Here is a 69,841-nt window from a genome sequence, read left to right as displayed (position 1 = left end):
CCAATATATTGGCCCCATGTAAACAATTGGAATTGAACACAATTTCAACAGTCTGGCTGATAACAGAAAGCAATAGAATGTTTTCAAATGCATGACAATAGTATACAAGGTATTCTTTACATTTAGTAAGAAACCTGTCTACCACCACCGAATTACTGTACGGTAGGTCATGTGTTTGTTAACAGCAAAAAAGCTGAGGTAGGTCGGCCACACCTTATGGTCTTCGGCATCACCTTTGTGTAAGCAAATTGTCCACAATTCTTTTACATGGGCAGATAAAATGCATGTAACAAACATCATTGACAATGTAGCAAGTTGTTTAAACTTGGAACACTTGCATTTATGTATGTTACAATCTTCCGTGTATTTCTCGTGCCGATGATTCCTTGACTTTCCCCCTCTCACACATTTCCATCACACCCGACGCCTATTTACACCAGCAGATGTACTATCGACAAATGATCATTTTTATGTCAGCATAAAGGATGCCATCGATATCAAACCATTTGTTGCTGAATTGCAATACATGTTTACAATGATTGGGATTGATTGTTTTTAAAGCCCCTTTAAAAATATGTGTCAAGTAGACTTTTGATACAATCAACAGTATATCCCATTATCACACATATATGGCACCGCTGAACGCCTCCACCCTAGCTAGTCCCGTTTAAAAAAATCTTCTAGATCATCATCCATTAAAGCAGATAATGACTAAAAGTCATGAGAGAATCAAGGAGTGAGAATGCGATCACCCTGATACATCATATTTGTCAATGGGTAACATAATCTAAGTAATAAATACATTAACTGCATTACAAGGAGATAGAATAAGATGGCAAATAAATAACGGAGAAGGGAGGGGAAAAACTTCATATATAAATTATTGGATGAGCTGTACCCACCAATGAACTCTTTGGGGCTGCAATGTTCTTTTTTAGGACACTAAGAAATAATATGGTCAGTTTACGCTGAGCTTCATGAAATCATAATGATCAACGGAGCTCTGCTACATCTGACAAACTTAGCTAAGGATTGAATAAGGAGAAATAGGGGGATACATTTTGGTCAGGAGAAAAGTGAGAAAGAAAGTCAGCAGAAAAGTTAGAGTGAAAAGAGGTAGCAAAAGGGACAGGAGGTGAGAGAATGAGTGACATGGTATTCTCACTTGCTCTGTTGTCCTCTGCAGTCTCTCCTCAGGCTCAGCACTCTCTGTGATGCTCTGTTCTCTCTGTCACAGGTTCTGCACAGACAGACTGACACAATGCAAAATATATAATATCAGAGTGCTGAGAGCAGCCTTAACCCCTTTCCTACCTCTGCAGAGCTTTATGATATTTCCAAAAGATCTGCCTATTACATAGAAACCTTCACTTATCCCCTCTCCTGTCAGTAGTAAACAGTTTATTAACCTCACTTTTGCTGAACTCCGTGTTGCATATATTGCCACAGCTCTGCTGTCACAATTCTCACAAGACTTTAATACAGGTCTACTGTGCAAATGGAAATCAATGGTATGAGTATGCTGCCTAACTTCACCAATACCACTTCCCAAAATCTACTCCCATCTCACAGAAAAGAATAGCTACCCAGCAACATCTACATACACAGTCCTCTGCAGGTACTTGGCAGTAGGTACTTGGCAGTTAGAGAGTTAAACTACTTCTCTGCCCCATCAGCGTTTCCAGATAAATGATTACAGTCAATACTGATCAATAACCATATTATCAGTACAGAGCGTCTAGGGACAAGTAATATAGAGTACTTTAATACATATATACCCTAATATTTATATTAGTACTAATGATAGATAGATAGATAGATAGATAGATAGTATCCTGAAAAGTTTGTGTAATTAGAGAGACGGGGAATTTGTTTGAATGTTTTTAAGGATCAGGAGCAGTAAAGGAAGTAACAGCAGTTATCAGACAGCAAGCCCCAAGCCAGTGAGTACAATGGAATGAGGCAACAAACCAGTGGACATCATTTCACAAGGGCACCAAAGCTATAGAAACTAGAAGTGAGTAGAACACCAAACTACTGGAACACAAACCAAAATACCGTATGCCAGACACAGGGCACAGAACAAATGAACACCAAGACTGCCTGTTTTAAACTAATGCTCAAAGTACTAGGGCAGCGCTCTAACCCAAGGAACTAAATCACTTCCACATGGAACACTAAAGGGGTTGTCTTAGTTATATAAAATGGCTTTCATAAGTCCCCCCTGCTATAAAATAACAATCACCAGATACTCCCCACTTTCCGCTTGTCCCCCGCCTGCTGACATTACTTTCAGGCTGCAGTCAGCCTGAGCCCGTCTACAAACAAACTGCTGCAGCCAATGACAGCGCTCAGTGATGATCGCTGAGGACTGTCATTGGCTGCAGCAGACAGGTTTACTGGACATCACAGGCTGACTGTAGCCTGTAAACAACAACAGGGTGGAGACCGGAGCTGGCGGTGGGGGATGAGTGGGAAGCGGGAGTATGAGCTTATTATCATTTTGCATCGTAGAGGACTCATTAAAAGACACTTTATAAAACTCCCCTTTAAGTCAATGGACAACAGTGTCTGGAGCAGACAGGAAACTTGTAAAGTGGAGTAAATATTATTAGACACAAAAAGCGGTATAACACAAGCATTAGATCACAGCTTGGAGGTTCATGTTCATAATGCATTGAGAACCACCCAGGAACCTAGGATGACATTATATATCTTTGTAAAATGCTTGCAGACCCAAGCCTGAAAGATGTTAATTTTGTTGATATTGAGTTGTTTTAAATTCCCCCATGGGCACTGGTGTCACATCTTGGTGGTTTTCCGTGCTCTGACGATGTAGAGAGCTGTGCTGGCGGTGGTGTATACTACTAGTAGGGCTTCTCATGCAAGATTGGTCCCAACTAAGGAGCCTAACTAAATGCGCTCATCTACTCATTGCTTTATGTAAAAAGTCTACACCGGATTGGTTGTCATCAGGGTCAACAAGGACCACATTGGGTGTTGGAGTCCATGGGCATCCATCAACATGTGGGCGACAGGACTCGGAATCTATGGCTAGGCAACCAGGGCCTAGTTCTGCAGACTTACTGGAAGAGAAATAACTGCAAAAGTATCAGAAGCATTCGATGTCAGAGACCTGTGCCATAATAACATGCAACTATTGTTCATTATCGGAAAGGCTTGGATATGTGAAGCAAATGTCTGAACTATGGGAAGAAGGACATTATTGGTTTTTATTATTATTATTATGTATTATTAAAATATTTCCCCTTTTAGAAAAGGAAAATGTATGAATCAACTACCAAACTCAAGTTCCCACAATACGATTGTCATTGTGCACCGCAATATGCAGTATATTAATCCCTATCTAAAATCTTACAGCTGATAAACATATGCACACATATAATCAGGTACACTTCCACTCTCTTTATTCATTTTAACAAATCTGGCCATCAATACATAGAATCACATTAAAAATGTATTTTTTTTTAATTAAAAAAGTAACATTCCTAGTTGGTAAACTTATCCAAACTTGTTAGTGACCACCACTTCAGACCCTATTTCGCCATCCAACTTTTATAGGGATTTCCAATTTGGACCCATCACATTTAGGTATATTTATGTAATGCATCAAATCTTGTTCAGCATCTTGGTGTATCTTTTAGTAACATCTTATGTGATTTTAGGTCTTAATATTGATATGTAGGTCAAGAGATTCGAATAGCATTAGATTATTAGTCTGCACATATTTATTTTCCATTATGGTTTTTGGTAGGGATTGTTAAACAAAAATACCACTTGCCACAATTTTGTGCATATATAGTTTTAAAACACATTCTAATATATTTAATAGTTCATTTTAGACTTTGTTCACATCTGTTTCAGAGGTTCGGTTCAGAGCCCTCAACACATTTATGACACAAAATGCTGGACAAAGTAGTACAGCATGCCGTCCAGCAAAATACAAGAGGGCATGATGGAACCAAATGGAGCTCATTATAATTAACGAGGTCTGTCATGTGCGGTTTGTGCTGTCAAATGCTACTATAATGGAACTGAAAGTGAAAAGCGTTGGTGTCGGCATCATTTTTGGATCTGTGGCAACCTCATTTGATGTGCCCAGACAAATTCTTGTAGTAAAATTAGTAACCATCACATAAAAATATAACACTTTATAGTATTGTCTGATATTAACAGTTCCCACTGTTACGTCTTTTGCATCTAGTTCCTCCGTGAACGAAAGAACTGCACACCAAAAGCAACTGAACTGCATACTGGAATCATCGACAGGCATAACATAAGGCCTGAGCTGTGACGAAAACACGCACCAAACATACTTGCACACATAACCAGATGGAATAGCTATAAAAGTATGAGGCATTAGTGTGTGAATTGGCCAAGTCACTTAAACCTGCAAGCCTGCTTTAAGGGTCCTCGTTGTCTTGCGGGTCCCTACTCTGACTAAACAATTACTACGTGACACCTACCTGCATGTGGGGCAATTGTCCTGATAGGGACAGCCCCATGCTGGAACATAAGGACCTAGCTCACCCAAAGATGGTAAATGTTCCACAGTAGGACAGGATGCAGCTCACATCAACACGCACCCTGAATAGGACTGTTCACACCACATGTCCAGCCACCCGCACAGACATGCACAACATGACACTGTTCACATCTAAACACACAACATGCCAGTTCACACCTCATGTCCAGCCACTTGCACAGACATGCAGAACATGACACTATTCACGCCTAAATGCACTGAACATGCCTGTTCACACCTCATGTCCTGCCACATGCAGAACATGACACGGACATGCAGAATATGACACTGTTCACACTTATACACACTTGAACAAACATGCATGCAAGCAAAACCCTAGGGTGAAGAGAAACCAGCCTCCTCTAGCAGAGGAATTAGTATATATGAGCAGCAGACCAGGGGGATTGACTGGCTGGAGAAATCTACCCCCAGGCAGCTCAATTAACCCCCACCTATGCGTCTGTACTGCTGGAAATCCCTACAGAACAACAGATCCCAGCAACGCAACCTGACAGGTAATCACTAAATATAACCTCTCTGGTAGTTTTTCCACCAAAATTGGAAACATATCCCAATTGAAAAAAATTAAATTTGATCCACTGTCTGCCGAGGGTGTATAAGGCTACCATGCAGGAAAAGGGTAGATATTTGGAGGAGTTCAAAATTTCAAGTTATTTCCAGATTCCAAGAGTATTTTGGAAGATTAAGCTGCTTTTGTTTTATAATTAGTTCAATGAACACATACATTCTAATGCATTGAGATTTTTAATTAATTATTTATTCCCAATGTTTCCATTTTTAAGAGGTGTTTCCAAACTTCTGGAGATTACTGTATGTCCAACTATATACTGTAAATAGTATCTATTGCACTTCAGTTGGGAGGTCAGTTATTCACTGTGCCCTTTTCTATCTATATTATAGCAGCAATATGCTATTGTCATGGAGCCGCTAAGGCCAGTTTCTTCCATGTCTCGGGATCAGGTCTGAGGTGACATCATTATGTCAACTCCAGATCATGTGGTGCACAAGCCAGTGCTCACATTTTAGTCATCCCCGGTCATCAAGGGTTAAACATTTCCCTGCTGTTCTTTAGCTGAAGGGCTGACTGGTGATTGACAACCCAACCAGCTAATCAGTATGCTTATTAGAGTTGTTTAGCTGATGGGCTGGCTGAGTTGAATAATAGCCTATTCAGCCACTCGGCAATTTCTTTATGATGTATAAACCAGCACCTCCTTGCTGAGAGCGCTGGTTATACTTGTACTCTGGCCCTGTCAGTATCTTAGGTTCCCTATCTTGTACTCCTGTCAATTGTAAGATTGTCTGTTTGTCAGTGTTCTACGCTCTGCATCCAGTCCTTTTGTTCTCCCCAGTCCAATTTTCTGGCCTGGTCCATGTACAATCAGTGGGGTCACCCTTTTCAGGGCAAGTGCTCCACTTCGAAAGCAGGTCCAGATGGGGAGGTTCAGGGGGTTCCATTCTGTCCCGCACTTTGCTGTTCTCTCCTATTAACTGTTTAGCTTTATGTTTAGCAACCCTTAGGCCTCCCTCACACAGGGCACTTTATACAGCATTTAGCGCTGCATTTTCAGCCCAGCGCTAAACACTGTACAACACTCCCATCATTTCAATGGGGCTACTCGCACAGGGCTGAAAACGCAGCGCCTTCCAACGCTGCGCTTTGACAGCGATGCAAGTTCTATTTTTGCGCGTTTTCAGCCCTGCGTCGCCCATTGAAATGAATGGGCAGCGGTTTTAGCACTGCTGAAAACGCGGCAACACTTGGTGCCGCGTTTTTAGCAGTGTTAACCGCTCGCCGATTTTCGGGGTGAGGGTTTGTAGTAGAAGCCCTACTCTGAAAATCAGTCCCAGCTAGCTAGAGGAAAAAAAGAAAGCAATACTCACCTAGCCACTGCAGTCCGGGTCGTGGCCGCTGGTCTCTGCCGCCCATCCGGGCTTCCCCTGCATTCACAAGTCTATTTCCGTAGGCCAGGTTTGAGAACCCCGCCTCTGGCAATAGAGTGCTGTGATTGGTTGTCGGCACGCTGGATGCCCAATCACAGCCCTTCATTGACTGTCTCAGCCAATCAGCGCCGGCAAGCTCTGATTGGCTGAGACAGTCAATGAAGGGCTGTGATTGGGCATCGAGCATGCACCGACAACCAATCACAGCACTCTATTGCCAGAGGCAGGGTTTCTTAAACCTGGCCTCCGGCAATAGACTTGGGAGTGCCGAGGAAGCCCGGATCAGCGGTAGAGACCAGCGGCCACGACCCGGACTGCAGTGGCTAGGTGAGTATTGCTTTTTTTTTCCTTTTCAGCATTGTTGGCTGCGTTTTCAGCCGAGCTGAAAACGCAGCCAAAACGCTGGCATAAAGTATGCCAGCGCTGCTGAAACGGGGCGGAATCTGCAGTAACGCAGCATTGAAAAACGCTGCGTTTCTGCAAACGCCCTGTGTGAGGGAGGCCTTAGTCTCCCACATACACATCGTTCTGATTGTCCCTGTGCCCAGTCCCCTATAGTTATCCTATGTATTCGTTGACAGATGTGACAGCTCGTATTCTCCTTTGCATTTTACTGTACCCTTTCTATATCCAATGCAATTCCTTGTGCATGTGCAAAACATGTGGAGAATTTGGAGAAATGGAAGAATTAAAACAGGGATGTGTTAAATTAGAGTACCCCGTACCAACTAGAGGGTATGAGAGACCACTTTAAAAATGTAAAGAATTATGAATAACAGTTGTCCCAGAGATTATTAATTCCTGTACTTTCACACTAAAGTGATAATCATTCAGTAAATGGTGGCAGAGCAGACCAGAGATCGCTCAAACTGCCCACCTTCATTTACAGTAAACAGGCAGTCATTCATAGATGAACTACCTGTTTACAGATGACGATTGCCATTTGATTTTTATGCCTGCCTAAACTGAATAACTAACAATAAGCAAATAAATTATTGTTTGTCATTCAGTCGTGGCAGCGTTTATCGCCCAGTTTCGCACAATCTAGCAAGCAGCAAAAATTGTTCTGTGTAAAAGGGCCATTAGAGGCTGATAAAAGCAGGTCATTACAACCGGGGCAATACAGCACTAATGAATCCTCTTCTTCAGCTGCACTTGGTGAGAACATGTCCAGCACTCTGAATATATTTTACTAGATTCATCTCTGTCTTTGTGTCATTAAATAAGAACAACGTCAGCGTCTTGTAGAGACAGCAAAGGAAGACCGGAACAGACAAAGTACGAGAGGTGAAAGTAAGCAAAGGATAAGCGGACATCAAAAGGAACACATTCACTTATTTATAGTTATTTATAGTTGTCTCGATACATCATCACAATTATAAATTATGGGGGAATTAGCCGTGATTTTAAATATAAAAGGAAACATTGAAAAACAAGGAGAGTCATCAAAAAGAGAGGAGCTGTCAGCTCTGCTGACCATCTGATACAGTAAATACTTGTATTCTACATGAAATAACAATGCTGGAGGTCTTGGTACATGTAAATTGTTGTACAGAACATGAAGTACCACATTGTACTGTAGAGGGGCGCTACTAGATAGCCAATCAGTGCATACAGGCGTTTAACCATTGTAATGCCCATGGTGTTTGCCTACATTTTCAAGTTAAGGGACTAATGGATGCACACTGAGTACTTGTAGTGCCGCCCATGTGAAGGGGTCTAAGACACTACACACTGCTCTGATTGGACACAGCTGCTCATGTGAGCAGTGCTGACCAATCTGAAAGCACCATGAACTGTCTAATTAATGATGCACACTGTGCATTGGGTAGTGAGAGGAGCACTGGGGCTACTTTGGAGGACTATAACAGGGACCCTGGAACTGGTGGACCCATGCAGTATGGCCATAGAGGAAGGCATGGTTAGTATTACTTCCCTCTCCAGTCCAGGGAAACATTTTGTCCCCAGGATCACTTTACAGTCTATGTGGTTTAGCTAATATGTAGACATTATGGGGAATACTCATAAAAGATTTTACATTACAAAGTCACAAATGTTTTTGCCAGTGGGGATTTACGCAAAATGTACAACTTTTTGCTGTTTGTAGCACCATCCAGGGGCGTAACTATAGAGGATGCAGGGGATGCGGTTGCACCCGGGCCCAGGAGACTTAGGGGGCCCATAAGGCTCCTCTTCTCAATATACGGAGCCCAGTACTATGAATAAAGCGTTATAGTTGGGGGCCCCATTACAGGTTTTGCATTGGGGCCCAGGAGCTTCAAGTTACGCCTCTGGCACCATCTACCAGTTTTTTTTAAAGGAGGCATGGCTTGTCAGGAGGGAGCATGGCCAGAAACTGAAATAAATGATCACATATCAGATACATACATTTCTGAGTAGGCGCATAGAGGTGCCGAGCTGCGACTAATACATGGAGAGCTCTGTACCTCTTCATGTATTAGTCGCATTCTGTGTCGGCAGAAACATTATTAAGACTGGTGTTTGAAATGTAGACTTAATACATTTCCCCCTATGTGATAATTTGCAATGGTACCGTAGTTTAGACTATGTCTATCTTTGCTGTAACCGAGATTAATTTTACATGCACTGACTTCCTGGTGAAGAGGCCAAACTGCAGAATAAAGCGAGGGTAGAGAAATGCTCTAATGAGATATAGGTGGATTACAGACTACTTCAGACTCTCATTAGGCACAGTCCAGCTGCACAGTCATGTCCTTAGGCTGGGTTCACACATTGCATCCCCAATACTCCCGAAAGCATGCTAATCTGCATTTTCAAATTATTTGCACCTAAAGGCCCATTTACACGGAGTGATGATCGCTCAAAAATCGCTAAAAAGCAATCGTTTGAGTGATAATCGCTGCGTCTAAACACGTGGCCATCGTGCACTTTTCATGCACTGCTAGCTGATCGTTAAATTCAGGCCAACCTAAAAATCATCATGTGGTCTTATCAGGACCGCACGCTGAGTTCTCTGCGGGTAGTGCTGATAGTATTGTTTCAGCTATTTAGTTGAGAACAAAGGAGCTGAATGCAGATAAGAGCCCTCCAGCTAATAACTGCATTCAGTTAAGGCTTCATTTGCACACTAAATTGGTATTAAGTAGCTGAGTAGCTACTTAATAGTTTATGCAAAATGATCGCTCAAAGCTGTCACTCAAACTGTCATTTGAGCGATCATCGCTCCATGTAAATGGGCCTTAAAAGAAGTTTGATTGTTTATGGCTGCTGGTAGACTGCTACTTAGCTGCAAAACTGCACTGCAATTAACAAAAAACTCCAATCAATTTGAAAACCATAATTTGCATGTTGTTGCAGTTTCAGTCGTATTAACGGTACACCTTAGCGCGCATCACGACTGCAACAGGTGAACCTAGCCTCATAGCGCTAAAGAATCATTATGTAAGTTAGGAAAGCCCAGCTCATTAATACACTTGAACAGTTTCATTGCTTACATTATACTGCACATCTGTAGTGAGCCAGTATGGGGGTGATAGTTTTGGCTGATGACTTGAACCCCACAGTGGCTGATACTAAGTGAAGCACTCCTCAAACGGCTACACCACAGTTAGATATGGGGGTGGCGATGGTCTCTGTTCCCTGGTATGTTGGTGCATTGTAGTGTAATGTTCCCTGGGAAAAGAAGAGTCCATGTAACTTATATTTTCTTGATCCAGAAGCACAACAGTTCAACATAGCATTATCGAATTAAAACCAGAAATCAGCTCCTCTGCAGCCATTCCCACACAAGGACTGGCTGGAAACCATAACAGATGCACCAAAAAAGGGAGTAGGTCCAGTGTAGGATAAAAACTCTTTCTCTTTATTGAAAAATCCAGACAGACATGGAGGATCAAGAAGCATATACTGCCTACATGTTTATTAAGGCAAGCATGTTGGCCTTAATCATAGACCCTTTGATCCTACACTGGACCTACTCCCTTTTTATAACATTGATGAAGGTACAAAACTTTGTAATCCAGTCCTGAGGGTGGTGGTTAAGCAAGTGTTACCTTTTCTGCTCTGCACTGCTTGTGTGGGTTACAGCCCTATATGAAGCCCAGCTGTATCTCCGTACTGCTGATGTGGGTTTTTCAACCTCGGAGACTACATCAGCCCTGTATACCACTGGTCCTGCAGGAATTTAATCCAAGAAGAGCTGTGAGCTTCTGTTCCCTATACCGGCTTACTCGTTCACACTACACTCTACTTTTCCCACCAACTTTCAATCTTCCCACCAACTTTGTGCTGATTGGCTGCTGAGTCACTGCGCTGTTCTTATCCCTCTCTCTATACTGTATGCTATTAAACACCCTCTTCAAGTCTAGACAGCAGTAAGTGCATAATACATTTAAAGGCACATTTATACATTTTCTCAGAACTATCAATATCATTATGTAGTGACAGTTCTGGGTCACTATATGTTCATTCATACATTCTGCAAATATTATGTTTAATTATAATATTTTGCTACAGATGTTGCAATGGATTTAGCTATGAACTCAGAAGTATAACTAGAAAGGGCCCATAGCAAAATTTTGAATGCAGTTCCCTTAAAGCATAAACAATGATCTTATAGTGGTAGATATCAGATGTACACATGCACTCTGAAGAGACCATATAAATGATTACAGTACCATTATATCCAGTGACCACAGATGACATCCTCCCTCTCTGGAGTCGTCCACTTTTTCCAGCTTTTCCTTTTAGCCCAGACCACCACCATGACTTTTCCCAGTCACAACTTGTTTTTGCAAAATTTGACATACAGACATCTTTGGTTCATTGATTTTCCAACACCTTCCTTATGTCTTCCACACTTTTACACAATCTTCTCATCCATAGTGATCCAGATAGTAATAATGTCATCCAAACAATAATAGTGTCCTCCAATTTGATCCCTCTGCAGGCCCCACACAGTAAGTGCTGCTTCTAGTGCCTCCTGCACAGTAAAAGTGCCTTTGTGTCCCCCATGTTTACTAATAATGCCTCCTCATGACCTTCCTCAGTAGTAATGTAATAATTCATCCTTAGGCCTCCCTCACACAGGGCGTTTGCAGAAACGCAGCGTTTTTCAACGCTGCGTATACTGCAGATTCCGCCCCGTTTCAGCAGCGCTGGCATACTTTATGCCAGCGTTTTGGCTGCGTTTTCAGCTCGGCTGAAAACGCAGCCAATGATGCTGAAAAGAAAAAAAAAGCAATACTCACCTAGCCACTGCAGTCCGGGTCGCGGCCGCTGGTCTCTGCCGCTGATTCGGGCTTCCTCTGCACTAACAAGTCTATTGCCGTAGGCCAGGTTTGAGAACCCCACCTCCAGCAATAGAGTGCTGTGATTGGTTGTCGGCGCTGGCTCGATGCCCAATCACAGCCCTTCATTGACTGTCTCAGCCAATCAGAGCTTGCCGGCGCTGATTGGCTGAGACAGTCAATGAAGGGCTGGGATTGGGCATCGAGCGCGCCGACAACCAATCACAGCACTTTATTGCTGGAGGCGAGGTTCTCAAACCTGGCCTACAGCAATAGACTTGGGAGTGTTGGAGAAGCCCGGATGAGCGGCAGAGACCAGTGGCCGCGACCCGGACCGCAGCGGCTAGGTGAGTATTACTTTCTTTTTTTCCTCTATCCTAGCTGGGACTGATTTTCGGGGTAGGGCTTCTATTGCAAGCCCTCACCCCGTAAATCGGCGAGCGGTTAACGCTGCCAAAAACGCGGCACCAAGTGTTGCCGCGTTTTCAGCAGTGCTGAAACCGCTGCCCATTCATTTTAATGGGCGACGCAGGGCTGAAAACGCCCAAAAATAGAACATGCATCGCTGTCAAAGCGCAGCATTGGAAGGCGCTGCGTTTTCAGCCCTGTGTGAGCAGCCCCATTGAAATCAATGGGAGTGTTGTACAGCGTTTAGCGCTGGGCTGAAAACGGAGCGTTAAACGCTGTACAAAACGCCCTGTGTGAGGGAGGCCTTAAGCCCTTGCTCAGTATTTGTGGTGCCCTTTATGCCCCTACTCTGTGCTTATTTTGTTATTCAGTATTTATAACCCCCTTGCGTCTGCTCAGTATTTATATACCCACCTACTCCTGCTAATTATTTATATGTCCCCCTTGTCTCTGCTCAGTATTTATAATACCCCCTTACCCCTGCTCAGTAGTTTTAACATAATGTTCTAAAACAGAAAAGCACATTATACTCAACTCTTTGCCATCCCGCTCCACTGTTCCCCTGCCCCAATGCTCTGTTCTCCTCTTCCTTCCCCGCAGCCGATCACATGATCAGAGGCATGTGACCACTGCAGCCATTCCTTGACCTCAAATGGCTGCTGCCAGTGATTGGCTTGCTGTAGCAGTCATGTGCCATCACGTGACCAGCTGCCGGGAGGCAAAAAGAGAACAGAGCACTGGCAATAATGGAGCTGTTGAGGTCAAAAGGTGAGTATCATGTACTTTTTAAAAATTTTACAGCATTATGACAAAAATACTGAGCAGAGGCAAGGTGTTTAGGTTGCCTGTCCATATATGTCAGTTTGGGGCTCCTTTGAGATTTGGGCCCCATAGCAGTCACTATGGCTGCTATGGTGGTAGTTATGCTCCAGTATGGACTTCACTCATTGCATTGCAACGAATGAAAGAAGCTATGAAAATCCGCACAAGAGTTAAGGCATGAAAATATTCCACATGTCTAGAATCTGCAGCAAATTTTTTAGACTGTACAGGAATCAGGTTTCTTAAAGTATACTTCACAAAGTATAAAACTTTCCATAAATCAATACTAGAAAGCGAATATAACAAACTGTGCATTATATATTATCAGAGAAAAAGGCCTTACTTAACTGTTCACTCAGAATTCACTGATAAAATCTGTCTCCAGAGATAATATAATTTTTCACCTTAACTGAGAGATCAGATTACAGTAGCCCATAGAAGTTTAAAAAGTGGTGAGGGAGAAGGAGGAAGCAGGAGCAGTGCACTAGCTGCTACCGTGTTTCCCCGAAAATAAGACAGTGTCTTATATTAATTTTTGTTCAAAAAATTTTAACTTTTTTACATGTATAGCTGCCTGGACACTATTTAAATTGACTTTTTAAATTAACTGTTAGCAGGGCTTAATTTTGGAGTAGGGCTTATATTTCAAGCATCCTCAAAAAGCCTGAAAAATCATTTTGCATCCTCAAAAATGTTGGAAAATCATGCTATGTCTTATTTTCAGGATATGTCTTATTTTCAGGGAAACAGGGTATATCATCTTCCATACAGAGCGTACAGAGTGAAGATTTCCTGTTTACCTTTATCTCTGTTCTCCTTCTTCCTACCAACCAGTCCCAACTTTTGTAGGCTTATATGAACAACATCTCTCCCTTGATCTCTCAGTGAAGCTGAAAAGCCATATTTATCTGCTATGTGGATTTTCTCGGGGAATTCAAATTGAGTGAACACTTAGGGCTGCTTTCACAGGGGCGACAAAATCGCACGATTTGTCCCTGATGTAACAGTGCTACAACCCGCATGTATGTGAAGCCCATGCTTTCCAATGGGTTCCTTCACATTGAGCGCTGCATTGATTGGCTGAATTGTTGTGCTCGAGAATTAGAGATGAGCGAACGTACTCGTTTTGGGTGTTTTTGCACTCGAGCACCGCGTTTTCTGAGTAACTGACTACTCGGACGAAAAGATTCGGGGGGCGCCGGGGCGGGGGAGCGGCGTGGTGGAGCGGGGGGTAGCAGTGGGGAACAGGGGGGGCTCTCTCCCCACCCCCTTCTGCAACCCCCCGCTCACCCCCGGCGTCCCCCAAATCTTTTCGTCCAAGTAGTCAGTTACTCAGAAAACGCGGTGCTCGAGTGCAAAAACACCCGAAAAGAGTACGTTCGCTCATCTCTATCGAGAATCAATCAGAGCCGTAACCAGGAAGCACTGTACTGAGAATGGCAAGAAAGTGTGTCGAAGTGAAGGAAAGCGTAAGGACCTGGACTGCGCCTGTTAGGTAATGTATTATTTTAGTTTTTTTTCCCGGGTAGGACAGATATGTCAAGCCCCCCTCCCAAAAATACAGAAAAATTAGGGTAGATCTTATGTTCAGGGTGGGTCTTATTTTCAGGGAAAATAAAGCCTACCCCAAAATCGCACATTTGTCACATGAGAAAATCACAGTATCGCTGCGACTCTCTCTCTCAAAAACTGGGGCGGGGTCGAACACGATTTGATGCTCGTTCGAGTAACGAGCACCATCGAGTACGCTAATACTCGAACGAGCATCAAGCTCGGCAGAGTATGTTCGCTCAACTCTAATAACTTCTATAAATTAGGTGTTGTCATAATCATAATGACTCATAGAATAAAGGAAGCTTTATATTTATACCACATGGTAAACGCTGTAAAAACAAATCACAAAGAAATTCCTGGAATTGCTTATTTCCATTGCCCCCAGCAAGAAAAAAAATAAACGTTATTCAATATGTTTTATGATGTGCCTGAAATTGGTTCCTATAAAAACTACAACTTGTCCAGTACAGGGTTGGATCTGGGGCCCAGTGGGCCCTAGGGGGAGGCTCTACATGACAGGGTTGATAGGGAGCCGGAGGAGGTGAAATGATTAAAGTAGAGAAGAGGGGGTGGGGGGATGAAAGAGGGGGAAGATGGGGATTGGTGGGGATAGGGTTAAGGTAATTAGCTGGAGTAGGTTATATATGGGGGTGGTTTTAATTGGGAGTGCCATTTTAGGGGAGAAAAGTGAGAAGAGTAACAGGAGTGAGGTAACGGCTGCGACCAGAGCATCCACAAGCGTTCCTGCAGCCACCTGTGAGGAAGGGGGGGTGTTAAGCTCCGTCGCTGCCTGGAGCAGACGCAATGTCTCCTCCACAGACGCTATATATAAGTACAACTCCCACTATTTTCCCTACAACCTGCACCGCTCCAATGACCTGCCAGCGACTGTCCCTCAGACCTCCTGACACCTCTCCCAAATCCTTTCACTTTCTGTTCTGCTCGCTTTTCTGAGAGCACAGGGCCCAGCCTCACACTCGTCTAATAGCGGAAGAGGAGGTGCCTAGGACCCGGTGCAGGATTAGGAGCCCCTCCGAGGACCCTCTAGACGGTTGCCCCCTCCCCAGCGTCAGGGGTAGTGGGGAGAGACCGTCCAGGAGGAATCCTGGGCAAAGGCTGGGTCGAACGGTGGGACGCAGGCCTCGCTCTCCAGGGGGGCAGGGCCTGCGGCGCCTGGCAGCGGAGTTGTGAGGGAAGTTACAGCCGGCTACTTAGGTGCAGTGCCAGCCTGGGAGTAAGCACGGGACACGAGGAGTCAGCGCCACGTTTGGAGCGGACGAGGGTAGCAGGCCCACGGTCATCTCGCTTGGCGATGACCCAGTCAGGGAGCTGACCCATCATCACGAAGTTCCGCTAGGGCTATGGTGAGCTTGGCTGAGTGCATTGGTAATTGGAGGAGGTCCGGAGTGGAGGAAGAAGAGGTGGGGGAGAGTAGTTGGTTGAAGTCAGCAGTGTTCGTGCCACAGATGGACAAGTGGCAACATGGCCCTGCACAAGTCAGGAATTATGGACGGTGGCAGCAAGAGGAATTTCCAACAGAAACAGCGAGGAACGAAGTGGATCAGCTGGATCCGCTGGTGATGGCTGGTGGGCTCACAGCTCCAATGCAGCCTGGTGAGCATAATTTCATGTTGCATTTGTCTAACATTAATGTTGCTACAGCTGGTGTTGAATCGGTGCATCATTTTATCAGACTCACGAGGGGATTTGGACATATGGCTCACATTTCTTGATAAGTACAATGGGAGGTCCATGTTTATGTCTGAGGGGGTAGGCAATGTTGAGTGCAAGATTTTTACGGATGCAGCTGGTAGCACGTGATTCGGGGCATTTTTCAAAGGGCAGTGGTGTGCGGCTGTCTGGCCCACTGAGTGGGTGGAGGTGGTTTAGTGAAAAACTTGTAACAGCTTTTTCCGATTGTGGTGGCAGTGACGATTTGAGGAGAGTGGTTTAGGAACAAGAAGGTAAAATTTTACCGCGACAACCTGGGCTTGGTACAAGCCATTAATTTGGTGTCCGCTCATTCTCCCACAGTGGTAGATTTATTGTGGCACTTAGTGTTGTCATGTTTGTCGTCAAATGTGTGGGTGGTGGCAATACATGTTCCTGGTGTTAGTAAATCTATTGCTGACTCACTGTCTCGATCTCGGCGGGATAGCCTCTGATCTCTGGTGCCAGAGGCGGAATTGGAAGGGAGACAATGGCCTCCGCAACTTTGGAGTCTGGTCGATGTGCGATGGGTCACCTGATTCAAGTGTCGCTGGCGGCGGGCACATGAATGGTCATGGTCATGGTCCAGCATTAGTGTGGATTCTTGGACATTGGTTTGTCTTCTGGGCTGCTGAGCGAGAAAAGAAGGGCGTCAGCTAGGCATTTCCAGGAGGGATGCGATTATCTGCTGGCTGGGATTCAGAGGCATGATGTGGAGGAGGGTCCTGCCGGAGGTAACACACATTGCAGAGCTGGACAGGGCTCCTAACATTTTGGTGCTGCATGCTGGGGGGCGATGACCTGAGTGGTCACTAAGCAAAGGAGTTGCGTAGAGACATCCAACATGACTTTCTGAGATTGTGCAGGTTATTCCCAAGTATGGTGGTAGTGTGGTCTGAGATGCTTCCCAGAAAGTCGTGGAGGATGGCAAGTTCTGTGGAAAAGATTAATATGGCTAGGACAAAGATAAATAGGCACATATCGGCATTTGTCGCACAAAATGAGGGGTTTGAGTTAGACATGTTAACTTAGAAGAAGGGGATGTTGGTTTTTGGTTAAGGGATGGGGTCCATTTAAATGATGTGTGGACATTGGCAATTTAAGAGGGCATAGAGAGGGCGCTACTTCTGTTGGGTGCTGCGCAGACTTAGGAGGTAAGTCATGCTGGCTGTGGCAGGATCTTTGGAGGCGGGTTTTTTATTTTGGGTGGAGGGAGTTTGGTGGGTACCGCCTCACCTTTAAAACTCTCCCCCCCTTTTGTTCATCGTGGTTGGGTATGGTGCATTGGGTAAGGCCAGGGAAGGGATCCCAGGTGGCCTGGATCATTTTTTGATATTCTATCCACCTATCGGTGGGGCAGGGGCAAGTGGTGTCTCCGAGCTGGATGCTAAGTGAGAGTCAAGGTTCGGTTTTATGTATTGAAGCACCAAGCCTTTTTGTGGCTCCAAAGATCTCCTCTGTATCTAAATAGAGTTAATATGTATTGTTATTTGTTAAATAAGATTGCTGCTGTGGCCAAAATATTCAAAAGTATTACTATGGTCTCAGTGTATTATGGGGAGTATAAAGTAGTAGGGGCTCAATGCAAATGTGACTCTAGCATACCTGGGTCAAGTGCAGGGTCGGATCGGGGGCCCAGGGGGCCCTAAGGGGAGGTCCTACATGAAAGGGTTACTAGGGAGCAGGAGGAGATGAAAGTGTTAAAGTAAAGAAGAGGGGGGTGGGGGGATGAAAGAAGGGGAAGATGGGGATTGGTAGATATAGAGTTATGGTAATTAGCTGGAGTAGGTTATAAAAGGGGGGAGTTTTAAGCGGGAGCGCTATTTTAGGGGAGAAATGTGAAAAGAGTCCCGTCCTCCCTCTTTGGAGAGGTGACAATGTGATAGGAAGTCATTATTGTAGCTTCGAAAAGTTCAAGGGATATGAGAGAGTATGTATGGAGAGAATTGTGTTTTTTCCTGTCGTGACAGCCTGTAGCGGGTGGGGAGGTCCTTGGAGGCGGGTTTTTTATATTGTGTGGAGGGAGTTTGGTGGGTACGGCCTCACTTTTAAGATTCCCCCCACCCTTTTAGTCATCGTAGTTGGGTCTGGTGCATTGGAAAAGGCCAGGGAAAGGATCCCGGGTGGCATATTAGCCTTTTACTCCCCACTTCTACCCGCGCCAACCTAAACAACCAATCACCGTGAATCAGCCAAACCAAAAACCAATCACCGTGAATCAGCCAACTCAAATAACCAATCACGGTGAATCAGCCAATCCAAATAACCAATCACCGGGAATGAGTAAATCCAAACAACCAATGAGGTTGCGAATGGTGCGGATTTGGGGAGTAATTTAGATATATGCTCCCGGATGGCCTGGATCTTCTTTTGATATTCTGGGCCCCCATTGAAGGGGGGGGGGGGGGGCTAGTGGTATATCCGAGCCAGGTGTATGTTGGAGGCAAGGTTAAGTTTAATGTGTTGAAGCAGCAGACCTTTTTTGTGGCTCCAAAGACCTGCTCTCTGTATCTAGAAAAAGTTAACATGTTAGATAAAATGGCTGCTGTGGCCAAAATATCGCAAAGTATTACTATGGTCTTACTATGGGAGGATGGGTCACAGCGGATGTGACTCTAGCATACTTAGGTCATGTAAAATACAAGGTCTCATACATCTACATTGACAAAAAATAAAGTTATGACCACTGAAACACAAAAGGGACAAGCTTTACTTTACTGGCTTTTATGGCTAATATTAGTTATGTCACTGAGAGGTTAAAAATGCACTTAAGGATATTGAATTCTGGATCAAATACATTTATATGAGACATAAATTCAAAATCTACAATGAAAACTGACATTTTCAGGAGTGTTTTTTCCAATTTTTAACATGACTGTTGGGGGGGGGGGGGGGGGGGGGTTAAACCACCCTCACCAACCAGGAAAATGAATTATTAACCATTGATGTTGCAAAATATTAAATAGAGACTATTGACCTCAGGAAGCCCCATGCTTATTTTCATGCTTCTGTGCAATGTAAATATGTGATTATTAGCAGTTATTTTTCATTTTTTTTATAAACTGCTGATATTACAGTAGGTTTAGTGGCCCTTTAAGAAGATTAATTATTTCCCATAGAGTGATCCAACAAATGAAATATTGGATCAAACATGTAAATCCCTAGAATCCCATTATCATTGTTCAATTCTACCTACAAGCAGTCATAGAAATCCCGTTTGGGTCTCAGGGCTAAGTGATGATAGATGCATTATGCATTAAATGCTTATCTGCCAGTATTCCTGAATTCAGATGCAGGCTAAACAGACCTTGTCCCGAGTTCACCCTAACTGGGCACAAAAGCCCCTAAATAAGCACAGAAGAAAGAACTAACTATGCATTTTTAATTTGTGAGTGTGTCACAGAGGTTACAATTCATTTATCTTAACTGTATTCAATTAAAGTCAAACCTCTAGTTTCGTTGAAGCAAATGAAACTCGAGGCAATTATTTTCATAGGAATCAATGTAAATTCAATGAATTCGTTCTAGATATTCCAAAAAACACACCAAACCACATTTTTGTACAGCGTTTAGCGCTCCTTTTGTAGCGCAGCGCTAAACGCTGTACAACGCTCCCATTCATTTAAATGGGGTTGTTCTCAGAAGCGTTTACAGCCCCGTGTCCCCCATTGAAATGAACGGGCAGAGGTTGGTGTCACATTTTTGGCAGCATTAACTGCACACCGATTTTCGGGGGGAAGGGCTTGAAATATAAGCCCTATAACCAAAATCAGCCCTAGCTACACTAGATGGGAAAAAAGCAATACTCTCCTTGCAGGTGGTGTCCGGGTCCTGGCTGCTGGTCTCTGCCACTGCTCCAGGCTTCCCCTGCACTAACAGATCATCTATTGCTATACGCGAGGTTTGAGAACCCCGCCTTCAGCAATAGATTGCTGTGATTGGTTCTAGGTGCTGGCTCGATGACCAATCATAACCATTCATTGAATGGCTGTGATTAGACAGTGAGGTCACGTGGGGCTGGCGGAAGCCGGCAAAATTAGAAGCAGGGGACAAAAGTAGAGGCGGAATTCAGCATTGAAGAATCGGCAAAACTGGAAACCAGCGAAAGAAGAAGGTATGACTGTACCTGCTTTAAAATGGCCATAAGATACACTATATGGGTACCGTTCCATGATGCAGTAAACACAGCAGGTAATGGCCACAGATTTTGTCAGTAATGCTGCCCTATTATTGATAAATTCATTGGCTGCTGCTGGTGGACGGGGTTTTGGCTGTCTATAATTACCCTATTGTAAGACCATGCCCTATGCTCAAAGGCATGTGGACACCCCACCTAAATATATCATTCAGGTGCTTCAACCATGATCACTGAAAACCGTAGCAAGCACAGAACTTTTTAAAGCGTGGTTCCCAACAAGGGGGAGCACATATGGTGGGCTCAATGCACCACCGCAATTTCTTTTACATTTAGGGCTCACTCACATGAGCATATTCTGCTTCATATTACGCACGCGGGTTTTGCGCACGCAATACGCAGTACCAATCTTTAGATTACTTTCAATTGTGCCTCTCACACACAGCATGCAAAATGTGCGTGCAAAAAAAGGCGCAGTATGCAACTTGGCATGTATGACACATGTGTAAGGTGACTGTCAGCACCACGCAGCAAGTACGCAATGCATTGTGTACTGCTGCATGCTCCTGCCCTGGAGATACATATGCGGTGCACTGCCAAAAATGGTTGTGTGAGAACCATTTCTCCATTCCACCCAATCCAATCTAGTCCCCTTTGTGCTCCCATACAGTAATAGTGCCCCTTTTACAGCACCTCCACCTGCCATAACATAAATACAGCACCAGAGCCAAGCTCATAACATAAATACAGCACCAGAACTAAACTTATAACATAGATACAGTACCAGAACAAAGTTCAAAGTTCATTACATAAATATGACACAAGAACTCCGCACCCTTCCCCTTATTTAATGATAAGTCACACTGTCCCCCACAATAAAATAATAGTCACTCACCTCCTTGCGCATTGATAGCATCTTCCATCTACTGCCTTGGCCTCTTCTGGTCAGGATTCTGTGGAACAACATAGGCCGTGCAATAGCTTAGAAGGCGACTGGCGACTGAGCATTTCTTTACCATTGCTGCGGCTGTCAATTGTATAGGCAGGACCAGTTCCACATCGAAAGTTAATGCTACTCCAGCAGTCAGGGATCCTGCTCTTTGTTGGCACTAATGTAAAGTATGCAGGGGTGATGGGAGGTGTGTGTGTGAGGGAGGTTCTGGGCAACTGAAAACCTCCTAAGCACAACTCTGCAAAGGGGCATAAAATCAAACCAAGATGCCTGCGATCTTCATAGAGAATTAATAGTAGTTAAATGGGTCATACTGAAGAGTTCAGTAACTTTAAACATGGCATAGAATGTCACTTGTGCCACAAGGCAGTTTCTGATCTGCCTCAGTCAATTATACGCGATGCTATTATTGCGCTCCCGTGGTTCCGGAGGTTATTGAGGGAAGTCCCTTTCTCTACCTCATGGGATACTTCTTCAGTGGCCGGAGAACCCTTCAGTGGTGGTGGGGTACTCCCTGTTTTGTTGAGCCTGGTCTGGAGGTATGTGGTACTTCTATCATGGGATGGGGTTCAGGTGTGAACTACTCCAGGCGGTGTCTAGTAACCACTGGGGAGCTGGGAGAAGAAATGAGCGCTTTCTAAGAGGATCTCCAGCGAGTCGAATCACCCTACATAAGGGATTGAATTCTGCCTTTGCCTCAACCCTTCATAAATGAAAAATTTAAAGGTATGTCTATATGCGTGCTCAATAAGACCAAGGATCTATATGGTCTTTGCTTGGGGCATGTGATCTCTGGGCTTTGCCTATGGACTCTGGACCTGCCTACAGCCTTTTATGGCTCTGCCTACAGCCTAATAACCTTTATGGCGTTGCTTATAGCCCTTTATGGCTCTGCTTACTGCTTGGTAGCCTTTTTATGGTTTTACCATTAAAGCTTTTATGGCTCTGCCTATTGCATAATAGCTTTTTTAGTTTTACCTATAGCCTTTATGACTCTGCCTATAGTATAATAGCCTTTATAGCTTTACCTATAATTTTATGGCTTTGCCTATAGCTTTTATGGCTCTACTTATACCATAATAGCCTTTATAGCTTTACCTATAGCTGGATGGCTATGCCTGTAGCGTTTATGGCTTTTCCTGTAGCCTCATAGCTCTGGCTTTAGCCTATAGCTTTTATTGGTCTATTTATAACATGATAGACTTCATAGCTTTACCTATAACCTTATGGCTCTGCTGATAGCCTAACAGCGTGTTGCAGCCTTTGCCTTATAGCCTGTGTTTTCCTTTATGACTTTGTTGCCTTACCTATAATCCTTGTGGTTTTGGCCCTGTGGCCTTTCTGGCTTTTGCCTTATGGCCTAAATATATTTTATGACTTTACCTGTAGCTTTTATGGCTTTGGGGCTTTTTGGGCTAACAGGTGATTTTTGCACCCCACACCTGTTAGCCCATGTTTGTAAAGAGGCTGCTGAACTCCTGCATTCAGTGATCTCACCATCAGAGAAATAACACAACATAGTTAGAGATGAGCGAGCATGCTCGGTTAGGGATATTACTCGAGCGAGCATCGGCATTTTCGAGTAACTGCCTGCTCATTCAAAAAGATTCGGGGGCGGCAGGAGTGAGCAGTGGGTTGCGTGGGGGAACAGGGGGCGGAGGCGGGGGGGGGAGGGGGTTGAGAGAGAGAGAGATCTCCCCCCCCATTCCCCCCTGCTCTCCCCCAACGCCCCCGAATCTTCTCGGACAAGCAGGCAGTTACTCAAGAATGCCGATGCTCGCTCAAGTAATTTCCCAAACCGAGCTTGCTCGCTCATTTCTAAACATAGTTCTAAGAAAAGGTGGTCCACAATTGTTATATTATGGGGGATATCATTAATTACTACAACAGATGTCAGGAGAGCCGATAGTGCTCTTTAAATATCAAGTGATTTATTTAATGAGATATTGCTATGCAACATATGAAATGACCATTAGATAATGCCCCCACATTAATTAAAATACCCTTAGATTTTGTTATTATGATGGAATAGAAACAACCTTCATACTGTGCCAAATCGGAATTGCACCTCAAATTACATTTTCAGATTTATAGTCAATTTGACAATATATATTTGCCAGAAGATGGCGCTGTAATGCAAAAAATATTGTATTAGGTTTGCAACCTCCTCTCTCCAAGCACTGGACCCAGTTTACTACTAAATGTAGCAGTGTTCACCTAAAACAGGTTTTGAATGGGATTTAGCAGATAAGGCTGGGTTCACATTGCTTTTTTATCCAATTATTAACAGTTCCATATATTTTAATTTCAAAACAGGAAAATGGATGTCTGATACAAACTGATGCAATAGTAAAAAAGGAAAATTAGCTTCCTTATGAGGCCTTAGTCAGACGGGCGATTTTTTGCGCGATTTGCGGATCGCATGACGGATGCGCATCCGCAAATCGCGTGACCGGTGCGCGCAAGTCGCCCGCAAATCGCCCGAAAATCTGCTCCTAGCCGCGTTTCATTAGAAACGGGCCGGAGCTGTCCAGCGCATTGCATTCAATGGAGACGGCAATACAGCCGTCTCCATTGAAAGCAATGCGCTGCGGACGAGCCCGGGATGAATTGTCGGTAAGGGCTTAAATATATAAGCCCTTCCCTGCAATCCATCCTAAAATGTGTTAAAATAAAAAAAAATTGTATACTCACCTTCTCCCGGCAGCCGGAGCTCCGTGTGGCCGTCCTGCAGTGGGTGTGAAGGGGGTGTGAGTCAGACCTGCCCCCTGATTGGCTCAGCGCTGAGCCAATCAGAGGCATGCCTCAACTCACACCCATTCATGAGTTCATGAATGGATGTGAGTCAGACCTGCCCCTGATTGGCTCAGCGCTGAGAGGCAGCAGTCACTCACCCATTCATGAATTCATGAATGGGTGTGTGAGTGTTTCCAGCCTCTGATTGGTCAGGGCTGTGACCAATCAGAGGCAGATCATTCAGCAGGCGGGGATTTTAAAGCCCTGCCGGCTGAATAGTGCCAAGAAGCAGTTCAGGAGAACTGACAGCGGCCGCGGCTGGACTCCGGCTGCAGCGGAAAGGTGAGTATACAATTTTTTTTTATTTTAACACATTTTAGGATGAATTGCAGGGAAGGGCTTATATATTTAACCCCTTCCCGACAATTCACCCCGCGCACGCCGGCAGTCTATTGCTTTCAATGGAGCGGCTGTATTGCCGCTCCATTGAATTCAATGGGCAAACATCGTTCTTCTCTGCCACAGCTGTTACAGCTGTGGCAGAGAAGAATGATTTGTCTTCTATATGTTCTCAATGGGGTCGGCGCTGCTGCCGCCGGCCCCATTGAGCGCATATACAGAAGAGAACAGGAATCGCAGATAGGTGCGATCTGCGATTTTTTGTTCTATAATTTATCGGACGAGCGCATAAAAAGCGCTCATGTGTCCGATACCATTGCAAAGCAATGGTTTTAAAAAATCGCCGGACGCATGCGCATGCGCAAATCGCGCTAAAAACGCCCGTCTGACTAAGGCCTGAATGAGACATTGATTATGATCAGTTTTTGATAGTTTTGTTTTTTGTTTGTTCGAAATGCCGTTAAATTTTACAACTGCAGATGTGCAGTTGTATTAAACGGATCTGTTAAATGGAGAACAAATGGAATGATTTCCATTTCTAAATTTAAAAAAAGGTCCATTCCTTCTAGGTTTTTTTCTGTGAAAAAAAGGAAACTAGACAAAACAGAAGAACTTAAATGAAACAAGTCCCATTGAAATCAGTGGAGAATTTATTTGTTCTAATTTAAATCAATGGGTTCTATTTACTGTGTATTGCACATGGAAATACTGCCGTGTGAAAGTGGTCTTATTTGTAATTTACTGGGTGTATCGGCACATCTAGTCAAGCTAATAAAATCACTTTATACCAATCAAGAAGCCACCCTGAGAACACAGCATGCCGACACAGATTGGTTTGGGATCGGCAAAGGCATCCGACAGGGCTGCATTCTCTCACCCTTCTTGTTTAACCTATACGTGGAAGTGATCATGCAGAAAATAGACCTAGATGAATTGGAAATTGGAGTGAAAATAGGTGGAAGAAACATCAACAATCTCCGTTATGCGGATGACACAACTCTGCTTGCAGAAACAGAAGCCGGTCTGAAGCAGCTGATATGTAAGATGAAACTGAAAGTGAAAAAATGGGCCTCTATCTGAATTTAAAGACTAAAATTATGACAACTACAACTAAGGTTGCCGAGGGTCGTGAATAACTAAACGACCAACAACAAAAAACATAATAATGATGATGATAATGTGCTATATTTATCAACTGGTATTACATTTTACTAAATGCAATAGATTGTATATGCAATATTTTATTGTACAGCTTTAGCTAATATGAAAGAAAATTTGTTTGGATACTACTTAGATGACTGATATGCCTTGAAGGGAACCCATTTCAGCGTCCGAGGAGCGGGTCCCAGGCTAGGAGACAGTGGGGTAGAGTTTGGGCCTTGTCACGGTGGCTCTACTGTCTCCCACCCGGAGGGTAACCGGTGACACGTCCAAGAGGCCGAAGTCAGGCTATAAAACATGGGAACCCAATGAAGGATTACCTTAGTCTTTTGTGTCACACCTGATGCCACCGTACCATCATCTGCGGTGAATCCAGTTGTTGATAATAAAAAGTCCACACTCAGGGTGTTAACTTTCTGAGCTAAATTGGGAACAGTCGGTGAAGCTCGTTTACTTGGCACAACTTGCAAATACACACCAGCAGGAAAACACAGTGCAGTAAAAATGACATATACACTTTGTTCTATGGGTCAGTACAATTATGAATATGTTACCAAATTTATGTTTTTTTAAAAAATATTTTTCTATTTTTAAAAAGTAAATAAACATTTTTCTTAAACAAAAATGTATTTCCATCACCAAATACTGAGACCTACAATTTTTTTTTTTAATTTCCACATGGTCCAGTCATGACAGCACTTGGAAGTTACCCTCTGACCTCTGTAGCGACAGGAAGATGGAGAATTTAAAAACATACCCCCCCCCCCCCAACTCCAGTGTTCTTCCTGTCCCTACAGTGGACACAGACAGGAGAGTTGCTTTTGCGTGAGCAAAGCAGGCTGGAGGCCACGGCTCTGCTTCTTTCTCGGACTACGCAGGCTAAAATCCTTTGTGGGCCCCTTAGCCTTCTCCTTCTCCTGGTGGACATTGAGTGCTGAAACGATCGTAAGTATGCGAATCGCAGCACAAGATCGCTTCATACGCTCATGGCGAAGGTATCACTGCACAGGAATGCCAGACGAACATACACTCTGGCATGGGCATACACTTCAATGCAGGTGTGCGCTGTGGTGCATGAAGACACACCAGATGGAAGAGGAGCGATTAAGAAGTAGCGTTTACCCCCACTATAACGCCAAATTCAAAACCCCTTCCGTTGTGGTGAAGTTGCGGTGGACTCCTTTTAGCCTCCAGCTGTTTACCAGTGAAGGCTTAACTCACTTTAGTAGTGCCATGGATGGGTGTGAAGGCGATGCAGAAATCCAGAAAACTGTGAGTGGTTCTCCTGAACAAACATTTAGAATGCATTATGGTAGATATGACAATACAAAAGTTTCTTGTCATTTACAGGGTGACAAAGAATTTCAGGGGTCTAGGCCTGATGCCAAAAAGAAAGCTAGAAAAATGTGGAAAAAAATTGGATGAAAATTCTAAAAATCAGCTATGGGTGTAGTGTACAGCCAAAATTCTTAAAGTGGAACAAGCTGCCCTCTTAAATAACATCAGATGTATGATTAAAGAGGAAGTACGAGCCTCTATTGCTAATCTATACCCTGTTTGTCAATCACGTCCTTCTAGACTTGCTAAAAGACTCTGGGTCTTGGAATTAACTAGCTCCAAATTGGATGACTCTGTACAGGAACTGTAGGATGAGGAACTAGCAGAGAAATAGGATCCTCTGATGATAGATGTGGCAAAATAGTACTTTTTGAACTCAAGTGGTATAGAGGAACTCATCAAAGCAGTTATAGATACAATGATGGTTGAGGATGTACAATAACCCAGGTCCACTCAGGACGGAATGTTCGGTGGCCTAAGAGCCTAGTTTAGGATAGTGTTTCCAATAAACAAAACACTAAAACAATTAATTATGGATGAGTGGAGCGAGGCAGAGAAAAGGTTATCTATCTCATGAGAATTTGAAGAGACTCCTTTTCTCTCCTGAGGATGTCAAAATATGGGAGGAGATTTCAAAAACTGACGAGCAGCTGGCAAAGTTAGTAGAGAAAACCTCCCTACCTTTTGAACATTCCTCCCAGCTCATAGATCCCATGGAAAAGAAAATGGATGCACTACTAAGAAAATCTTACACCTTGGAAGTAAAGATTGCTTAGACCTTGGTTGCATGCTCTGTATATATCTGGCTCACCCAGTAGGACAACCACCTGAGGTAAAAAAAAAACTCCCAGAGAGGACATTATTAAATGCCTGATGTTGTTCAAAATTACCACAGGGTTTCTAGAAAACAATTCGGTGAAGACCATTCGGTTTGGGGCCAAAAATGTTGTATCTGGCAACTCAACAAGATGAGCATTAAAGCTGACGTCATAGTCTGAAGATAGTCTTTAAAAACAAACTTTGCTCAATCCCTTTTCAGGGTGGCTATGTGTTTGGTCCTGAACTGGAAAAAATCCTAGAAAAAGTGGCATGTAGGAAGAATGGCTTTCTGGGGGATATACAAATTAAAAGGAATCCATCCTTTCGAAAATCTAGGTTTCGGCCTAGAGCGGAAAAGGTAAATCGGGGAGATGGTCCTATCCAAAAGGTGGAAAGGGTCGTAACTTTCTTCTCAATCCAAAGCCAGAATCCCTCCTGGAAACTCAACTTGGTCCTAAACAGTCTCTGCAGTTCTCCCTTTGAACCTATAGAGACATTGTCTTTGAGATTGCTCACCCTAAAAGTTATATTCCTGGTAGCAATTATATCTGCAAAAAGGATTAGCGAGATCTGGGCTCTTTCCTGTAGAGAGCCCTATCTCCAAATATTAGATGATAGAATAATTCTTAGACTCAATCCTTCCTTCCCAAGGTGGTTTCCATGTTCCTCAGGGAACAAGAAATAATTCTACCTTCAATCTGTCAGAATCCTAAAAACGATAGCGAAGAGTACTTTCATAAATTAGATGTGAGACGAGCAGTGCTAACCTACTTACACGCCTCAGAGCCTCTTAGGAGGGATAATAATCTATTCGTTCAACTTCAAGGTCCAAATAGAGAAAAGCCAGCCTTAAAAGACTCCATTGCTAGATGGATTAAAATGGCTATCCAGGAGGCATATATGGCTCAAGACATATCCACTTCAGAGGGTCTTACAGCTTATTCTACGAGTTCTCTCTCGTCTTCCTGGGCTGAACGTGCAGAAGCTTCAGCAGAACAGATATGCAAGGCGGCTGGCTGGTCTAACATTCACACCTTTACAAAACACTATCGACTGGACTTTCATTCCAACAGAAAACTGCCTTTTGGACAAAAGGTCCTTCAAGCTGTAGTCCCCCACTAGACACTGTCATATGGTACTGCTCCATGTGTGCTGTCATGACTAGACAATGTGAAATATAAGAATTATTTCCTATCGTTAATTCGGTTTGCAAGACAACGCGCCTTGTCACAAATCCAAAGCTGTTTTACGTTGGTTTAAGGATATGGATGTTCCATGATTGGACTGGCCTGCACAAAGTCCTGACCTGAACCCTACTGAACATCTTTGTTACAAACTGGAACATCAAATCAGGAGAAATGAACAGCTTTGTGAAACCTATGAATCTTCTTTGTGAGAACTCACCAGATGTTTGCAGGATGAATGAAGGGAAATACCAGCTGACGTGTATCAGACATTAGTATAAAGTTTGCCACGGAAAGTGTTTGATGTCATTGTAGCCAAACAAGCTCTACTAAGTATTAACATTTGTAAAAATAAATAAATTAAAAAATATACTACGTTTTATTCTGGCTCAGCTGTCCAATTACTTTTGGTAGGATTTTTTTTAAAGGAATTTTCATTAGAAAAGATGATGAATAAAGAAAATGCACAGTAACGAAACATGAGCACATCGATACAACACAATAAGCAGAGGACAGATCTTATATCAATCATTAGAGTATTGTATCTAGAATTACAAAATTAAACTCGCAACTTACATTTCATTTCTGTTTTGCTTTTGTTACAAAACCAGGGGGAGTAAAGATTCCCAACAGGAGAATCTGAGATTAATCAGGGGCACAAGCACAATGAATCCTCACAGTGCGACATAAAAGAAAAGAGCAATAGGCCGCCTGCAGACGAGCGGGTCGGATCCGGCGGCGAGAACGACCCGAGCGCCTGCAGAGACGAGCGCGTACTTACCTGCGCCCGGCGGCCCTGGCTCTTTCATGTGCCGCGTGAGTGACGTATCTGTGCGAGGCTCTGCGAGCCCCGCACAAAAATAGGACATGCCGCAGTTTGTTTGCCGCGCGAAATTTCGCGCGGCCAAACCGCGGCCGTCTGCATAGGAGTGCGTATTGTAATGCACTCCTATGCAGACTTTGAGCGGCGGAAATCCCGCGGGAAATCCCGCCGCGGGATTTCCGCTCGTGTGCAGGCGGCCATAGGATAAGATGGTATAAAGCAGGACCCTTAAGGACCATTTAGACACAACGATTCTCGCTCAAAATTTGCTCAAAAGCCGCTCAAAAGACATCTTTTGAGCGATAATTGTTGTGTGCATTTACATGGGCCGATTGCTCAAAATTCGCTCAAAAGGCAGTTTGAGTTACAGTTTTGAGCAATCACTTTGCATAAGCGTGTAAATGAAGGCGGGATGGCTATCTTCTGCATACAGCTCTTGTCTTCTCGGAACGCTCAGCTGGTATACAGCTGTGCGCTCCGAGCGGGGTATACAGAACACAGCTGGAGCGCTGTCTTCTTCATACTGTGTTCTCTGAGCGGGATACCAGCTGAAACAATAGTATCAGCGGTATCCGCTGAGAATTCAGCGCGTGGCACTGATAAGGCTCATCGTTCTCTTTTAGATTGCTGGAAGACAGCGATGAACGACTCGTTAACGAAAACTGCACGATGTTAGATCCAACGATTCTCGCTCAAAAGACGTCTTTGAGCGATTTTTGAGTGAGAATCGCTGTGTCTAAATGGGCCTTTACACATTAATTTGACTATCACCATTAACCATCCGGCTCCAGGCAACCCTAGTTGGCCCCTCAGCGTTTTTTCAATTCAGTAAAATTACTTTTTAAGCATAAAAAACAGACGTTTGCAGGAGGTACGGGCTGCCACTGTCACCGGGAGATCCCTCCTAATCTCAAAGACAAAGATGTCAGGGTGCATAACCCTTGGGGCCCCCAGATGAGATTCAATAAATTCAAGAATGTCCCGCCAGTAGTCCTGAAGCGTAATACACTCCCAAAACATATTCATAACGGTGCCAACAGCTGCCAGTTACCACAGGCAATTTGCTGAAAGGCACAAACAAATGGCATATAAATGAGAGGGAGTATAATAGATCCTGTGTACAAACTTGACCTGTATCAATTTATCTCAGACACTAACTAAAGGGGATCCAGAGCTAGCCAGATAATTCCGGCCATCTTCGGAATCTAACTGAGCAATTTCCAACATCCACTACTGGGGGGCCTTCTCCTTTAACGGAGCAAAGTTTTGTGTCAGGTAACTACAGAAAATAGAAAGAGATTTCGCAAGCTTTGACATTTGTACCAAACCCTCCAAGAGAGTCAAGGATAAAGAGGTGGTCAGGCCATTGAACTGAGCTGCAACAGTATGTCGTAATTGACTGTATCGGAAGTAGAAGTTCTCAGGTATATTGAACTTTAACTGCAGCTGCAAAAACATGTAAAAAGTCCCCTCACTTAGGCCGCCTGCACATGAATGGGTCGGGTTCCCCATGTCGGAGCCCGCAGCGGAATCTGATCCTGTGCCCATCTGGAATCCGCGTGTACCAGTATTTTGTCTTCATAATCTGAGCTGCGGATGGTCCACACAGCTCGCCATCAGACATGCGCAATACAGGTTTTTTTTTAGACTCTTGCTTTTCCCGCCCGCATCATCGCTACGTGATGATGCGGAATCCATGATCTTTCCGCAATATCAATTGTAGAAGGGCCGTGGATCAGACGGCTTACATTGACTTCAATGGAAGCCATCCGCACAGAATCCACGAAAAAATAGGGCATGCTGTGTTTTTTTTCCGCGAGTAAAAAATCGCAGTCGCTGTCCGCTCGTGTGTGTGGACATGCAGATGCTCTATTGGTTTGAATTTGTGTGGAATGCTGCAGATTGTCACGTAGGAGAGGATTGCAGATTCCGCAATTTAAACCCGGTCGTGTGCAGGTGGCCTTACTATGTCAGAGAGTAATAATAAAATAAAGCAAGGCCAGACCCACCCCTCCACACCCCCAATCCACTAGAAGACAAAGGATCTCCGAATTAATCCTAGGAAGGGAGCCCCTCCATAATATACGGAGTACAATCTTGCTGAGAGCATGGAAAAAACTCTTAGGAACAAGAATGGGAGAGTTATTGAGTACATATAAAAAAACTTAAGCAATAGTTTCATTTTCAATAAATTAATTTAGCCCACTAGAGTTGAGGGGGGGTAAGGAGGGGGATGAGATTGGCATCATAAAAGGTAGAAATTTGTTTGGTAACCCACATACACAAAAAGGTTATTTGATCTACCCAACTCAATGGGGCAGGCAGGGGAAGCAAGGCCGCTGTTGAGTCAAGTGTCAAGAGATGGATCTTATCTAGAGCGAGTACCTGCCTGCTCGGAAGAAAAGGTTCGGGTGCCGGTGGGGGTGAGCGGTGAGTTGCAGGAGTGAGCAGGGGGGGGGGGGGGAGAGAGGGAGAGAGAGATCTCCCCTCCGTTCCCCCCTGCTCTCCCCCGCCGCTCCCCGCCCCCCGAACCTTTTCTTCCGAGCAGGCAGGTACTCACTAAGGACAATGCTCGCTCGAGTAATTGTCCTTAGCGAGTACGCTCGCTGATTTCTAATCTTATCCCAATAAACTCTAATACCTGAGTAGAAAATTAATAGTACAGAAGCAAGAGAAAATTCTGAATCCTGTAAAAAAAAAGGGGAGTATCATCAGCATGTAACGCCATGTGCTCTGCATAATTCAATTTGAACTCTACAACTGCTGGGAACATACGTATTTGAATCGCGAGAGGCTCAATAGCCAGGGCAAATAAAGTTGGAGCCAGTGGCAACCTTGCCGCATTCCCCTATTCAAAGAGAACTGCACAGAGATGTGAGTATTGGTTCTAATGCTCGCTACCGGTGAATCGTATAGGATTGGTACCCACTTAGTAAAGACTAATACAAACCCAAACCGAGCTATTACTGCCACATATACCACCATTCTATGTAATCAAATGCTTTAGCCCAGCCAATAAACACAAGTTTCCATTTTCCACAGTTAGAATGTTCATTCATAAGTTTGGTGAAGAATTCACTAAGATTCATATTCGTAGTCTTGCCAGGCATGAAACCAGATTGATCAGCATGTATAATTTATTTGTGCACTGAGTTAATACGAATTGCTAGTATTTTGGCCAGAATTTTAATATCATTATTAAGTAGGGATATGGGGTGGAAAAAACTACAGTCCATCTGGTCTTTCCTGGGTTTAGGACTAAAAACTATAAGGGCTTCACGAATAGTAGCTAGCAATTCTGTAGGATATTGTTATAAAGCACCAAGAGTTCAGGGGCCAAGAGTCCACACTCTGTTTATACCATCCAATGACAAACCCATCCATACCTGGGAGCTTCCAATTAGGGAAGGAATTAATTGCATCCACAATTTTATCTTTACTCAACGACCCATCTAGATGGGCCACACTACTTTGAGACAATATTGGAAAAGGGATGGCATCTGGATAGGTGGTCAGCTGCTCATCAGAGCCGAGAAGTATACAAATTGGCATAAAAGGTAGTAAATAGTTAATTGACCAGCTCTGCATCGTCCACTAGGACACCAGCAGCATTATGGACAGCCACAAGTGGAGGTAAGGTAGGATAGTGTATTTCTACTACCTGTAAATGCAGCAGAAAGGCTGATATTGTCAGCACACTATGGATATACTAACAAGCAGCAAACACCAGACAACTGCTTTCTTGAACATATAAAAGAAGAGAAAAGTAATATATCTTACAATACTTAGATTTATTGTTCTGCAGTTTCAGCACAATCAGTATGAAAAAAGAAGATCTGGCTTGGCAGCGTGGGGAGTCATGCTTCACCAACCTGTCAAGCTTCAGCTGAGGGAAGGGAGGCAAAAGTCATGACTGGCAAGCAGTTGACAAGAGCTGTCATTAAGGCGTTAAGTGTGATGTGTAAATGTCATAACTAGGTCTTAGTTGACATGGTCCCAGCACCGCTGCCACACAAGTAATGATATGTGTTTTACACCCAATACTGAACCTCGATGCACACATGATTAATGGAGAGCTCCAGCATTGCTAGGAATGATTTTCAGGAAAGCATATTCTAATAGTGTTACTAATCTGAACTTCGATATTTCATTTCCACAAGACTGATCAGGAGGGCTAGGATAAGGTTCCTTGTCTTATTTATGTATGCCGAGATATTGCTAGTAAGAGGTTCATATACGAGATCATACAGTGTGAAAGGATATAAAGCAGTAGTTCCTATGATTTATAAAGCATTGGCTCTGTAATTAGATCTGTTCTAGTCCATCTGGGGAACTCGACCAACAAGTGAACTGTCTGGACAGTTAAAGAGCCCCCAATTAAACTATTTTTTTTAGCTGTTATTTAGTTTGCTGGATTCAGTAATATGGGTTCATGAGCTTTCAAATGTAAGAATAGATTTAGAGCATAGGCACTAACACTGATTGGCACTTCCAGACATGCATACACCGGTTGCCTATAGTTAACAGTTGATGCACCTACTAGAACTCTATTTTTTTGGTAATAATTGGTATTACCTTGCTTTGGCAACGAATTGTGCTAAATACAGTAAAACCTCTACTAGCATTGACATTTACTAAGGCCGATTTCGAGTAAGGTCGCTTTTTTTAGCCAAAATTTTATTTTTCTCTAGTAACATTGGTTGCCTCTAATAACACCAGTGTGTGGTGGCCCCCATGACCTTGCTGCTGAACTCATGTGTTCTCCTGCTCAGAATCTCCTCCTCCTTCTTCCAAAATTTGGGCTGGTCATTAAGTTGCAAACACCACAATAGTAAAGGAGGGACTGCAGCACTACCAAAACAGCTGAAAAAACAGCTGAGGGAAAATGGGGGGAAAAAAACCCCAATGAGTGCACGCCTATCCGGACACTGGACTCCAAGTGTCCATAAATGAATGCATGCAATAAGTGTAAGAAAGGCAGCACACTGGAATAGATCCTCTTACCAGTAGATGTCCATAAGAAGGTTTTTATTCATGATCCACATACAAAAAAGTGCCTGAGAAAGATCACAGTGGATGATCGAAACGGCGCACTTTTTTGTATGTGGATCATGAATAAAAACCTTCTTATGGACATCTACTGGTAAGAGGATCTATTCCAGTGTGCTGCCTTTCTTACACTTATTGCATTAAGTTGCAAACAGGCTTGGTCACTAAGGGATTAATAAATAATGATGTTAAATTATTTACCAAAATGATAGCCCTCAGGTTAAATTCTTTTATCCCACATCTTATCCACAGGTAACAAGTTTGACTTGTCCTGGGCCGTGAAGCTTGTGACAACACAATAAAAACCTTATCACTAATCACAAAGATTCGCAAATCTGGTAACCCATTATGTCTTTTGTCCGTAAATGCCAAAAAAGCTTGAAACGGTCAGCTGGGAGTTCCTGGAGGCCATACTATTTAAAATAGGTCTAGGTCCTAGAATATAATCATGGATCATGATTCATGTCCCTTTATCATAACCCATCAGCTCAGAACCAAGTTGATAGACACCCGTCGACTCCCTTCCTGATTAGAAAAAGGATAAGACAGGTCTGCCCCTCTCACCCTTCATATTTGTTATGGAGTCCTTGGATAATGCCTTCAGACGTAAAGCTTCATGCAGGGGGTGAGCATAGGAGAACAGGAGCATAAATTACCCTTCTTTGTGGATGACCTATTGATTTATGTTCCTGCTCCCAGGATTGGCCTCCTTGTTATTTTATAAGAAATTATTAGATATAGAAGACTTTAAAGTGAAGACACAAAATCAGAGATACTAAACATTACTATCCCCAAAGGTGAGGTGTGGGAACCTCCAGGAACTGTTCCATTTTCGCTGGGAAGTCTCCTCTATAAAATATCAGGAGGTATTTTATATAAATTAAATTATAAAGCTTTCCTATAGACCCTTGAATCAGATTGAAAAGACGGGGTCAGAGTCCTATTCCCATTGTTTGGCAGAATTAGCCCTCTAAAAATGGATATCCTACCCAAGATTTTATATATATTCCAGACTGTTCCCTGGGACCTATCCAAACATTATTTTGAGAAGCTCCAAAGAATAATCACTAAGTCTAATTTCACAGGGGCGAGTGTGATATTGAGCCATGAAGCTCGGCCTGATATTATGCTCGCCAACATGCGATTTCCCTGCAGATGCGAGGTATTTTTGTATCAAAAATATTTTACATCACTTTGGGGAAGTAGTGATTCCCCGACATGGCTGATGGTGCAAAGTGTTTCCCATTGTGAAACCTTGTGTTGCATCACACTCACGTGCACCTAGCGCGCGATGCTTTACCGTCCCCATTGAAAACTATGGGCGATGTGAGCGCATGCCCAAAGATAGGACACCGCATCGTGGTGTGGGGAAAAAAAAATCGCTTATGTGTATGACCCCATTCAAAAGAATGGGATTCATATTCGTGTGAGATTTGTGCATTTCGCATCACACAAATCTCATGCAATTTCTCGGCTGTGTGAAACCGGCCTAAGTTTGTTTGTCAAAATTCGTCACCTGACCTTAGCTACAAAATATTAACACACCCTAAAACACTAGAAGGTGCAGGTTTATGTAATCTGGACCAATACCATAAAGTAAAGAGATTTTCCATCATTCTACAACCAAATTACGAGTGGCTATAGAACATGCTTTGAACCCTTTTAAAATTCAGGGAGATTTTTGGATCCCCTGGTAGCTAGACTGGGAAAAATTAGGAGCTTCAACTTTCTTACTAAATCTACTTCGTTCCTGGAGTAGGTCAATTAGAAGAGGTCATTTAATATTGACAGCTGGTCCTCTTACCCCTCTGGTGGAAAGCCCCCAGACACCATCTACCCTGTGACACATCTACCTCTCATTCCTCCCACTAGTAGCATTTCCTCCAGTAAGAGATGTAATAGGACCTCTGGGGGTTACAAACCCTTTCTGACTTGAAAGGGGACCTCAGATTGCCATTAGGTTCATGGCTGCAATACTTACAACTACACAGCTATGTTAACACTCTTACACCTCTACTAACCTAACTACAGAGCTCACTTCTTTCGAAAAACTATGTCTTTGCTCAGAAGCACTTACACACATGATCTACGCGGTCTACAGATTGTTGCTGAATGAGCAGATGGAGGGCTTTAAACCCATCTGGGTTGAACCCTGGCAGAGAGAACTAAGAAGGTCTTTTTCTGGAAAATCTTGACCAACAATGTCCTATAAATGTCTATATCATGCAGATTACAAGGGCTTAATTTCAAAATGTTATCAAAATGGTATAGACTCCTGCTAAATTACACAAAATATTCCCTTCAATGTCAGACCCATGCTGAAGATGACTTACAAACACAGGCTTGATGTTGCACATATGGTGGAAGTGCTTACTTATAGCTCCTCTTTGGCAAGATATCTCTAGGCTTTATAAAGCCTTAGGTAGAAACCCAATTAACATAACCCCAGAGATAGCACTTCTGTTCATGTTTCCATTCTAAAAAACTATTATTGAGACACTTTATAATGGCAATGCACCAAATCATTCCCAGATACTGGAAGCAAAATATTGCAGTTCCAAAGTTATCCTGGATAGAGGCTATGGATTTCCTGAAATAGATGGAGGAACTCAGATGCTCTGACCTTGATATAGAACTTATAGGCTTTTACTTCACTTGGTCTGTATGGATAGACTTTTGTGACTCATCCTCCCTCCCTAGGTGGCTGCTGAATGGTTCTATTCCATAGATTTTTTTTGAACGCCAAGCCGATTTTGTGCGATTGAGTGAGTGAGTTAAGCCGTGTTACATGACATTAACCGGCGGTTAATAAAGTTAGAAGTAAAAAAACATGACAAACTAAGTGTTTCATGTTCCACCCAAATGTATAGATGTCACTCGTAGTCTGTAGTGCTGCTATCACGCCCTTTCGGGAGGAGCAGCCCTGCTCCTTGCATAGCTAATTAATCCCGGTAATTAAAGCCGGCTGTTGTGAGTAACTGTTTGTCTATAAATGTCTTTTTTGTTGAATAGTATATTGAGCTTGATAAAGGCGGTATATGTCCGCCGAAACGCGTCGCTCTGTTATAATAATAAAAATCATTAACCCCACGAGCGCAGTCAGCTGTCTTTTCCCCATTTCAAGTAATTTCTCAAGCACCTTGCAAGGTGCTTTGCTTGCTGGACACTGCAGCTCTCCGTCGCTCCACGGATCAGGGAGTTAAAGATTCCATTCAAAGCCGTCCTGGACATCGGTGCCGGCAGGGTCTATCTGATAGATTTTCCCTGCTAGGCACCAGGTGAGTGCAAAGATGTTTATTTATGCACTGCTCTGAAAATCCTTTTCCTCAATCTTACGATAACTTGGCGCACCCCTCATTTATATATTTCTATTCCATAGATGATTTATTTCAAATCGTGGATAACATTCGCAGGGCATACTCTCTTCCCTTTATCTTATCCTTCTACTCTCCTGCTCTACGTTGAAATTTTGTTCTTTCTCCCGTTCGTTTATTATTTATCCTGTACCCTGGCCGGGTGTCGCTACAGCCACAGGATCTTACACGATATATAACAAACTTTCTTGAAAGTCATAATTTCCAACTTCACCTAGACGGGTCCCTGGGGTGGTGATTGATGTACAGAAGAGAGACGATGAGACAATATGTAAAATTTATTTTATTATTTCTTAATGCATGCTCAATGTACATATCCTAAGGCTTCAATAAAAACATTTTGAATATAAAAGCTTCTAACACCCCCTTTCCCATATTTATAATAAAAAAAATTAGACACTTTATATTTCTGTGTCTGTAAAACTAATTATAAAGTATTATACTGCACGTTGAACGTCATCAGAAAAAAATTCATAACACTGGCATTGCGTGTTTTGTTCACCCTGTCTCCTAGAAAAAATGTAATCAAAAGCAATCCAAAAGTCATATATACCCCCAAAATGGTAGCAATAGACACAACAGATCATCTTGAAAATAAACAAGCTCTCACACAAGTGCATTTCCATAAAAATAAAAAAGTTATGGTGATCAGAAGATGGCGACAGAAAATTATTATCTTTTAAAAGATATTTTAATTTTAAAAGAAGTATAAAAAAACTATTTACAGTATATTTGGTCTCATCATTGTCAGGGAAATTCTGTGTACAGCACCAATCAGGCTCACCCCAATGCCCCGTTGCCGGCGGTAAAGAAAAAACACCACACACGGAGGTCTGGTATAGTTCCTCACACTGCGCCCTTTATTACAGATTACATGGGGCTTTATACCCCTTATGACGTTTATTAGAAGTGTGTGTTATTGGCTCAAATCCACCACATAACCATATATGTGATGTCCGCAGTTCCACCTGAGGCAGTATTAGTCATATACGTAGTTAAACAGTTTTTATCTAGATACTGGGAAAACAGCCAAGCACGCGGCCTTTGTATCCGGATCTGTATAATCTCTGAATTTCTGGACACATCTTTCTCGGCCTTGCAAAGCCTTGGCATATCTGATATGATTTTTAAGGCTACATATTAAGTTTTTTTGCATTTTAGCATTGAATAGAACAGGTATAAAAGCATAAAAAACATATGGCAATATATACATATACCTTCACATCATAAGGACCCACAGAATAGAGTTATCATGTAATCTTTCTGCACTGTGTATACGGTAAGATCTTCCAAAAAGTGAAGTAATTGTGTTTATTTTTTTTTTCTTTCAATCCTCTGAGTTTTTATAAGGTTTTTTTTGTAAATTATATGGTACAATCTAGTGCCATTAAAAAATATAACTTGTGCTGCAAAAAAAGCACCTTAGACTGCTATGTTGATGGAAAAATAAAGTTATGATTTTTTGAAAGTGGAAAGGAGAAATGAAAACTGGAAAATCCAAAAATGTGTGTGTCCTCCAGGGGTTAAAGGATTTGTCTTATATTTTGTTATTTTCTCAAAAAGTAGTAAATGCTATAAAAAAGAAGCTATATTCACAAGTGCTGCCGCTTCAGTCCTCCAACCTAGCTTTGTTTAATGATTGTGGAAGTGATTTACCCATATGTGAGACGTCGGAATGAACACGCACAACTCCTGTACTTTTTTATTAGCTTTTGGTTATGTTTTTGTTTTTAAGTACTGTTTTATATGCTGTGCTGATAGGTCTAATTCAGGGATGTCAAACTCATTTTCACTGACGCTCACATCAGCCTTATGGTTGCCTTCAAAGGGCCAATTGTAATTGTAAGACTGTATAGTCTTAGTGGCCACAGTAGTAAAAGCAACACTCATAATGACCCCGGTAATGAGACCCTTAATAGTGGACCCAGTAGTAATAGGGTCCCCTGTAGTGACCACAGTAATAACAGTGGCCCCTGTAGTGCTAGCGTCCCCCATATAATCCCAGTAATAATAGTCCCCCCTATAGTGGTTCCAGTAGTAACAGTGACCTCAATAGTAGTCCCAGTAGTAATAGTGACTCTCCCCTATTGGCCTCTGCCCGGGCAGCATTCCTACTGGCATTCCATTCACCCAGCCTGCATATACGGTCCAACGGCAGCAGTGCAGAGCCTGTGACCACTGACCTCTCTCCTCGGCACCGTAGGTCTTCACAGGACAGCACTTGCAGACACCGAGGAGAGAGGTCAGTGGCCACAGACACTGCACGACCACTGCTGGGCCAGAGCTTCAGGCTGGTTGAGTGGAATGTCTGTTAGGATTCTGCATGGTTGGCATGCCAAATAAAATGAGATGGTGGGCCATATTCAGCCCGCGGGCGCTAAGTTTGGCATGTGTGGTCTAATTGGATGCATACTATGCCATACCTTGCTGTACTGAAATGTAATGTTTCTTATTGTACTATCTATCATATCATGACTCTTCAGGCCACCTGCACATAAACAGGTCGGATTCCACATGCAGATTTCTGCTATGGAAGCCCTGTGATTCATCGCAGAACAGAATTGCAGCTGTTTGCAGAGATCGCGGATGCAATGATTTTTTCGCAAGGATGAGCAGTGCAGAAAGAATATCGCAAGCAGATGATTACATCAGAAAGTTGCCCAACCCCCTGGAAAGCCCTTCTATACAGAAGGTTAATGCCAAGGCGACATGCTATTGCGCTTTTGTGGTGGTGGGAGCTTAGAACCGCCTTCAGAATGGCAGACTGCTCTCTTGGCTTGGGAGACCAATGAACCTGCCCATATGGAATACCCGGCTACTGCAATGGGCAATGGTGTGTTCTCTTAAAAAATCTACCCTGCACCATCTTTTCCCCACATTCCTGCTTCCTTTTATTCATTTTATGTGGTCTCCTAGCGACCTGTGAACCATCCGCTTACAAATCTGCACCCATCCGCAATGTACTTGCGGATGAACTGAGATTGGAATGCTCCCATAGAGATGAGTGGAGTCCGTCCGCATGGAATCCGCGCTAAAATAGAGCATGCTGCAATTTTTTTTCTGCTCAAAAAAAAATAAATCGCAATTTACGTCTGCACATCTGCTTGAATCTGCGGAAGATAATGCCTTCCAATGGGCGAATACTACATTGGGTGCCGATCGCGGACTCCGCAATTCAAATCCATTTGTGTGCAGGCGGCCTCACTTATTCAAAAACTTTGTTTATTTAAAAATCTACATATATATTTCTATTTGTTGGCCAGGTTGTATTGTGATCTGCTTATTACACGTTGTGAACCACATCATGATGTATAGTGCAATGTGTACTAAGTAAGCAAGTAAATGAGAAGAGAATAACTTGGAGAGCTATCTGAACTGCACATTATGAATCTGATTGAAGTTTTATTATGATTCATACCGCCTTGGAATCCGCAGCTGCAATCCTGGCCAAGTGGCAATGGCAGCTACCACAACTGACAACAGAAGTAATTACACAAGACCACATCAAACAAGACAAACTGTTGGCAGCAATATGGAAATGCATGCAAAACATTACAGAGGTACAATGTAAGACACACATACAAAACTGAAGACCCTTGAGGCATCACATAAGACCAGCTTAATCAGTATGAGACATACAATGTAGAATGAATTGTAACTTTGAAGAGAATTTCACTCTGAAATTAAAATGTCACCAGTGAATATAGCAATTCTGTTCAGCGTGTTTTCCTCTATACAGTTAACATAGTGCGTAGGGCTGAAAAAATACATATTTCCATCCAACTTAGTCTTAGAGGAAGGCAAAAAAAACCTCATGAGCTTATTTTCCTCATTTTAGGAGTAAAGAATTCCTTCCCGACTCCAAATCCCTGGATCAATAACCCTTCTCAAGTAATCAATGATAACATGTAAGATTGTTACACTCAAAATCATCCAGGCCCATTCTTGAATTAATTTAATGAGTTTGCCATCACCACGTCCTCGGGCAGAGAGCTCCATAGTCTCACTGCTCTTACAGTAAAGAACTCTCTTCTATGTGGGTAATGAAACCTTCTCTCCTCTAGATGTAGAGGGAGTCCCCTTGTTACAGTCACAGTCCTTGGTATAAATTGATGGTGGGAGAGATCTCTGTATTGTCCCCTGATATAGTTATACATAGTTATTAGGTCACCCCCAAGAGAGTAGTTATAGGGGGTCCAGGGGTAAAAGTTGCTACAAGGCCCTGGATCCTTAGGGGGCCCAAAGGCCCCTCCATCACCAGTGTTATAAGTAGTACATGGAAGGTAGGGGGCTCTGTTACAGATTTTGCATCAGGGCTGAAGAGCTTCTAGTTACACCTCTGGTCATCCCTTAGCCGTCTTTTTTCTAAACTAAATATCCTCAGTTTTGAAAACCTCTCTGTATTGTAGTCCACTCATTCCATTTATCAATTTAGTTGCCCATCTTTGTACCCACTCAAGCGCTGATTTATCCTTTTTGTGAGTACCGATGCCCAAAACTGTCCACAATATTCCATGTGTGGTCTGACCAGTGACTTGTGAAGAGAAAGAACAATGTTCTCGTCATGTGCCCCTAGACCTCTTTTGATGCACCCCCATGATCGTATTTGCCTCGGCAGCAGCTGCCTGACACTGGTTGCTCCAGTTTAGTTTTCAGTTAACTAAAATCCCCAAGTCCTTTTTCATGTCACTTTTGCCCAGTGGTTTCCCATTTAGTGTGTAAGCAGAGAGATGGAAACCCTGAACTGAGCCCTAACGCAAGTGTGACAGCAGCCTTACTTTGCATAATTTTGTTTGTTATTGGCTCCGTCCAGGGGTCCAGTCATTGTGTCTGTTTAAAATCCTGAAAATGGCACTGTTAGATGGGAGCTGGACAGAACCTATCTGGGCCATTAATGAAAACTGCTGAAACAGGCCAACAGGTGTCTTTTTCAGCAAGTTTCCGTTCATTTCCAGCATTGCGCCAGAGGAAATAATCTGGTCCACTACATGGTTATGTATACAGACCGCAAATATTTGTTTCCTGCTAAAGGATAATGAAACGGGTGACCTCCAGTACTCTGCCAATTATAGTTGTGACTACAATTTCGATACCCCTCAACTTGGCACAATGCAGTTTATAATATATAATAAGATTTTTGTTTTGTCATACAAATAATGACATCATATAGCCTATGATGTCATCACTTGTATGACAGACTGCAATATTGTAATGACTATGTAGAAATCACCAAAAAATGTTGTTCTAAATGGCAATGATTTACACAAAAAGCCAAATGCTAGTTACTGAACTGTACACAAGATCCAATCATGATTGATGCCTGAGTATATTTCAACAAAAAACCTTTCCGCCTTCTTACTCTAACAATATATTAATATATTAATCATATTTTTCTGGGCTGACATCTGTTCAGTATGCTCCACTACTGCAATGAAACCATCAGGATGTGAAATGCTGCTGACACTCTCATTATCACATATTACCACTAAAAGTCCTTGGGGCTGGGTGATCTGTCTTCATCAAAGGGACAAGAAGTAGCTAAAAGCATAATTTATGTAAATCCTGGACGTCTGATGATCATCTCGTCTTCATTCCAAGATAAGAAGCTGCATAAGTGGAGATGCTACACAACAAAAGACAATATGGTAGCCTTAAAGAAGAACAGAGATAGGAGCTGCCTAGCAACCCTGCCAGAACTAATGGTCACAAGTGATATTTAACCCTGGACTACTACCCTGGGTGAAGATTCGCCCAATCAAATTACCAAGCTGGTGCCACCGGAGCGCTAGTCATTTAATTTCTTTTAATACAACCAAACTGTGTTGAGCTCTTACATGTATGATGATGTAATTGGCAATTGTTGTACAACTATTTTTGTAAAATGAAGTTATCTTAATATTTTTTATTGTTTTCATGTCAAACGTATTAACGTCTGTCCGGGAAGGAGTAGCATTGCAGGGTTAATTTTGTGCCGCATTCTTCAAGCTGTCTTGTGTCTTCATTATGAAGACTGGAATAATATACACGGAGGAAGAATCAAGCTTGTATCATATGTAAATCATTAGTAATACTACCGTATCAGCCTCTCGGTTTAAGGATATTCTAAAGTACTGGTGCCAATTATGCACCGTAATGTCATTATGAATACATTTTGTAGTTTTTATTGATTTTCCAGACATACAGTACATAAAAATGGAAGAAGAAAAAAGAAAAAAATTGTTTGACAAATGTAGAGAGCAGGTGGGGAGGGGAAATTATTTAGTTGGGGGAATGCAATTTTGCTGCATATTACATGGATGTCGTACATGCTGGTCTTAATTATGGATTGTTAAAGGGGGTTCTCCAATATTGAGCTATTGATGACCAATCCTGCAGGAGACAAGGGTAAATTTACACATACCATAGTTATATAGTAGGTTATGCTGAATGAAGACAATGTCCATCTAGTTCAGCCTGTTTGAACAACCCCCTTGTATATCATATCGTTCTAGAAAGGCATCTAGTCCCCTCTTAAACACCTCTATGGATTTTACCACATCCTCATGCAAAGAGTTCCACAGTCTCACTGCTTTTACAGTAAAGAACCCCCTTCTATGTTGGTGATGGAAAATGCTTTCTTCTAAACGTAGCGGATGCCCTCTTGTTACCATTGCAGTCCTGGGTATAAACAGATCATGGGAGAGGTCCATGTATTGTCCCCTCATATATTTATACATAGTTATTTGGTCACCGCTTAGCTGTCTTTTTTCCAAGGTAAATAATCCCAATTTGGATAGCCTCTCTGGGTATTTTAGTCCTCTCATTCTGTTTATTAATTAAGTCGCCCTTCTTTGTACCCCCTCAAGCGCTGCAACATTTTTCCTGAGCACCGGTGTCCATAACTGTACGCAGTATTCCATGTGGGGCCTGACAAGTGCCTCGTATAGTGGAAGAATAATGGTCTCATCCCTCGCCGCTATGCCACTTTTAATGCACCCCAAGACTTTATTAGCTTTTGCAGCAGCTGACTGGCATTGCTTGCTCCAGTTAAATCTTCAGTCCACTAGTACCCCCAGGTCTTTTTCCATATCACTTTTCCCTAGCAATACCCCATTTAGTATATATTGGTGACATCTGTTTCTCCTGCCCATGTGCATAACCTTACATTTATAAATATTGAACTTCATTTGCCATTTTTCTACCCAAGCCCCCAATTTATCTAGGTCCGTTTGTAGCTGCATATTGTCCTCTGTTGTGTTGTCTTATATAATTTTGTATCACCTGCAAATATTGATATTTTACGGTGCAGCCCCTCTATCAGCTCATTAATAAATATATTGAACAGAATGGGGCCTAGTACTGAACCCTGTGGCTCCCCACTAGCAATGGTGGCCCAATCAGAGTATGATCCACTTATTACCACCCTCTGCTTTCTATTTCTGAGCCAGTTCTTTACCCAGATACACACATTTTCACCCAGACTGAGCTATCTCATTTTATATATCAGCCTTTTATTCGGCGCAGTGTCAAATGCTTTAGAAAAGTCCAGGTATACAAGATCAATAGACTCTCCCATGTCCAGCCTAGAACTTACTTCATCATAGAAGTTATACAGTTTTCCTTGAGGTATTCTAGGATGGCATCCCTCAGAAACCCCTCAAATATTTTTCCAATTATTGAAGTGAGACTTACCGGCCTGTAGTTACCAGGCACTTATTTAGACCCCTTTTTGTATATTGAAACCACATTGGCAATGTGCCAATCCAGTGGTACAACTCTGGTCTTAATAGTGTTCATAAATATAAGAAACAGTGGTCTAGCTATCACATCACTTAGTTCCCTTAGAACCCTTGGATGTATTTCATCCGGGCCCGGTGATTTATCGAATTTGATCCTCTTTAATCGGTTTTGCAATTCCTCCTGTGTTAGGCATGCAATATTTAGTGGGGGGCTTATTTTATTTCTATGCATCTCGTGTGGCATTTCATTTTCATTCATGAATACACTTGAGAAAAAACTATTAAATAGATTTGCCTTCCCCCTATTGTCTTCTGTGGTTTCTCCTACATTATTTGTTAGAGGGCCACTGCTTTCAGTGCAAATCCTTTTACTGTTTATATAATTGAAGAATAGTTTAGGGTTATTTTTGCTCTCTTTGGCAATCAGTCTCTCTGCCTCCTCCTTAGCAATTTTAATCTTTTCTTTACATGATTTGTTTTCTTCCCTGTATGATTTTAGCGCTTCTTCGCTGCCTTCTTGTTTTAGCAGTTTAAACACCTTCTTTTTTTCTGTTTATTGCCCCCCTTACAGTCTTATCGAGCCACATTGGTTTCCTTCTACTTGTGGTTCTTTTATTTTTAACGGGCATGTACTGTTCACATGAGGTAATTAGGATGTTTTTAAACTTCTCCCATTTGCTATCTGTACTATTATTTATGAGGCCATTATCCCAATTAATTTTACCGATAACAGTTCTGAGTTGATCAGATTTTGCTTTACTAAAGTTAAGTTATTTTGTCGCTTCCTGATGAGGCTTCTTGTTAAATGACAGCTGGAAATTAATTATATTGTGGTCACTATTACCCCAGTGTCCCTCAACCTGCACCCCCATTATTCTGTCTGGTTTGTTAATTAATAATAAGACCAGAGTGGCCCTCCCACTACTTGGCTCCTGCACTAGTTGGGTAAGATAGTTATCTTTAATTGTTCTCAAGAATTTATCACCCTTGTGAGATTTGCAGGTTTTGTCTTCTCATATTATATCTGGATAATTAAAGTCCCCCATAATAATTATTTCATTGTGGTTTGACACCTCTTCTATTTGGCTTAAAATAAGATTTCAGTTTCTTCTGTTACTTTTGGTGGCTTATGGAAAACCCCTACCAGGTTTTTGTTTTGTTTTTTTCCCCTGTATTTCTACCCACAGAGATTCCACATGTTAATCTCCTGCACACATATCTTCTTGTAGCTTTGGAATTATATAGGATTTAACATACAGACATACCCCTCCCCCTTTCTGGTTTCCATGGTCTCTTCTGAAGAGATTGTAACCCTGTAAATTCACCACCCAATCGCACTTATCATAGAGCCATGTTTCCGTTATTTCTACTATATTGTAATTTTCATCAGACATTCTCGCTTCAAGCTCACCCACTTTACCGATCAGACTTCTTGCATTTGTTGCCATACAATTTATACAGTTGTTGTTGTTGTGTGTGTCAGTCTCTGCCAGTGTATGTTTGTCTCCAGGCTACACCCGCATTATTGGATTACGCTCCTGGCTTTTGACCCTCAGACTTCGGACCTGACCTTGCTATACTTGACTCCTTTGTACCGTGTACCCTCCAGTTGCCGACTTGGACTGTCTGACTTCCCTCTGCGTTCGTTTATTTCCAGTGTTTTTCTGTATCGGTCCCCGTGCCCCACTTCCCTAATAAGTGTAGGGACCGTCGCCCAGTTGTTGCCCTGGGGCTAAGCCCAGGGGGGCAAGTGGGTAGGGACAGGGGTTGCGGGTAGGATCAGGGACTGCCCCCTGCACAGACCCAGTCCCTGACACTACTAAATCATCTTTACCTGGTGCCACACCGAGAATTGCTTTGATAAAACTCCTGCATTATAAAGATCTGGACATAATTTTAAAGAAAGCAAGAGAACTAAAAGAGTTAATTATGGATGGTCACCGTATAGCTGTGTTTCCACAAGAAGAAAAAAGAATCACAGCAGCACTCCAAGGATTCAGCCACACCGCTGGTGCAAGGCACTATGCAATAGCCTAGTTAGGGTCCCGACTGTGTTTCCAGATTATTTAGGCCTCATGTCCACTAGAAAAATACAATCCACGCAGATTCCGCGCGGATTTGCTTTAAATGGTATTTTTTTGCATGTAGATATCCGCACACATTGCTATCAATGTGATAGCAATGTGGCCGATCCGCGGCAAAATGGAGCATGCTGCGTTTTTTCTCCCGCGCGTAAAAAACGCAATTCTTTTAAAATGCCATCCGCGGGTGCAAAAATCAATTTAATGGACCCGCGGATGGCCAATGATTCCCTATGCGCAAAATCCACTGCGGAATCCGCAATTCCATTTACCCAGTGGACATGAGGCCTTAGTGGATAGACAAAAAAAAAGAAAACAGATGCATTTGCAAGACATTAAGAGAAGGTTGCGGGGTTTGCTGCTGCCTTATGCAATTTTGTATCAAGCATAGCTGAGAGTTGTGATGTGGGGGGAGACTTTTTTCTTTGATAATTCTAGGGATGCTGCCTCCTGGATTGATAAACATGAACAATATTTATATAACAGTAATCCATCAGGGCTCATGCCCACGGCCGTGACCGACTCTGCCAGTGGAATATTGCAGCGGAGTCCGTCACAGCGCCCCCCAAAACCCCCATACTTACCACTCCGGATCCGCTGTACGCATCCCGCATGGAGGGCCGGCGCGCATGCGCAGTACAACACATGACTCGCCGGCCGTGTCAGATGACACAGCTGGCGGGGCCGCGTATTCACACGATACTTCCACTGTACCACAGCAGAAGTATAGCGCGGCAGCTGGCTTCCATTGACTACAATGGAAGCCAGTCAAAAGTATTCCCGCGGCATTTAAAACATGCCACGGTTTATTTCATGCTGCGGAATTCCACAGCGTGAACATTGAGCTATTAGGTTCAATAAATCCCTTATAGCTGCGGTGCAACGCCGTGGAGACCCGGCCATGGGCATTAGCCCTTACACTAGTGCATTATTGGTAGATTATTTGTTAGATAGGTGTGGGGGGCTCCTGGATAATGCTCCCTAGGCCTCATGTCCACGGCAAACGTCGATTTTTCATGTGGATTTCCACAGCAGATGCACTGCAAGTCATCCTTAAATTGACTTTTTTATCGCTTGCGGGAGATCTTGGATTTGTACTGCGGATCATCTATGTGGAAAAAATGTGAATACGCAGCCCGCCCACCGCGTCATCTGACACTGCTGGCGCGTCATGTGCTGTACTGCGTATGCACGCTGGCCCTCCATGAGGGAAGCGGACGGAGGATCTAGAGTGGTAAATATGGGGGTTTTGAGGGGGTGCCGTGGCGGACTCTGCTGCGATATTACGCTGGCGGAGTCCGTCACGGCCTGTGGGCATGAGGCCTAAAGCGGTGTGAAGGACCTGTGTTTTGTGGAGTAACCTGACGTTTTGATTGGCCCCATTTTTGGGTACCAAGACTTTTTTGGTGACTTTTTATTGTTTTTTTTGGAATACAAAATGAACAAAAACAGCAATTTTCTATTTTACAAACTTAGTCCCATAAGGGGACTTGAAGATGTGATAGGTCAGTTGCTAACATTATACACTGCATTAGTTATGTAGTTCAGTGTATTATGTGGAACTCATTTTTTTCACTGACTTATAAGCCTATTATATAAGTCACTGACAAAGACTAGTAGACTTTTGTGAATGACAGGCCAAGAGGCAATTATTTGGCCTCTGGCTTCCCTAAGAACCATCGGCACACCATGAGTGTATTGGGTCGGTGAGATGAGTGAGGGAGTCCCTTCCTTCTCTAACTGCGGTCAGCACTGGTCACAGGGATAAACCGCCGGTATTGGAGCTAGCTCTGTTCTCAGAAATCACATGTATGTTAGGATGTGGGAATGGGATTTTTTTTGTTAGGGTGACATCCAGGTTTTATAAATTGGTGGGCTATCCTCAGGATCCCACAGCGCCGCCACTAGGAAATACAACTTATCACAAAAAAACACCCCCTCATACGGCCATGTCAACAACAGGCTCATCACTAAGGGGTTAAGCTCAGCAGTGAGACCCCCATCGATCAGCAGGTTATCCCCTATCCTTGTACAAGCCCTCACCTTGTGCTTCCAAACCCTCTACTACAGAGAAGACCTCAGGTGTCCTGACTATGAGATGCAGCCATTGCCTATCCAACCCTGCCTCTCCCTCGTCTGGCACACCGCTGCCCCCTCCCCGCAGCCCTCTCCCTCCTCTGGCACACTGCTGCATGCCCCCTCCCGGCTGGTCACATGACCTGCTTTAACTGTCTGCGTTCCAGCAGCTACCCTGTTGTCATGGTTACCGGCCGCATACACATCACGTGGTCTATAGCCACAGCAGGAATGGGCGGGGTGTGACGCCGCGCACTGCGGGGATTGGTTAGGTCAGGAACCCATTACCCGGGAAACAGAGGCGGGGCGGAGTTAGGGGACCCGGAAGGAAGGAGAGAAGTAAACATGGAGGTGGGGAGGAGCGAGCAGTGGACGCGGGGAGACAACCGGGGGGCTATCGGGGAGCTGCAGCCCGCCGCGGGAGAGGTGAGGCTGCTGTGTGCGCCGGCCATTACTGGACTTATATAGACGAGGCTGCTCAGCTACTGCTGACTGGTGGTAGTGAATGACCCCCATCTTATACTCCTCCCACCTGCCATAAAGCCTAGGGCCCCCTTCACACAGGCGTATCTTCTGACTGTGTGTCCATGTTTGCCATGAATGCCCTACAGCCCGCACTGCATAACGTTGGTGTAGTCAGATTGGCGCTTTGTGCAAGCATAACAACCCCCAACGCAGTCTGTCCGATATTCCTTCGTATCAGCCTGCTGAAATCAGCCATTAAAGTCCATAGTAGAGCGTGACATCAGGGTGGATACGGAACGCCTGCGTATTCACTGCGCTGTCTTACGGATGTTGCCCGGAGACGGGCAGAAAAAAGCGCCATCAGTTGGGCTTTCTTGTGTTTTTTTTTTGCACACATGAAAAATGCAGCAGATACGGATCTAAAAAAACACGTGCGCAAATCAGGACGCCTGCAACGGGCACAGACAGCAATAACGGTGCGTATCTCACAGAACAAATCTGCGCCCCTTCCCCCCGAGTAAATGATCCCGTAATGGCGTCCATCCGACGCTGTTCACATCCCGTATTTTTGTTAGGCTCAGAGGACAGTGACGGAGGGGTCTTGTTGGCTCTATGTCATGGGTATCTGCGGAGACCTGCAGACGGGTACCAGGGCACAGGTGACCCCATAGACTTCCAACTTAGATATTGTACTGCTCGCATGCCAAGTCATGGCGGCCCCCAGTAGCGGTGAGAGAAGAGCCGATGTCTGTGGGACTGACCGACTTATCAATGGCGGCCTCTGGATTCCCCTTCATTACATATACTTGGGTAAAGGAGGATTGGGGATATTGGGTTTTAATGCCTGATTCTTCTTTTCTGGGGTCTCTGGCAGCCACTTGTCCCCCTTCACATTGACAATACTTGCAGGCATCCATGTGTATGGGGGGGTTGGGCTGAGAGCTGATGCAGGTGTATGGACCCCTCTAGGGTGCGTTCACACATCGCTGATTTGCTGCAGATTTTGGTGCAGATTTCACCCTTAGAATTTGAATTCAGCTGTCATCCGACAGCCGGGCACCCGCTTTCCCTGGCACGGGAGACAGATGCCAAGCTCCAGTGCCGCCCATAAAAAAAAAGGTGTATGCATCAGAATAAAGTCTCTTAATAACCGCTGTCAAAAGCTTTTAACCCCTTCCCTCCTTGCAGCATAATAGTATGCCGTGAGCCACCATACTACTATGGCGCAGTGGTGACTCAGGAGCTGTGCCTCGCCATCACTTCCAGTGTCAGCTGTATTATACAGATGTTTCATTTTTTCACCCTGCCGCCTAAAAAAATTATGAATTTTTAAATGCAAAGATGACACCGCACCCAAAAAAAGGAGAAAAAAAGTAAACTAGACCGTGTCATTAAGTACCAAACTTGTCCGCATCTCTTACGGGGTTATGGGTGTTATGTGATGACACATTAATAACGTATGATGATTATTGGGGATGAATAGTGCATGGCGAGGTTTGTAGGGAATACATAATAGTTTAGGGTTCATCTCTCTAGGATTAATAATTCACATATTATACCTGACCCTATAGTTTGTTGTCTTTTCCCGTGATGCAGATGGCGGCCTCTCCTCCTTCCTCTATGTTTTCCATAGAGGAGTTCCCACCAAGTGGACAAGGTGCAGCTCTCCCCGCAGATCTTCCACCCTACAGAGGAGCAAACGAACATCAGAGTTCCCCCAACCTGAGACGAGGTAAAGGTGATGCGGTTTCGTTTGCGTGCATGTCTATGTGATGTAACCAGAGGCATGCTTCAGCCTCAGCTTTAGGCCGCCTGCAGACGAGCGGGTCGGATCCGGCGGCGAGAATTCTCGACGCGGGACCCGACCCGAGAGCCTGCAGTGACGAGCGCGTACTCACCCGCGCCTGGCGGCCCCGGCTCTTTCATGTGCAGGCTGCGGCGCAGCCGCCGCATGCGCAGACTGGAGCCGGCGGCCAGGTGAGTGCGAGCCCCGCACAAAAATAGGACATGCTGCGGTTTGTTTGCCGCGCGAGATTTCGTGCGGCCGTCTGCATAGGAGTGCGTATTGTAATGCACTCCTATGCAGACTTTCAGTGGCGGAAATCCCGCGGGAAATCCCGCCACGGGATTTCCGCCCGTCTGCAGGTGGCCTTAGGGTATGTCCATATGGCACAATCCAATAAGGCAGACCCTGCCTCTAAAACTGCAACAGAAATCCACAGCTGAGCCGCATAGATCTGTTGTGTGTCAGCACACAAATTTAGTCTTGTCTTGTCAGTGGGAAAATCCGGAATTTTCAAGGCGATTCTGCTTTAAAAAGTGCGTTTAAAAATTTCACACGCAGATTTTGCGCATCAACAGGGCTGAAACCATGTGCAGATCCACTGCAGAAATATTTGGATTTCTACAATGGTTTTAAAGGAAGATTCCGTGCAGAAAAATCTGCATTGGATTCCACTGAGTGAACATGTGCTCTCCCTAAGAAGTGTTTCTGACCCTTGTCCCAAGCCTCCCTCTAGCAAAGCCAGACTCCTACTGTACACTGATGAAGGGCAAAACCCCCGAAATAGCTGTATGTACATGGAGTCTGGCTTTGCTTGTAATTCCTAGTCATTGTTACAAGGCTTGTATAAAGAGTCTAACATTGACTTGAAGGAATGCTGCCTTCCAATAGGTGGCGCTGTGGAGGTATTATTCCATCTCCCTTATTTGCAGAAATTACTGTAGCTAAAAATTTAATTTCATCCATTAGAAATGAGTTTTTTCTATAGCGAGCGCATGATTCTCTGCAAAGCTCATTCAGTTGAATGCGGCAGTCATAGAATTTGTGCTACAGAGCTTCCACATGTGAATATGGCCTTTAAACTGCATTTGCAATAAGAAAAACAAGTGTTACTTTTCTTCTGATTTTTTTCCATTATTGACAGGCGCAGGTCTGATTATTGCTACACTTCAAAGCAAAATGTCACCTTGTGCCCCCTGCAGAATATGCTGGGATGAGGTACAGACCACTAGATGGCTTCTGTTTGGTTTACAGTGTTCTGCTTGATGTATATAGTAACACATGTTCATCCAGTTCAGTGTATTACCCCACAGTGTTTATCCAGAAGAAGGCAAAAAAAACCCAATGAGGTAGAATCCCACTACTTTAATTTATTACATGCTCCACTATATATATATATATATTTTTTTTTTTAACAGGCAAAGAACCTCGCAATCGTACAGAATCTGCTTCCGAGGTCCAGGAGACAGATCATGTGGGTGAGCTGAACCAGTTCCGGTCACGTTCCCGCTCTGCTCCATCCTCCTTAATGGTTGCTGCTCGATACGGACGAGAGCTGAGAAGAATGAGTGATGAATTTGACAAAAGCTTCACGGTAATCACTGCTTGATATGAAAGCTTTCTTACATTCTCTTTTTTGAAGCACCCCGGCCTGAGGTCTGTCTCTTTGTTTGCAGTCTAAGTCGGTGCTGGTTATGTGCTATTGTATTATAAAGTTTAAACCTTTCCAGTCCAATTTGTATCCTGGTTTTCCTAGGGGGTTTACTCTTTTTCTGCTGTTATACAACGGCGCTATCTGCTGGCTAAAGCCAGTACTGCATGAGGTGACACGTTGGATAGACTCTGATAGCAGAGAGGCTGGCAGTATACAGTAAGAGAACCCTGATGGATGTCTTCCAACATCGAAGCTGTACAGCCTTAAATCATAATGTCTTCACAGGTCAGACAGTGGATTGGAAAGGGTCAAAGAGGTTTTACAGCCATAGCAAAGGAAGGCATATCCCAAACAAATGTCATCATTTGGTGAATGGTGGGGGTGAAAACCTTGGTACACTCATGATTTGGAAACTGTGGCACTCTATTGATGTACCTGGCTTCCGAATTTCCCCCTGTAAGTGCTACTGCTGTCCTGGAGCTCTGCAGTTATTGCATCCCAGCCAGTTCACTTGCATGCTGTCTATAAACATCAACACCGTGCTTTATAGCATCATTTTCAACAACTTTATTGGGAATCTGTTACCAGACTGTTTCCTACAATTTAACTCCTTTCTACCCTATAATGTATATTTACGTCATGGGTTAGAGGGCTTTAATGCAAAATGGTGTATATTTATTGTATATTGATGGCTCACATGCTAAGCCCATGCCATCCACAGTGGGAGGCAGCTGTGACAGTTAGAGTCCAGCTGCAATGGCCAGGATCAGAGAGAACTCTGATCCCGGCTGTTCACTGCTTAGATGCCATGGTCAGTGCTGACTACAGCATGCAAGTTGCTAACAGAGGGCAGAAACTCCCTGTCATGTCATTAGCACTCCACAATGCAATCGTGGAAGGCCAATGGGTTTCTTTTGGCAACCAGAGGCCTAACAGTGGCTCCTAGTCCTGTCAAAGCTGTGTAAAAAAATTGCAAAACAACTACATGTTTAGTATTGCTACGTTTGTAGCAACCTGTACAATTAAATTTATGTAGTTTTTATTCTGTGCAGGAAACTGTAAAAAAAATAAAATAATTTTAGCATAATGAACTAATTTTAAAAATAAAGAACTATAAATTTAAAAAAAAATCCTTTTTTTATATAGCTTTTTACCCCTAATAAAAAAAACAAAAAAAAAACGGAAAAAATAGACAGCGAAAAAGAGTATGAAAAATTGCTCCTATATGTCATGGGGAAAAAAACGCAGCAAAAATAATTTTGGTAGCGGAAGAAAAAAAGAATAGGACAGTAAGACCACCACATGGGTAAAATCCCTAAAAAGTGTCTGGTCCTTAAAGGGGTTGTCTCGCGGCAAACATCAAAATTTTACATTACCCCATTCCCCCTGTCACCCCCCTGGCATAAAATAGCAAATTAAAGTGGTTTTTAAACCGCTTGCTACTCACCGATCCGACGAAATATGGAGTTATAAAAATCTTCTCCCTAAGATGGCCGCCAGTCCTTTCCCAGGGATGCACTGCGGTTTTCTCCCATGGTGCACCGCGGGTCTTCTCCCATGGTGCACCATGGGCTCTGTGCGTTCCATTGCCGATTCCAGCCTCCTGATTGGCTGGAATCGGCACACGTGACGGGGCGGAGCTACGATAACGACGCAGTGACCAGCTCTCCGGCATGAGCGGCCCCATTCACCAGGCAGAAGACCGCACAGCGCAAGTGCGTCTAAAAAAGCAAGAAGCCAGCGAAATTAGACGGAGCCATGGAGACGGGGACGCTAGCAACGGAGCAAGTAAGTGAATAACTTCTGTATGGCTCATATTTAATGCACGATGTACATTACAAAGTGCATTAATATGGCCATACAGAAGTGTATAACCCCACTTGCTGCCGCGAGACAACCCCTTTAAGGGGTTAAGTACATACAGCTTGTTTCTCTGTTTCGGCAGCTCCCAGCAAGTGAGGAGTCCAGGTTAGTAGCTCGGCTCATCTATCCTGATTGAGAGTCTTCTAGCTTATACTGCATGCTTAGAAAACTGTCAACCAGGCTTGATGGGCAGCGCTGCTAGGTCCTTGTGAGTAACCTGCACCCATCGCTTGCTGGGAGCTGCAGGAACAAGCTGTGCCTACTTGAAACCATTGCACATCACCCTATAAGTGGCAGGCCGCTGGAGTCAGCATGCCTGAGTTGCTCTTAGTGAGGATAGCATAAAATACACGACTGCTTCCCTTTGAAGAAAAACTGTCCGCCCTCCTGACATGCTGGTTTTACTAAATGCAAAGCAATTCTGGAGCATGCTTTCTTAGAATTCTGTTCTGTTCCTCTATTTCTCCTGGGAATGTGTGAATTAAATGGGACCTATTGATGATACGGTGTGTCCCTACACCTGAAAAGTCATCACTGTCAGGCTGTGTAGGGACAAACCCCATTGACCATTGAATGGTAACACCCAGTTGTCAGTTTATGTAGGAGGAATAAGAGGCACAATACAAAACAAACGAGGCTCCGCAATTGTGTTATATAAAATGACGGGTCTCCTTTAATGGGGTTAGAAGAGCTGTGAAGATATATACTAATACTGTATATCCTTAATACGATGTCAGAATGTTACTGTGACTTATGTATTACAATCTGGTTACTAAGTCGTCTATTGTTATACACTATCCCCAGGGTCTTCCTCGTCCGAAAAGCGCAAGTGCAGCTGCTCAGATGACCGGAAACAAGAGTTTACGGGAAATGTTTCTTAGTTTTTTGCGATGGAAAAGCAAAGACAAGAGCGAGTCAGAGTGTGAGAAGAATTAAACTATGGAGGAGCGGAGTAAGGTAATGCTGCTTCGGGTGGTCAGTTGGGATTGGTGGGTTGAGTATTACAGCACACTGTGTACATTCATAGCACAGTTTAGAGTACTACCTTTATTAGAATCTCTCTCCTTGGGCTTCCTTTACCTGCAGGTATTCACGGACTTCTAGCTAGAACTTTGGTTTAAGTTGAGAGAATGGGAGGTGAAAAGCATTCTGGGGCAATATCCAGGCTGCTGCCAACTACCTGCACCACTCAGTTCTAATTTTCAATCTAGTGCCCAGGATTACACTCCTTCTAGTTGTGCAGCTGTGTCATACTACCAGACATTTTTCAGAGTTTTTTGTTCTTCATCCTCTTTCAAAAACCATAGCTCTTTTATATTTCTCTGTTGATCTAGCCATATGAGCATTTGGTTTTTTTTTAACCCATTAAGGGCGCAGCCTTTTTTTTTTGTTTTTTTTTCCTCCCTGCTTTTAAAAAAATCATAATTCTTATTTATGCATCAACATAGCTGTGTGAGGGCTTGTTTGCAGGTCGAGTTGTATTTTTCAATGGTGCTATGTAGTGTACCAATAAAATGGACTGAAAAACGCTTACAAAAATTCTAAGTGAAGGGAAAACTAAATTCCACCATCTTTGTGGGGGGCTTGTTTCAACAGAGTACACACTGCAGCAAAAATGACACGATAACTTTATTCCGTGGTTCAGTACGATATGATACCTAATTTTATAGTTTGGGGTTTTTTTAATAGTTTTTTTTTTTTTTGCTGTACTTTTAAAAAAATATCTCTGATAAAAAAAAATTTCTGCCACCATCTTTTGATCTCCATAACTTTTTTATTTTTCTGTTGACATAGTTGTGCAAGGGTTCGTTTTTAGGGACTGGATTACCAAAAAAAAGCACAGTTCTGGCATTTTTTTTCTTGATTATGTTCACCATGCGGGGTATATAATGCGTTACTTTGATAGATCAGACTTTTACGGACACAGAAATATAAAATCTGCATTTAGTTTTTTTTAAATTTAGATACTTTATTATAAATATAGCAAAAGGATTTTTTTGGCTTTTATTACTGTTGATTTTTGGAATAATAAAACTTTTTTAAACTGATTTTTCCATTTTTTTTCTTTTAGTCCCCATAGGGGATATGAACTTGCGATGGTGTGATTGCTCCTGCAATATGTTGTAGTATCATAGTAGTACATTATTTCACAATCCAACAGGCAATTTATCAGTAATGGCTTGGCAGGCAAATTGTAATGGAAGCCCTGTAGGCTTTCAGAAGGCCCCTGGCTGCCATGGCAACTGCACAGGGGGAGGGGTGGAGTTTGGTGCATTTAAATGCTGCTGTCAGAATTGATGTCAGCATTTAAAGGGTTAACCGCTTTGAGCAGCGGTGTTACTGATCGATGCTATTGCAGGCGGGTATCAGCTGTAAGACAGCTGGCACTCGCATTGTATGGAGTGAGATCGACCCTCAATCACCCTCCATACAAACCCTGAACCTCCATGACGCAAGTGTACATTCTGGAGCGTTAAGGGGTTAAAGACAAGTTGTATTTTAATGGTACAGTTTATTGTACCATATAATGTGTTGGAAAACGTAAACCTTTTTAATGGTAAAAAAATGCAAATGCACCACTTCAGGGGATGTTCAAGTCACAGTAAGGGCTCACTCACATGGGCGTATTGTCACCTGTATTTCGCTGCGTACCACACGGTGAATGAAGGCAATGAAAGTCAATGGACTTTCGTTCTTCCATTCACACTTGCGAATGGACACTGCGTATCATACGCAGGAGAAATAAATTGCAGCATACTCTATTTCTCAGCATATCACATTCCCGTACACAGTGCCAATCACAGCTCATATGTGATCTCTGCTGGCAGAGGGTTTGGGTTGCGATGTGTACAACGCCGCGGGAGACTCACAGCCTTGTTTGCATAAGCTCACGTGAAAGAGCCCTGTGGATGACTATGTGACATGTAAGCTACAGGTTGGTTCAGTTATGACAATACTATGTTTATAAAAGTTTTACTGTTTTTTTTAAAAACCCTTTTATTTAAAAAATAATTTTTTTGTTTCGATATTTTGAGCCAGTGGGGCTGTCCGAGGGCTTTTTTTTGCTGGATGAGCAGTAATTTTATATTTGTATTCCCTAATTATAATATATCATACTACTAGACACATGCAAGAATTTTGATCATTTTTTTTTATTGGAAGACAGGTGACAAAAACACCACAACTCTAGCATTGTGGGAATTCTTTTTTTGACTGTTCACCATGTGGGATTAATAATGCAGTATTTCAGGCATTTTTGGATGTGACGATACCAGTTATCTTTATTTTTTTCATTGCTTAGGATTGCCTTGTGTGAAAAATTTATTTTTGACTTTTTTCTTTTTAGCCCCTTTAGGGACCTTGAACTTGTGGTTATTTGATTTCTTTTGCAATATACTGTAATACTTCAGTATTGTATTTTTAACATTTGCCTATTAAGCGCTTTACTAGGCCCTGGGCTACCACAGCAAACCATGAAAATCGCATCTTTCATCTTCCGTTGATAGGGCTTTGTGAGAGCTTGTTTTTTTGTGGGGTGACCTGCAGTTTGTATTGATACAATTTGGGGAGTATATGACTTTTTTCTTAAAAATTGAGGGACCAAAAAAGAGCAATTCTACCATAACATAATTGTTCTTTCTGACTGAGTTAATCATGTGGAATTAATAAAGTGATATTTTAATAAATTGGACCTTTTATAGATGTAAGGTTGTTTTTTTTAAACTTTTTAAATATTTTTTACTTTTGGATTAGTTAAAAAAAAAACAAAAAAAAACTTATTTTACTTTTTATTAGTTCCCATAGGGGACTTGAACTTAAGATTGTTTGATTGCTTATACAGTATAATGCAATATTATGGTATTGCATTATACTGTGTTTTAACAACCTGGCAATAAGGTAAAGACCTGCCAAATGATCATGGCAGCCCAGGGCCCTTCAGAACAGCCCAGGCTGCCGTGACACCCAGATTGATATGATCTTATGGCAGAGGGGCTGTTCAGGACATTTTAAATGCTGCTGCAGAACTGACAGCGTGATTTAAAAGGGCTAACACCTGCGGTCAGAGTTCTCTCTGATCGTGGCTGTTGCCAGCAGGTGTGAGAGACAGCAGATCCCCACCATGTATACCGTGTATTCAGCTCCGAGCATGCTCCATACACAGCATGTTCTGCAGATGACTATTTCTGTTCCAGTGCAAGGGGTATGTGCAATTAGGACGTAAATAGTCATATGTATGTCACAAAAGGGTTACAGAAACAAATCGAAAGCTTACCCATAATGAAGATGACTTGTAATACAGGATCCTGTGTCAGTCTAACGATGCCAGCTCCCATGGACCTATGTTATGCTGGTATACCTCTGAAGTACCAGGTCACACCAGCAGATAGGGGATATTTGGCATAGGAATGTACAGAAACACTGAGGTAGCTAATGTCATCAAGGAAATACTCGGATGTCGACCAGCTCATGCTGAATCAGTAGTTCAGTCACATTTGATGAGTTATCACCTTAAGGAACTGCGTGTGTAGACAGAAACCAGATATGAGTTGTCTAACTGGCTGACACATGCAAACCTAAAACTTTACTTTTGGCAAACCAGATTACAATTATGCGCATTCAGATTGCCAGATAAAGCAAGGAGTGGTTAAAAATACTTGACTCGTCCGTCCCATTGGGGTACACAGCTCTAGACCATGGATATAGCTACTCGTCACTAGGAGGCGGCACTAAGCAGAGAAGTGTTAGCCCCGCCTACCCGCTATATCCCTCCTGTCGGCACTGAGCTAACCAGTTTGAGTTCTGAAGAAAGGGTGGCCGTGTATCTGAAACCTAACAGGCACATAACTCGCCAGCTATAGTGTACGATGGTGGCTGCAGGGGATACACTGCTCTAGCCCCAAACTGCTTTTTCCTTCCCCATACGGTTGGTAAGGGGTTCCTGGTGGATGTTTCTAGCACTATTTGTGTGCTGCATGTGGGGATTGTGAGCTTGCCTTGATTGTGCCCTTCCTGGGAGCTTGGAAGCTCCGTGCTCTACTGTCTCCTCCCAGGTTTCCCAGCTGTTGAGAGCTTAGGTGTTGTCCATCGGTGGGGCTGAAGCACGGTGCATCAGGCCCACCTCAACCAATCACAGCGCGGGGCATGCTATCTGAATATTAGTGCTGATTGGGGCCGCCCCTCCTCCCCGCATCTCTAGCATTATACAGCAAGCTGCATTGGTGTTCTGGGACATGTAGTTCCGCGCCAGACGTTTCCCTGAGATGACAGCGCTGCTGCTACAGCTCTAGTCCATGGATAAGCTCTGCATGCGCTTGGATCCCCTACTTGCTTTATATCTATACCTGTAACTTGCTGACAGTTATTTTTTTGGGATGCTATGTCCAACTGCAAAGCTGAGGAGCAGAGACAGGGGTCATCCAGAGCCACTCATTGTGCATGCTGTTGGTGCATGATTAAAGGGGTTGTCCCGCGGCAGCAAGTGGGTCTATACACTTCTGTATGGCCATATTAATGCACTTTGTAATGTACATTGTGCATTAATTATGAGCCATACAGAAGTTATAAAAAGTTTTTCACTTACCTGCTCCGTTGCTGGCGTCCTCGTTCCCATGGAGCCGACTAATTTTCGCCCTCCGATGGCCAAATTAGCCGCGCTTGCGCAGTCCGGGTCTTCTGCTCTCTTCAATGGAGCCGCTCGTGCAGAATGCTGGCTCCGTGTAGCTCCGCCCCGTCACATGCCGATTCCAGCCAATCAGGAGGCTGGAATCGGCAATGGACCGCACAGAAGAGCTGCGGTCCACGGAGGGAGCAGACCCCGGCGGCCATCTTCAGCTGGTAAGTATGAAGACGCCGGACCGCCGGGATTCAGGTAAGCGCTGAGCGGTTTGTTTTTTTAACCCCTGCATCGGGGTTGTCTCGCGCCGAACGGGGGGGGGGGGGGGGGTTAAAAAAAACAAAAAACCCGTTTCGGCGCGGGACAACCCCTTTAAGTTCCCGTGTGGGCAGCTGGAGCCCTATTGCTAAATGTACTCCGTTGCGGCAGGTGGCCGTAGATCCAACTGCTAGCATCCTTCCCGCGCCACCCTTGCAGACCGCCGAGTCAGAATGGGCTTAGTCTCTATCATTGGTGGTCTCTAATTTAGCTGTAGCTTTCTCTGATATTCTGGAGAGGCTGGATCGGGTGTTGTTGCCTCCTAGCAGAGTGGAGTCTGGGAGAGAGGTTTCTGTGTCGCAAAATATTCCTCGTGGTAGGCCTCGGAAGTGGGCCAGGCCATCGGGGTCCAGATATTCCTCTGGTTCACCTGTATCCTTCAACCGGTTTCAATCATCTGGCATCTAGGCGGAGTTTGCTTTTTATTCTCGACACCTTAGTCAATAATAGGGAGAGCCTTCTGACTTGGCTTCTGCATCCGATATTGATGACGAGACAGCTTCTAAGCTGTCCTCAATGGTTGAAAGCCGTATTAACTTACAGGTCACTGACCAGCTATTTCTGCGGCAACCGTGTCCTTCCAGCGACTCAGACGTACCCCTAAATTTTTCCATTTGCATGAGGATTTTTAAGGATGTGATCTCCAGCTAATGGAGTAAGCCAGATAAACTATTTGTTAAGCCTAAAGGGTTGGATCTTTTGTATCCATTTTCTGAGGAATTGGTGAAATGCTGGTCTGTGTCCTCAATTTTCCCAAATTGTCTCTCATCTCAGCCCAGCGCATCATTTTTCCGGGTCTTTTATTTCATACAGCGAATGCCAGAGTCTTTTTGCCACCAGTGAAGTTGTATCCTCTCCGGGAGCAGATACCCTCTCTACGGACGCCAGACTGTGTATCCATTCACCATGGCATGCAAAGTGCTGGGTCTCATGGTTTCAGCCTTCAAGGCGATCCAATATGGGCAGTTCCATGCCAGATCCCTTCAATGGGCGATCCTCTCATGGTGGGGCAGTTTGTGGGATCTCTGGAATGGAGGATCTCAGTACCTTCTCAAACACAGCTATCCCTCCACAGATGGCTAGATTCTCCTCAAGTCCTCCAAGGTAACCCCCTGAGTACCTTCCAGTGGTAGCTGCTTACTACAGATCCCAGCTTGACCGGCTAGGGGGAAACTCTTTGGAGTTTTGGGATGCAGGGCGTCTATATCCACCGGGAGTCCAGGTTGCCCATAAATATACTGGAACGTCGAGCCATCTTCCTCCTTCTTCGGCACTTGGCCCATCAGTTGAGAGGTCTTCCGGTATGGGTCCAGACCAACAACACGATCGCAGTCAAATATATAAAATACCAGGGCAGAACCTGCAGTGTGAGAGCCATGGCTGAAGTGGCAAAAATTCTGTCCTGGGCCGAGGAGAATCTGTTGCCTCTCGGCAGTCCACATTCCCGGAGTAGGCAACTGGTGGCAGACTACCTCAGCAGAAGGACTACTTTGGTGAGTCGGCAATCCAGACTGCGATAAAGACGAGGAAGCCTTCCTCTTCCAAGGTCTATTATCAAGTATGGAGGAACTTCTTCATCTGGTGTGAGCAGCGAAAGTTTCACCCTATGTGTTTCTCCCTGCCTTGTTTGCTTTCCTTTTTGCAAAGCGGTCTGGAGTCGAGATTTGGCCTCTTTTCCTTTTAGGCCTCATGTCCACGGGGAAAATCAGGCCCGCTCCGGATTCTCCATGGAGAATCCGTAGCGGGTCCCTCCTGCCCTGCGGACATGAGCGCTGAAAATAAGAATAAATAAGAATAAACTTACCTCCCACCCGCTCCGTTTCTTCTCTTCGCCGCGGCGTCATCTTCTCTGCGTCGCGGCCGGATCTTCTTTCTTCGGCTCGGCGGATGCGCAGGATGACGTCGGTGACGTGCCCCGCGCATGCGCCGGCACGAAGAAAAAAGATCCGGCCGCGACGGAGAGAAGATGGCGCCGCGGCGAAGAGAAGAAACGGAGCGGGTGAGTAAAATCCGATTTTTGTCTCCCGCGGATCCGGACGGCTTCCATAGGCTTCAATAGAAGCCCGCGGGAGCCGTCCCTGCGGGAGACCCGCACGAAAATGGAGCATGGTCCAGATTTTTTCATGCTCCATTTTTTTTAAAATCACTTTTATTGACCATCCGCGGGTATTTATCTGCATCCCTATGGGGTGCGGATCCGTGGGCAGGAGAAGAGTTAAAATCCGCTGCGGATTTTAATTCTTATTTTGCCCGTGGACATGAGGCCTTAGGTTCAAAAATATTTTATTGTTATTATAACAAACACCAAAAGTCACTGGTTCAATCATACACGGTCACAAACATTTTGTGCAAACATAATGCAATACAAATTCTCATAAAATTGAGTGAGATATAACAACTAAGAAAACCAGTGTTTATCTAGTCAATAACGTGTACACAAGATTCCCAGGTGTTGGCCCTCTTGGTACTTTTTTAGTGTCATGTGAGCAGGTGTGATCGGCAGTCCACACCTTCTTGCAAGGTGTTGCTCATGCCATTCCTCCCTATTGTTCCTCAGTTCCACTGTGGGACCTAAACGTGCTGCTGACAGCAATACAATCTCACTTATTTGAACCACTGAAGGAGGTTCCTGTGCGTCTCTTGACATGAAAAGTTGCTTTCTTTGTGACCAATGGTTCCATTCACATGGTGTCTGAGTTAGCTGGCTTGGCTAAATCGCCGTTTACTGTCCTCCATCATGATAGGGTAGTATTACGACCTGTTCCGTCATTTCTTCCTCAGGTGGTATCCGCCTTCCACCTTAATGAGGAAATCACCCTTCCCTCTTTTTGCCCTGACACCAATCATCTGAGGTTATGGGCCTTCCACAGGGTGAACCTGGTGTGGGCTTTTAAGATCTGTCTCTCACGCAAGGCTTCCTTCAGGCATTCCGATTCTCTTTTTGTCATCCCTGAGGGTTTGAGATGCGGACTTCCCGCCTTCAAGATAGCTTTCTCCCACTGGATTCGTTCAGCTTTCTCCAAAGCCTACCGTGCGGGAGAAAAACTGCCCCCCTTCCGGGTCATGATGCATTTGGCTTGGGTGGTGGGGGCATCATGGGCTATGCCACCCAGGTGTGTAAGACTGTCACTTGGTCCAATTTGCACACTTTTTCCAAATTTTATTGGGTCAATACATTAGCAGACACCACTCTAGGCCGCAGTTCTGCAGATTGCCATCAGCAAACCATATGTGTCCTCGAACTCCCACACTAGATGGGAACTGCTTTAGGACGTCCCATTGTCTAGAGCTATGTACCTCAATGGCACGTATGAGTAAAACTACACTTTGGTACTCACTGTAAAGTCTCTTTCTTGCCTATTGGTGTACACAGCAACCACCCAATTTGAGTATTCTTTTTTTGTTGACCTTCTTCGTTCAAGGTGCTCCTTTGTCGCTGTACATGGTACTATCATGAATGAATTTATTCTTAGACTGTATGAGCGTCAGTATCATTTCAGGAGAATTTGAAGGAAAGAGGCAAGACAAAAAAGCACTTTCCAAAGTGGCATCTCCTCTTTCTGTTATCGCTTTCCTTTGCACATACATTGTTTTTTATGTGTACCACCTACTGGCTGTTCCTACTGTTTACTACAATACTGGTTGGCTCAGTGCCGGCATGAGAGATATAGCGGGTAGGCGGGGGGCTAACACTTCTCTGCTTAGGGCCACATCTTAGTGACGAGTAGCTATATCCCATGGTCTACAACTGTGTACCCCAATACGAAAGAATTTACGGTGAGTACCAAAGTCTAGTTTTTATGTTTAGTGGGATCGTTCATTTCATAAACTACAGCTTATGGTGACTACCAGGACTGATCAAAATGTTGCTAATTTACCCATCAGGATAAAAGTTGCTATTACCCTCGAAAGTCAGTGTGGACCGTGCAGCAGGACCACTGGCTGCACGCTGTGCATGTGGACTGCTACAGGAGTGTGCACGCACAGCATGCAACCAGCGCGTTCCAGCAGCATGGTCCATGCTGACTGGGTAGATGTGAAATCACCGAGCCCCATACTGTTCGTATATTCTCCGTTTGCATACCAATAAGTTAACTGGCTCCCTACAAGATTGGCTCTTAGGTTCTGTTCACATCAGTCTATGTGAAAATGTTCAGAATATGCCTGTAGCTATCCTGGTGCATATGCTGAACATTGCCACAGGCACCCATTCACCTGCCAGATGTCCTTCCTGGAATGTATTGGCCTTCCTTTCTAACTGTATAGGAAAACATATTGGACTGCTGTCCTACCCAGAGGAGCATGCATGGCTATTTGAGTCTCTTCACTTAGTTTATAGTATATAGTTGCTCTCCCTAAGCAGAAAAGATAGCGTTTCTGACCCTACAAAGTCTGTTAATTTAAAAACAAAAAGTGGTTTTTTTTTAACACTGTTGCCAATAGGAGAGACTTGCTCATAGGCTGCTGACAACCCTAGTGCGATAGCAAGCAAACCTTAGAGCCTATTCACATGGCCATATACAATTTTGGTCCGTGAAAAATACACTGTGGGCATATGCATGATGCGTGTGCGAGTTTTTTTAAATGTCCATATTGCATCTGTATTCGTTGCGTTTTGTGCAAAAAAACAAAATGGGCCAAATTGTGTAATTTTCTTTTCTCACTGAATCCTGGCAACATGTTATAAAACAACACTGAAAACGCATGAATTGCATATTTGCTGTAACTTTATGAGATTTCATTGACTTTAATTGGTTATTTAAGTTCAAAAATAGGACCAGCTGCGCTTGTGTTTTTCAGGTGTGTAACAAAAATTCTGAATACGCCAATGCAAAATAATGGTGTTGTATGCCATCTGTATCACAGCTGTAAAAAATATGTACAGAAAATACGTCCATGTGACTGGTCCCTAGCCTGTAACCCTGCCATGTTTAGAAGCCTATGTCACCTGCTAGATGCTGTGGTCCGGGGCCGTGATGACTATATTTATTTTATATCGTTTTGCGTATGGATTCTGGCTTTGCTTTCAGTTCCCAGTCATTGTTACAAGGCTTGTATAGTCTAACATTGACTTACAGGAAAGCTGTCTCCCAATAGGTGGCGCTGCAGAGGTATTATTCCATCTCCGCTATTTGCATATTACCCAGAGGAGCATGAAAGAAAGACCTTATGTCTTTTTACTCACCTTCTAGGTGCTCTCCCGAAGGAGAAAAGATAGCGTTCCTGACCCTGGTCCCTAAGATGCATGCGTACGTCTCCAATGGGGAAACTAGCTTGTGGGCCTAATTGGTAACAATCTCTACACAGTGCTATGGCATTTATTGGCTCTTCATATATATTCTCTCTTCTTGCAGCTGCAACAAAGGGGCCTGCGCTCTTCTTCACTACATCAGGGGACAGCAGCAGCTACTCAGCAATTTGTAGAAGACGGACTGAACTACTGCATGAAGACGTGGGCATCCCACATGAGAGTATACTCTGAATTATCCAATGTGCCACTATATATGTTTACTTTTTTTAATGTTTTTTAAGAACAAATCTTTTTTTATAAGGAGAGCACAGAACAAAATGTGACCGCCTAATATTTCTTTCTTCTGCTGACCTCTGAAATCATTAGGCATCTTTTAACACAAGGGGGGATGTGGTTGTTTCCTGCCACGGGCACACTGGTCTTCCCAGCTGGCGTCGTGGCTCGTTGTGCTGTTCCACTCATGATAAAATCCAGTTTGTTTAGGGGGTTAATGGGCTGATCTGGATGGACGTGTCTTTTTCTGGCCTTACATGCTATGGTAGATTGTAGTTTTTATACTTCATTAAAGGGAACCTGTTGTCGGCTTTTCCTGGGGCTTCTAGAACTCCACGGCTGCCACATCCTATAGGACACAATACCTCATTCTGCTGGGCTGCAGTCGGGGACAGAGAAGACGACTGTAATATACCAGTTTCCGTTAACAGGTCTGCTGCTGCAGCCGGACGACAACTTGGCCACAATAAGAGACTTTGAGGGCAGTCCAAATCTCGCAAAAGACCCTGTATATCATATCTAGATTAGACCTGACTGAAGGAAGGTGTTTTGGTTTTTTTTTTTAAAAAAAAGGAAAAGCACCATGAAAATCACTGTTTGTTGTGTGGTTCATAACTCCCTATCTGATACATACTGTCAGCTTTTGGCATACTGTTTTAAGTTAAATTCAATAATAAAAACAGTAAATCAGAAGTGCCGCCGCCAGAATTTTATCATTTAACTCTTCAAGGATGGTTTCATTCATTCATTGCATTTTTCATCAAAAAACTTTTTTCTTTTGCAGCATTTTTACCAGATATGTTTTCCTTGTTTCTCCGATAATAGCTGGAAATCAATAGAGAAGCGCTCTACAAACATTGCCGTTTTTGGCGCTCTTGCTTTGTTTTTACTATAAACATGCTCCAGTGGTGGTGGGTTTTTCCCTAAGAGCCTCTTCACACAACCGTATTTGCATGCGTAAAATATACCTGCGCAAAACACAGAATAGAACCCATTGATTTTAATGGGTTCATTCGCATTAGCTTGTTTTGCAAGTGCAAAAAAAAAGGACCTGTTCCCTTTCTGGTCTGTGGGAGGTGTGCAAATACCCAAGGGAATGCGTGAAACACTGTGCAAAACCATAAAAAAAACCCACATCTGAACCTCATTGGGCTAAATAGCATTTTATTCTATGGTAGTGGTTTGGTGTGTGAACTGGCCCTGTGTGCACAAAGTACAGTACTATGCACATACATGTGCGCAAATCAACCTCAACAATCTCGTTCACGCGCAAACACTAGGTTCTGAGAGGAACGGTTTGCGCATACGGTCGCGTGAAGCTGCCCTAATGCTGAATTTAAACACAACGATTACAGTGTGCAACAAATTTAAAAAAATTGTAACAGAGTAATTGATGATTCTGCAAAATTAAATCCTGCCGATTACACTGGTAAAACTGAATAATACTGTTTCCCTGAAAATAAGACACTGTCTTATATAAATCTTTGCCCCAAAAGAAGCACAGTGTCTTATTTTTGGGGCATAGGGGTGGGAGACTTGTACTCACCTGGTCCGCGGCATCCCAATGCTTTGCGATGGTCTCTGGCAGAGAGATGTTAGCGCAGAGGACACCGCAGCTTGCTAGAGACCATTGCAAAGAAATCAGGACACCGCGGTCCAGGTGAGTATTGATTTTTTTTTTTTTTTTAATGCAGGTTAGCTAGGGCTTATTGTCGGGGGAGGGCTTACAGTTCAAGCCTCCACTGAAAACCAAGGTAGGGCTTATTATCAGGGAAACATGGTAGCAGCGCTTCTCATTTTCAAGTTATTTAACCCCTTAGTGACTAAGCATTTTTTGTTTTAAAAAATCGTAACTCCTTTATTTATCCATCGACATAGCTTTATGAGGGTTTGTTTTTTGTGGGACGAATTGTATTTTTTAATGGTGCTATTTATCATACATACCATATAATGTGCTAAAAAAAACGTTTAAAAACTTCTAAGTGGCGTAAAATGAAAAAAAACAACTGAAATTCCGCCATCTTTCGGTGCATCTTGTTTCTACAGCCCACAAACTGCAACAAAAATGACATGATGGCTTTATTCTATGGGTCAGTACGATTACTGCAATACCAAACTTATGTAATTTTATTCAAAGACCTTTTATTTTTTTAATTAATTTCTGCCGCCATCTTCTGTGCGTAATAACAGTTGTGTGAGGGCTCATTTCTTGCGGAATGTCCTGTAGTTTGCGTTAGTACCAAACGTTTTACAAATTACACGACTTTTTGATCACTTTTTATTGTTTTTTTTCTTGGGGGAAAAAAAGCACATTTCTGTCTTAATTTTTTTTTCGGGCGATGTTCACTGTGCGGGGTAAATAATGGATTACTGTGATGGATCGGACGTTTACGGACGCGGCGATACTAAACATGTATTTTTGTTTTATGATTTTGATTCTTTTATTTAGTCTAACCAATGACCTCTAAAAACAGAGTTCATTAATTACAACTTACTGGTG

General features: G+C 43.5%; 1 protein-coding gene across 1 annotated transcript; it reads left to right on the top strand.

Annotated features, from left to right (window-relative positions):
- Positions 1 to 50,437: 50,437 nt before the first annotated feature.
- Positions 50,438 to 68,034, top strand: BAD (BCL2 associated agonist of cell death). The gene is made up of 5 exons (XM_066582828.1): positions 50,438 to 50,546; positions 52,182 to 52,317; positions 53,787 to 53,962; positions 56,690 to 56,842; positions 67,172 to 68,034. Exons 1-4 carry the CDS (start codon positions 50,466 to 50,468, stop codon positions 56,819 to 56,821), a joined length of 525 nt encoding a protein of 174 aa, XP_066438925.1. The 5' UTR covers positions 50,438 to 50,465; the 3' UTR covers positions 56,822 to 56,842; positions 67,172 to 68,034.
- The last annotated feature ends 1,807 nt before the right edge of the window (positions 68,035 to 69,841 follow it).

The sequence above is a fragment of the Eleutherodactylus coqui genome, chromosome 11 (genome assembly GCF_035609145.1).
Source record: "Eleutherodactylus coqui strain aEleCoq1 chromosome 11, aEleCoq1.hap1, whole genome shotgun sequence".
Taxonomy (NCBI): Eukaryota; Metazoa; Chordata; class Amphibia; order Anura; family Eleutherodactylidae; genus Eleutherodactylus; species Eleutherodactylus coqui.
This window is presented reverse-complemented; position numbering and strand designations above follow the sequence as displayed.

What these genes read in the sequence shown, in the direction of transcription:
- BAD (XM_066582828.1), top strand. Translation starts at nt 50,466, where the DNA reads ATGGAGGTGGGGAGGAGCGAGCAGTGGACGCGGGGAGACAACCGGGGG. An exon ending in TGCAGCCCGCCGCGGGAGAG is followed by an intron (nt 50,547 to 52,181) that starts GTGAGGCTGCTG and finishes CCCGTGATGCAG; the next exon opens with ATGGCGGCCTCTCCTCCTTC. An exon ending in AATTTGACAAAAGCTTCACG is followed by an intron (nt 53,963 to 56,689) that starts GTAATCACTGCT and finishes CACTATCCCCAG; the next exon opens with GGTCTTCCTCGTCCGAAAAG.